The 66,631-nt window shown below is 40.3% G+C and overlaps 3 protein-coding genes, 1 long non-coding RNA gene and 2 pseudogenes across 5 annotated transcripts; 5 read left to right on the forward strand and 1 right to left on the reverse strand.

Moving 5' to 3' along the window:
• Positions 1-21,673: 21,673 nt before the first annotated feature.
• On the forward strand, positions 21,674-22,449 carry LOC110622489 (annotated as a pseudogene).
• Positions 22,450-28,296: 5,847 nt separating this feature from the next.
• Positions 28,297-31,391, reverse strand: LOC122724591. The gene is made up of 3 exons (XR_006352066.1): positions 31,250-31,391; positions 30,934-31,170; positions 28,297-30,777 (listed from the first exon to the last, which is right to left on the reverse strand). It is a non-coding gene; the product is annotated as an uncharacterized LOC122724591 (long non-coding RNA).
• On the forward strand, positions 28,733-32,342 carry LOC110623162 (U-box domain-containing protein 24). 2 transcript variants are annotated; one of them, XM_021768085.2, is made up of 3 exons: positions 28,733-29,956; positions 30,048-30,345; positions 30,425-32,342. In XM_021768085.2, exons 1-3 carry the CDS (start codon positions 28,733-28,735, stop codon positions 31,984-31,986), a joined length of 3,084 nt encoding a protein of 1,027 aa, XP_021623777.1. In that variant the 3' UTR covers positions 31,987-32,342. The 2 variants fall into 2 exon arrangements, with proteins under 2 accessions (XP_021623777.1, XP_021623779.1); XM_021768087.2 differs by having other exon boundaries at positions 30,048-30,102.
• An 854-nt stretch (positions 32,343-33,196) lies between these two features.
• Positions 33,197-33,788, forward strand: LOC110623163. Its single transcript, XM_043960085.1, has 2 exons — positions 33,197-33,308; positions 33,407-33,788. Exons 1-2 carry the CDS (start codon positions 33,205-33,207, stop codon positions 33,678-33,680), a joined length of 378 nt encoding a protein of 125 aa, XP_043816020.1. The 5' UTR covers positions 33,197-33,204; the 3' UTR covers positions 33,681-33,788.
• A 4,478-nt stretch (positions 33,789-38,266) lies between these two features.
• Positions 38,267-41,860, forward strand: LOC110622594 (potassium transporter 5). Its single transcript, XM_021767155.2, has 9 exons — positions 38,267-38,631; positions 38,740-38,962; positions 39,070-39,318; positions 39,398-39,436; positions 39,530-39,790; positions 39,873-39,925; positions 40,034-40,148; positions 40,272-40,526; positions 40,688-41,860. The coding sequence occupies exons 1-9, from the start codon at positions 38,461-38,463 to the stop codon at positions 41,746-41,748; spliced, it is 2,427 nt and encodes an 808-aa protein (XP_021622847.1). The 5' UTR covers positions 38,267-38,460; the 3' UTR covers positions 41,749-41,860.
• A 15,600-nt stretch (positions 41,861-57,460) lies between these two features.
• LOC110623346 lies at positions 57,461-58,535 on the forward strand (annotated as a pseudogene).
• The last annotated feature ends 8,096 nt before the right edge of the window (positions 58,536-66,631 follow it).

Below are 66,631 nucleotides of genomic sequence, written 5' to 3' on the forward strand. Positions count from 1 at the left end.
AGGATCCATCTAAATAGGAAGTTTGGACAGCAAATATTTCCTATACAGAAGCATCCGCGCACCTACCTCTTCTGAAAAGCCTGATCCGCGCGTCTCTTTCCCTTTCTGTGCCATCCGCGCGCATGCCTCTCTCCTGCAGAGCAAGCCACGACTTTTCTTCCTCTATTGGCAGCCTTGGATCGCTCTTCCTTCCTTTTCAAGCACAAGGTACGCTCCTTTCCTATTCTGAAGGCAATCTGCGTGCCAACTTCCTTCTGAAGCCTTGCAGTCCGATTCTTTCCTCTTTTGCAACAACTTGGGCAGCAAGTTGCACATGGGCAGCACCTTGGGCAGCCTCTACACTAATTAGGAAGCAAGGTCAGCATCTAAAGTTATTTAGGAAGCACAATCTGCGCCTCCTTCCCTTTCTGAGACCAAACCGCGCGCATCAACTTCCTTTCGCAGTGCATTTTCGCGCAGCCTTCCTTCTGAAGCCGAAAAGCGCGATTCTTTCCTTTTCAGACACATCTTGGGCAGAAAATACCTCTTGGGCAGTAAGTATGACCTAGGGCAACACTTTTCAACTATAAAAAGCCACATAAGAAGCCTCTACATGGTCTTTACACTCCCCTTGGGAGACACCTACGGGATTGCAAGTGACATCTTCTCTTTTTCTTCCTTTCTTTATTTTTAGTTTTTGTTTCAGCCATGAGTGGCTGAAACCTTCATTCTAGTTGAGGATTTGGTGAAACTTTGGTTGTATTTTTGGATTGAGAGACTTGAACTACATGGTTAATCTTTAGTTGCTTTTCAATATTCATGTAATTTGGTGCTTTAAGATATTATTGCTTTGTCGTGCGGATCTCTATTGATCTTTGATTTCAAGGTAATATATTGTTGTTTGAATAATCTTAGTCCGTATTTGCTTGGATTGCTCAAATATAAGAACACTTGGTGTAAAAACCAAGGAAATTGCATGATCTAGTGTTGTCTCCATGCATGTGGGTGACTAGAATTGGTTCTCTCTATTTCTTTATGCGATTGACTATTGTATAAGGCCTGTGGCTCAAAGACGTTCTTTGGTAATTGTTAATTAGTAATTAATTGGAGGACTATCCCTAATTGATTTAACCTAAAAGAGAGATAATGGATGTGAGAAGCTTCTTCAATCTCCATGGCCAATTTATTGAATCAACAAAGGAACATATGAGTCAATGATCAATCCCATCAACTTAAAGTGAATCCGAATCTTCAACTAGAGCTTTTCTCTTATTTGTTTTCTCTTTATTTTTATTATTTGCTTTACTTTATTGTTTCCACCATTAGTTTAATCAAATCAATCTCAAACCCCCCTTATTTACTTTACTCGCAATTTATTTTCATTGTTTATTTATTTTCTGTTTGTTCATTTGGTCTACTCAAGGAAGGTAAATAAGTATCAATTCCCTGTGGATACGATCCTTTTACCACTGTCTACAGTTTTAATATTGTTGGTAGTTAAAAAGGTTATTTATTTTGACCGGCTTCGACAACCGCTTTGTCAGTAGTTTAGAGATATGTTCTAGTATGTTTGGTCCCTCATTTGAGTCCACCTGTGTAGGTTCGAACCCGAGGAACCGAGGACCCCAGCAGTGAGTTCAGCTGCTTCGGTGTTGTCAGAGTCAGCCAGAGGTGAGTGGAACTAAACTTAATCTTTTAAATTAAATGTTTTATCATGTTTCATGCATCATGGTTGTGCAATAGGATGATTGCATTAGTTTCCACGAATATGCCGCATTGCATCGATTGTTGTTGATGTGGGTGAATATTGGATGACCCAATTAGTCCATGACAGGAAGACCAGGACCCCATGCTACGGCCTGGCACTATGTAAGGAAAAATCAGGACCCCATTCTACGGCTTGGCACGGTTATGAGACTCGAAGACCAGGAGCCCAGAGGAGGCCCTGGGGAAATGGTAAGTAATGTATGTTATGACAGGAAGATCAGGACCCCATGCTACGACCTGGCATTATGTTAACTTGGACTAATTGGTGACAAGTTCACCCAACCCTTATGTGAATTGTCTGTGTTATGATGCATTTCATAAAGCATAGTGTTAATATGTTTTATAGTCCTACTCACTGGGCTTTTAGCTCACCCCTCTCCCTTTACCCCCAGGCTTGCAGGTACAGTATAGAGCAGGAGTCCGGATAGAGTAAAGAATTCATGTTTATGTAATAGCTAGTAATGGACATAATCATATTGTAATGTAAAGTCTTAATCAGTATAGTTATGTAATGAGATGATGTATATGGATGTTAGTGGTGTGCGTGACCATAGATTGTTGTATCCCTTTTAATACATGATCTTAGAGATTTTTGTGATGTTTATGTAACCAACTCAGCATATGTTATGCCACCCATTGGGGACACTGATGAAATCCCACAGGGGGATCAATGTTATGTTAATGTTTATGCACAGGTTGAGTTTGGTTGATATTCATGGAAAGAAAAGTTTTAAATTTTTATGTATGTTGTTGATCATGTATGGGTTTAAGCAGGTTTTCAGGATGCATGTCAGGCTTGCTACGGGTCCCGGCGGCCTTAAGTCGACCCGGATCCTAGCGCCGGTAGCGGTCCGATTTTCGGGTCGTTACAAGGAGAGCCGGAGAAGAGGAAGAGCCAACAGCTTGAGTTCATGGAAGGAGGGTGAAGGAGCTGATAGAGAATGATGAAGTCGATAGCTACTCTGCCGAAACCACCGGAAGAATGGGGAGTGAAACATGGGAAGAAGAGGCCCACCAGGAGAGGAAGCCCAGGCGGGAAGGGGAGAGTGTAGACCAGAAGTTGCAAAAGATGAGAGAGCAACTCTTGGTCGAGTTAGGAACGAAGGATCAGAACCAGGCCCTCCTGCCCACCTCTTCGCCCTTCTCGAAATGGGTACAGCAAGAGACCGTCCCCAAGAAGTTTATGATGCCGCCTATGGCCGCATACGACGGGGCTGGGAACCCTAGGGGGCATGTCTTGAACTACAAGACTTTCATGGAGCTGCAAACTCTGTCACACGCTCTGATGTGCAAGGTATTTCCTACGACGCTCTCGGGGCCAGCACGGGCGTGGTTCAATAGCCTTGAGGCGGGAAGCATTAGTAGCTTTGGAGATCTGGCCACTCGCTTCATCAGCCGGTTTATCGCCGGAGTGCCCGCAGATAGGAAGACGAGTTACCTGGAGACGGTCAGACAGAGGAAAGACGAATCACTCAGGGAATACGTCGCCCGTTTCAATACGGAGGCCTTGCAAATCTCCGAGCTCGATGAAGGAAGGGCTGTAGAAGCCATGCAGAAGGGAACGACCTCAGCAGAGTTCTTTGGTTCACTAAGCAGGAAGCCTCCGACCTCACTGGCCGAGCTAATGAAGCGGGCTGAAAAATACATAAGGCAGGATGATGCCTTAGTGACAAGCAGGTTCGCTAAAGGAGCAACAGACAAGGGGAAAGCACCGGAAGAGGGAAGACCGGAGAGGAACGAGAAAAAGCATGGCAAGAGACCTGAACTGTATAGACAACCCTGGGAGCACAGGGACCAAAGACCTCTCCCTCCTCGGGCCTCAGAGCAAAGGTCACTCCCCCAGTGGGTTCCGGAAACACCGACCCCTCTCAGCGTCTCTAGAGCCGAGGTGCTCATGGCTGTCCAGGACAAGGAGTTCCTTCAATGGCCTAGGCCTATGAAAACGGAAGCAAGCCAACGAGATCCTGACAAATATTGTCAATACCATCGCACACATGGTCACGACACCAATAACAGTTTCCAGTTGATTACAGAAATCGAAAGGTTGAAGGGCACCTCAAGAACTTCGTAAGGAAACCAGAGGGACAGAGACCTCCGCCCAATCCAGTAGCTCAAGCGCCAAGGAGAACGGGAGCCGGACCAGTAAATGATGGGTCCAGTGGGACCATCAACATGATTGTTGGGGGAACAGGAGGCCGGATGAGCCGTAGAGGGAAGAAGAGGAGCCGGAATGGAGAGGGCAGTAGCACCGAGATCATGCAGGTCGTTGAGCACACCCCAGTGACTGTCACTTTCTCTCCGGAGGATGCTCAGGGTGTTCAAATGCCCCATGACGATGCCCTTGTCATCGAAGCCGTCATTCACAACTATCGGGTGAAGAAGATCCTAGTGGATGATGGGAGTAAGGTTAACCTGTTGCTGTACCGGGTTTTCCAGCAGATGGGAATCCCTAAAGAGCAGATAGTCCGGGATCAGGCACCAGTCAAGGGGATCGGAGGAGTACCAGTGCCCGTGGAGGGGAAGGTGAAGTTGGCTCTCACCTTAGGCGAAGCACCAAGAACTCGCACCCATTATGCGGTGTTCTTAGTGGTTAAACTCTCATTGAGCTACAATACAATCCTGGGGAGGCCTGCCTTGTTTGACTTCGAGGCAGTCACCAACATCAGATATCTGGCGTTGAAGTTCCCAACTGAGGCAGGAGTAGGGGTAGTCCGGGGAAGCCAGGAGGAAGCGAGAACAATATACTTAGCCACAGTGCAGAGCCGAGCTCGGCGGCAGAAAGACTTGACTCAGAGGTGCTAGAGGTCAGGGATGAGGAGAAAGAAACCAGAACGGAGCCGGTCGGAGAGCTAGAGACTTTTCCTTTATCAGAAGCAGAGACAGATAAGGTCTTCAGTCTCAATGTCGGCCTCACCAAAGAACAAAAAACTGAAGTCATGGCCTTGATCCGAGGTCACGCATCGAGCTTCGCTTAGAAGCCTTCTGACATGCCCGGGATTGAACCAAAGGTGATGACCCATAAGTTGAACGTCCTCCCCGATGCCAAACCGGTAAAACAGAAGAAGAGGGTGGTAGGAAGGGAGAAGCAACAAGCCACCAGGGAGGAAGTACGGAAATTAGAAGAGGCAGGCTTTATTAGGGAAGTTATGTACCTGCAGTGGTTAGCAAATCCTGTATTAGTAAAAAAAGCCAATGGCAAATATAGGATGTACATAGATTTTACTGACCTGAATCAGGCCTGTCCTAAAGATTTTTATCCCCTCCCTGACTGTAACGACCCGAAAATCGGACCGCTACCGGCGCTAGGATCCAGATCGGCTTAAGGCCGCCGGGACCCGTAGCAAGCCTGACATATAACCTGTAAACCTGTATAATCCCATACATGATCCACAACATACATAAAAAATTAAAACTTTTCTTTACATGAACATCAACCAAACTCAACCTGTGCATAAACATTAACATAACATTGATCCCTCTGTGGGATCTCATCAGTGCCCCCAAGAGGTGACATAACATACGTTGAGTTGGTTTACATAAACATCGTAAAAATCTCTAAGATCATGTGTTAAAGGGATAGCACAATCTATGGTCAAGCACACACTAACATCCATAAACCTCATTACATAACTATACTGTACTTTTACATTACAATTTGATCATGTCCATTGCTAGCTATTACATAAGCATGACTTCTTTACTCTATCCGGACTCCCGCACTATACTGTACCTGCAAGCCTGGGGGTGAAGGGAGAGGGGTGAGCTAAAAGCCCAGTGAGCTGAACTATAAAACATTTTAACACTATGCTTTAATGAAATGCATCATAACACAGACAATTCACATAAGGGTTGGGTGAACTTGTCACCAATTAGTCCAAGCTAACATTGTGCCAGGCCGTAGCATGGGGTCCTGGTCTTCCTGTCATACATACATTACTTACCATTATTCCAGGGCCTCCTCTGGGCTCCTGGTCTTCGAGTCCACAATCGTGCCAGGCCGTAGAATGGGGTCCTGGTCTTTCATTTCCGTGCCAGGCCGTAGAATGGGGTCCTGGTCTTCCTGTCATGGACTAATTGGGTCATCCAACATTCACCCACATCAACAACAATAGATGCAATGCGGCATATTCGTGAAGCTAATGCAATCATCCTATAGCATAATCATGATGCATGAAACATGATAAAACATTTAATTTAAAAGATTAAGTTTAGTTCCACTCACCTCTGGCTGACTCTGACAACACCGAAGCAGCTGACCTCACTGTTGGGGTCCTCGGTTCCTCGGGTCTGAACCTACACAGGTGGACTCAAATGAGGGACCAAACATACTTGAACATAACTCTAAAATACTCCCCAAAAACCCCCTAAAACATCCTGAAAACATCACATAAAAACATGCAAGAAATGGCTGAACAGGGCACTTTCGGCGGCAGGTTCGGCGGCCGAAAGTCCCTCCAGAGCCGAAAGTCAGGCAGGTTCGGCGGCACCTTCGGCGACCGAACCTCCCAGACAGATCCGAAAGTCTTCTTTCGGGGGCAAACTTCGGCAGCCGAATGCTGCCTCCACAAGGGGGTTCGGCGGCCGAAACTCCCTTCGGCGGCCGAACCTGGTTTCTGCCAGAAGGGTAGAAACTTGGTTCACATGAACCCCTTGCCTCCCAAAACCTCAAATCATGCATAAATCTCAACCAAAACATGCATACAAGTTCCTAGGGGTCTCAAACAATCATATACCCCAACTACAACACTTCAAACACACACAATCAACACACATTGTTCAAAACATCAATATTAACCCATAACTCAACATATAACCTAACATGCATTTCTACCCATAGATCTTGCATAAACTTATTTAAAAACACATAAGGAGCTTAAGATCGGCTCTTACCTCTTGAAGATCGAGAGGGAGACGACCTAAACTTGGAGATCCACGAAAATGAGCTCCTGAGTTCCCAAAGCTCCAAAACTTGGTTTAAATGCTCAAAACTTGCAATGTGAGTTTAAAACTCAAGAAAAATCGAAGAGATTTGGAGGAAGAACACAAGAGTTGCAAAGGGAAGGTCGGAAGCTTGCTGTGGCCGAAAATGGGAGAAAACTCGCCCATTTCGGCTAAGCGCCCCTTTTATAGGTGGCTGGCCAGGCCACGTTCGGGGGCCGAATGTGCCTCCGCATCCATGCAATGTTCGGCGGCCGAACTTGACTTTCGGCGGCCGAACCTGGGTTTTCCTCCAAGGACTTTTTATGCAAAAACTCATTTAATTTCATACTTAAAATCATAAAACACATTAAAACATTTTTATAAAACATGATTCTACCCTTCTAGAGGTCTCCGGCATCCGAGATTCCACCGGACGGTAGGAATTCCGATACCGGAGTCTAGCCGGGTATTACACTGACATTAATAAAATGGTCGACTCTATGGCCGGTTTTGATTTCATGTCTTCTTTGGATGCTATGTCGGGCTATCATCAAATCCCAATGGACAGGTCGGACGAAGAAAAGACCTCGTTCATAACAGAAGAGAGGACCTATTGCTATAAAGCTATGCCCTTCGGGCTGAAAAACGCCGGGGCAACATATCAAAGACTGATGCACAAGGTCTTCAAAGATCAGATCGGCAGAAATGTAGAGGTGTATGTAGATGATATGGTGGTCAAAAGCCCCACTTTCCAGCAGCATATGATAGATCTGAGGGAGGTATTTGATGTATTAGAACAGTATAGAATGAAGCTAAACCCAACAAAATCTGCCTTCTCCATCAGAGGAGGAAAATTCCTGGGGTATATGGTGAGTGGAAAAGGCATCGAGCCCAACCCGGAGAAGGTAGAGGCCATATTGAGTATGCCAGAACCGACCTATGTAAGGGACATCCAGAGGCTGACCGGGAGAGTAGTGGCACTTAATCGTTTCATGTCGAGGTGGGCAGAAAAGTGTTTACCATTCTTCAAGAAGCTGAGGAAAGTGCCAAACTTCGAATGGATAGAAGACTGTCGAGAAGCCTTTAAAGAACTCAAAAGCTATCTCAGCTCGCCTCATGTGCTTAGTAGCCCCTTAGAAGGTGAGGAACTTTTGATATACTTGGCAGCCTCTGAACAAGTAGTCAGCGCCGTATTGGTAAGGGTGGAAGAAGGAGAGCAGAAGCCTATTTTCTACGTCAGCAAGGTGCTTAAAGATACCGAGGTCAGATATTTGAATATTGAGAAGGTAGCATACTACTACTGGCAGTCCGAAAGTTCAGGGTATATCTGGAAAGCCACCAGGGAGTAGTAATGACAGATCAACCCTTGAAGAAGATTCTACATAGACCGGAGACCTCAGGCAGGATGTAACAGCCCGGAAACCGATACCCCTCTGTAACAGTCCGAACCGCTACCGGCGCTAGGATCCAGATCGGCTTAAGGCCGCCGGGACCCGTAGCAAGCCAAACATACATCCTATTACCTGGTCAAATCCCATACATGATCAAAACATTAACATAAAAACTTAAACATCTGATGTAAATACCGAGCTTGACCTGTATGCAACATAACTGGAAACATAAAGAAACCTCATACTAGAGCCCTCATCAAAACTCTAGCTGGGTCAACATAACATACATCAAGCCGGAATCACATCCAAAGAACTAAAACCTAACCTGTGTATGCATCAAACCACAAACATAAGACCTCCACTAGGGTCCTCATCAAACTGTAGCGTGGTAAACAACACATGCCAGAAGATTAGTTCAAACTCAACTCAACATTAAACCATAACATACATCATGTACTAAATAGGGACTAACCAAGTCATAGGGCCAAGCACAGTTCTAATCCATAAACATAACTCTACTTTACTTGCATTACATTACATTTCATTATCTTACAATCCATTATCTCAATTTACATTACATGTCCACACAACTCTAATCTATTACATAAGCACAACCTTAACTCTTGAGACTTCCCGAGCGACCTCATACCTGCAACACTGGGGTTAGGGGAGAGGGGTGAGCTAAAAAGCCCAGTGAGTAGAAAAAAAGAAAACAGTTCATTAATTACATGCTTTTATGAAATGCGCCACAGCACAAACAATTCACATCACGGATTGGACATGACCACCAAAACTCCCTTTGACTGTAACATAACATGGTGTCCGGCCCTTCGGGCTCCTCAGGACTTCATTATGCCCGGCCCTCAAGGGGCTCCTCAGGACTTCATTAACATAATCATAGCTAGGGCTATTGGGGTCGCCTTGGTCCATCCACATCAACAGTAAATAATGCAATGCGTCATATTCGTGTGACTAATACAATCAACCTATTACATATAAACATGATGCATAAACATGCTTTAGGCATTTGCTTTCGTAAAATAAAAGATTAAGTTTAGTTCTACTCACCTCTAGCAGACGCTGAACTGACTCTGTAACTGCTAACACTGATGGCCTCCTCGGTCCCTCGGGTCCGATCCTACACAGGTGGACTCGAATGAGGTGCCAAACACACTCTAAACAACTCATAAACAACTACCTAAAAACCCCCTAAAATATCACTTAAACATGCATAGAAAACAACCATGAAAAGGCTGGACAGGGCACTTTCGGCGGCTGAATGTCCCTTCCAGAGACGAAAGTCATGCAAGTTCGGCGGCAGGTTCGGCGGCCGAAACCCCTTTTCAGAGACGAAACTCATGCATGTTCGGCGGCACCTTCGGCGGCCGAAACTTCCTTCTAGAGCCGAAAGTCCAACTTTCGGGGGCATGGTTCGGTAGCCAAAACAAGCTACCACAGGCAGGTCCGGCGGCCGAAACTACTTTCGGCGGCCGAACCTGAGTTCTTCTCAGAAGGGCAGAACTCAGCTTTCACATGCACAACAGCCTCCAAACCTTCCAAAACATGCATTGACTATTCTACATTATGCAACCAAGCACAAAGGGGTCTAAAACTATCCTAAACCCCAACAACAATACATTCATTATACATAAACACACATTTGCATAAAGGGTAACATAAACCCTCAACCTTATGCATTTGTTCTAAAACAACCCAAATCCTCACATACTCTCTCCCCATCATGCATACTCACTCTCACATGCATAAACTAGTTTAAACTTCCAACATATCATCACATAAACACTCATAAACATACATTTACATAAAAACTCACATAAACCTTAACATGCATACCTACCCATACTCAACCATTAAAACCTCTTAAAACTTCATTAAAACATAAAGGAAAGCAAAGATCTACACTTACCTCTTGGAGATCGAGGGTTGGTGTGATCCCTAACTCGGAGGTGTGGAGGATCCAAGCTCCAAAAGCCTCCAAGCTCCCAAAACTCCTATTTAAGCTTCAAAACTTCAAAACAAGGGTAGAACTCATGAAAACTTGAGGGATGGGTGGAGAAAGCATGAAAACGACCAAAGGAGGGCCAAAACTCACCTGAGCTCGAGAATGGGGAGAAAACTCGCCCATTTCCGATCTGAGGGCTCTTTATAGGTGGTATGGTCAAAGACCTTCGGCAGCCTAACGTGCCCCCTAAACTCATGCATGTTCGGCGGCCGAACTTGAAGTTCGGCGGCCGAACCTTGGCTCGTTCAAACAAGACTTTCGGAGGCCAAAGGCGCTCCCGAAGCCTTGCCATGTTCGGCGGCCGAACTTCACTTTCGGCGGCCGAACCTGGCAAACGCCTCCTTGGTCTTTTCCTTTCAAAACTCAATTCTTTTTCATTTAAAACCATAAAATCATGTGAAAACATTTTAGAAAACACATTTTACCCTTCTAGAAGACTCTGGCATCTTCAAAATTCTAGATTCCAACGGAGATTCTGCCGGAAGGTAGGGATTCCGATGTCGGAATCTAGCCGGGTATTACATTCTTCCCCCCTTTAAGAACATTCGTCCCCGAATGTTCCACAAACAAACAGGCAATCTCAAAACATAGCATCAATCATACATGAACAAGCAAGCAAACAAGCGAGCAAAACTTAAAAACCTCTCTCCTAAAAGAGAGACACAGGTACTGCTGGAGTATAAACTCCCGGGTCTCCCAGGCACACCTTTCCATACTGTGGTGATTCCAAAGGACTTACACCATCAGGATTCCTTGTTCCTCAACTTCCTGACTTATGTGTCCATGATCCGCACTAACTGCTCAATATAGGTGAGATCCCTTGAGATCTCCACCTCTGGTTCTTTAAGAACCTCACTTGGATCTGACACGAGCTTCCATAACACAGGAACCCGGAAATCCGAATGGACTTTCTCCATAGGAAATCACCCTTACCAAAAGAAACACCTTAGCAGTACCCAACCTTCTCCTGAAACTCAACACGCTTCCAAAGCGCTACTCTGATCCTTTCCCCTTTTCTCTTCATCTTTACTAACTGGCTCCTTCTCACTGCTAACCCAAAACTATCTCTAACTCTCACAGGTAGTACCCGAATTTCAGATCTATCTTGGAAAACAACCAGCTTCTACTAGCTGTCCCAATAGATCATCCATCCTGCACAGGAATACCTGCCCTTGGTAGTGACCTTGGTTAACTGCTTACAGTTGTTACAAAGTCTCAAGGATTCATCCTTCTTTTCCCACCACCACACTGGAACACTCCAGGGTGAGGTACTAGGTCGGACAAAACCCTTGTCTACCAAGTCTCGCAATTGCTCCTTCAACTTCTACAACTCTGTAGGTGCCATCCTATAGAGAAGCATAGAGATGAACCTGATGCTTGGCATCACTTCTATTTCCAAACTCTATCTCTCTAGCAGGTGGTAAACCTGACAGCTCGCCTGGGAAAACATCTAAGAACTCTCTCTCAACAACAGACACGGAGGCTGGTTCCTTGACCTGACTGCTAAACTCTCAACAAGAGCTCGAACCCGCTGATAACCCCTCCTACGCACCCTACGAGCCTGATAGGCTGACATCAAACCTCTAGGCATCCTTACTATGTCCCCTCAGAAAACTACCTCTGACCCATCCTGTCCTCTGAACCTGACTACCTTGTCTCTACAGACCCAGGTAGTACCACGAGTAGAAAAACCCATTCCATCCCTAGAATGACGTCCAGACAGTCAAGTCTAGGACCTCAAGGTCGGGTGGAAGGCATCTACCCTCAACTGACACTAAACTGAACCGGCAGACTTACTCTGCCACAAATGGATCACACTTGGGTCCACTGACCCAAAGAGGACACTCTAGCCCAGAAGTTATCAACTCAACCTCTCGACGGCTCCTAGAGCAACTAAAGAAAGAGAAATACCAGGGTTCACAAAAACATACACATTAGAACATTCAAAAGTGAGCGTACCTGACACAACCATGTTTGATGTGTTTGCCTCCTGCTGAGCCTGGGTGAAGATCCGAGCTGGAGCTGACAGACCTTCTCCGCGGGAACCTTCAAAAGAAAAGGCTGACCCTCTCCCTCTGCCTCGACCACTGACCAGCAACATGGCTGGAGCTGCTGGCTGAGCCGCTCTACCTGAAGTTGCCCGCTGGGACTATGCCAACCAGGGCGCAATAGGACACTCACGTACCATGTGCCCTTCCTGACCGCATCTATAACATAGATTAGTCCCATACCGACAAACCCCTTTGTGCGGCCTCCCACACCTCATGCATCCAGTAGTGCCTGAACCAGAGCTCGAACCACCACCTAATCCCAGACTAGACTTCAACCTTTTCCAAAACTTGCTCTTCTTCGATCTTCTAAGGCCTCTGTCCCCCTTTTTAGTGGTGTTCCCCCACTTTTTACTTCTCGTGGCAGCTGTACTCAGAGTGGAGGGATCAATTCCTCCTGAACCTGAGATTCTGGAATCCTGAGTCTGAGCGTCTTCTTGAGACTCTCCCATGCCTTCTTCAAACATGCTCACATCCAGACCTCCATCTCTCCTCTGAACATCCATCTCTACTTCTTTTGCATCTGCAGACCTTCTCCTTAGATCCATTCCTTCTTTGCTTACATCAAAAGACCTTCTAGGGTCCCTTGATGTTCCCCATCTGCCGACTCTACACGACTGCGCTCTTGGCAGAGCAGGGGGAAAGGTGTCCATACCTTCCCTCTCAGACGGAACTCCAGTCGATTCCACAGATCGACGAGTGCCTCGCATCCTAGCTCCTCTGAAGAACAACACACAATCATACAAACATTAGCATCATACGGTTCATGTGGAAACACATGAACCTGCATCACATCACATACATAGCATAACATTAATGCACATGCATAAAATCATGGCATTTCACATCATTATTCAAGACAGGACTCTGCATCCTACCCTAGTGGAAATGATTTTTCCTACTGTGCTTGCCCTTCTATAACCTCTATGAGCCCGACACACTCTAGGTCCGACCATATGAACCTAGGGCTTTGATACCAATCTGTAACAGCCCGGAAATCGATACCCCTCTGTAACGGCCTGAACCGCTACCGGCGCTAGGATCCAGATCGGCTTAAGGCCGCCAGGACCCGTAGCAAGCCAAACATACATTCTATTACCTGGTCAAATCTCATACATGATCAAAACATTAACATAAAAACTTAAACATTTGATGTAAATACCGAGCTTGACCTGTATGCAACATAACTGGAAACATAAAGAAACCTCCTACTAGAGCCCTCATCAAAACTCTAGCTGGGTCAACATAACATACATCAAGCCGGAGTCACATCTAAAGAACTAAAACCTAACCTGTGCATGCATCAGACCACAAACATAAGACCTCCACTAAGGTCCTCATCAAACTCTAGCGTGGTAAACAACACATGCCAGAAGATTAGTTCAAACTCAACTCAACATTAAACCATAACATACATCATGTACTAAACAGGCACTAACCAAGTCATAGGGCCAAGCACAGTTCTAATCCATAAACATAACTCTACTTTACTTGCATTACATTACATTTCATTATCTTACAATCCATTATCTCAATTTATATTACATGCCTACACAACTCTAATCTATTACATAAGCACAACCTTAACTCTTGAGACTTCCCGAGCGACCTCATACCTGCAACACTGGGGTTAGGGGAGAGGGGTGAGCTAAAAAGCCCAGTGAGTAGAAAAAAAGAAAACAGTTCATTAATTACATGCTTTTATGAAATGCGCCACAGCACAAACAATTCACATCACGGATTGGACATGACCACCAAAACTCCCTTTGACTGTAACATAACATGGTGCCCGGCCCTTCGGGCTCCTCAGGACTTCATTATGCCCGGCCCTCAAGGGGCTCCTCAGGACTTCATTAACATAATCATAGCTAGGGCTATTGGGGTCGCCTTGGTCCATCCACATCAACAGTAAATAATGCAATACGTCATATTCGTGTGACTAATGCAATCAACCTATTACATATAAACATGATGCATGAACATGCTTTAGGCATTTGCTTTCGTAAAATAAAAGATTAAGTTTAGTTCTACTCACCTCTAGCAGACGCTGAACTGACTCTGCAACTGCTAACACTGATGGCCTCCTCGGTCCCTCGGGTCCGATCCTACACAGGTGGACTCGAATGAGGTGCCAAACACACTCTAAACAACTCATAAACAACTACCCAAAAACCCCCTAAAATATCACTTAAACATGCATAGAAAACAACCATGAAAAGGCTGGACAGGGCACTTTCGGCGGCCGAATGTCCCTTCCAGAGACGAAAGTCATGCAAGTTCGGCGGCAGGTTCGGCGGCCGAAACCCCTTTCCAGAGACGAAACTCATGCATGTTCGGCGGCACCTTCGGCGGCCGAAACTCCCTTCCAGAGCCGAAAGTCCAACTTTCGGGGGCAGGGTTCGGTAGCCAAAACAAGCTACCACAGGCAGGTCCGGCGGCCGAAACTACTTTCGGCGGCCGAACCTGAGTTCTTCCCAGAAGGGCAGAACTCAGCTTTCACATGCATAACAGCCTCCAAACCTTCAAAAACATGCATTGACTATTCTACAACATGCAACCAATCACAAAGGGGTCTAAAACTATCCTAAACCCCAACAACAATACATTCATTATACATAAACACACATTTGCATAAAGGGTAACATAAACCCTCAACCTTATGCATTTGTTCTAAAACAACCCAAATCCTCACATACTCTCTCCCCATCATGCATACTCATTCCCACATGCATAGACTAGTTTAAACTTCCAACATATCATCACATAAACACTCATAAACATACATTTACATAAAAACTCACATAAACCTTAACATGCATACCTACCCATACTCAACCATTAAAACCTCTTAAAACTTCATTAAAACATAAAGGAAAGCAAAGATCTACACTTACCTCTTGGAGATCGAGGGTTGGTGTGATCCCTAACTCGGAGGTGTGGAGGATCCAAGCTCCAAAAGCCTCCAAGCTCCCAAAACTCCTATTTAAGCTTCAAAACTTCAAAACAAGGGTAGAACTCGTGAAAACTTGAGGGATGGGTGGAGAAAGCATGAAAACGACCAAAGGAGGGCCAAAACTCACCTGAGCTCGAGAATGGGGAGAAAACTCGCCCATTTCCGATCTGAGGGCTCTTTATAGGTGGTCTGGTCAAAGACCTTCGGCAGCCTAACGTGCCCCCTAAACTCATGCATGTTCGGCGGCCGAACTTGAGGTTCGGCGGCCGAACCTTGGCTCGTTCAAACAAGACTTTCGGAGGCCAAAGGCGCTCCCGAAGCCTTGCCATGTTCGGCGGCCGAACTTCACTTTCGGCGGCCGAACCTGGCAAACGCCTCCTTGGTCTTTTCCTTTCAAAACTCAATTCTTTTTCATTTAAAACCATAAAATCATGTGAAAACATTTTAGAAAATACATTTTACTCTTCTAGAAGACTCTGGCATCTTCAAAATTCTAGCTTCCAACGGAGATTTCGCCGGAAGGTAGGGATTCCGATGCCAGAATCTAGCCGGGTATTACACCGGATGCTAGCTTGGTCCATTGAGATTAGTCCTTATTGCCTAGAGTATCGACCTCGAACAGCTATAAAATCTCAGGCCCTTGCTGACTTCATAGCAGAGTGCACATTCAACGAGGAGCAAGGAGAATCATCTTCAGAAGTGTCGGGGAAGGAAAGAAAGGAAGAACTCTTCCAGAAGTTCAACTGGAAGTTATATGTAGACGGGGCTTCAGGCGCTGGAGGCAGCGGCGCTGGAATAATGCTTAAGGGGCCTGGAGAATTTAAGGTTTGCTACGCCCTACGCTTAGAATTCAAAGCCTCCAATAATATGGCGGAGTATGAAGCCCTAATAAATAGGATGCTGATGGCAATGGAGGTAGGGGCAACCGACCTCGAAGTGAATAGCGACTCACAACTGGTGGTCAACCAGGTAACTGGGGTATATCAGGCCAGAGATCCAACCATGCAGGATTATTTAGCAAAGGTAAAAGCCATAGAAGTCGAGCTCAAGGGCCGGGGAACCATAGTCAAATACCAAAGAATACCTCGAGAGGAAAATGAAGAAGCAAACTTGCTTAGTCGATTGTCCAAGGAAGAATTAGAGCAGCTCCCTGACGAAGTATACATACAACATGTCAACACACCTGCTTTTAATAAAACAGCCACCGTGTTGCAGGTAGAACAAGGCCAGAACTGGATGACCCCATACCTAGAATATCTGGAAAAGGGAAAGCTCCCTGCAGACAAGGATGAAGCAAGAAGGATAGCAGCTAGAGCCGCTAACTACCAAGCAGTAAGGGGGACATTATACAGAAGAGGGAAGTCTAGCCCTTGGCTTAGGTGTGTAAGCCCAGAGGAAGCAATAAAGGTGATGGAAGAGATACACAGAGGAATATGCGGGGCTCACGAAGGGGCAGGAACACTGGCTAATAAAATATTCAGGCAAGGGTATTACTGGCCTACTGTCAAAAGGGAGGCGAAAGAGTTCGTACGAAAATGCGACATATGCCAGAGGTTCGCTAACGCCATCAATATCTCAGCCACTCCTCAATCCAACATATCCAGCCCCTGGCCCTTCTCACAATGGGGAATAGACATCCTGGGGCCCTTTCCCAAGACCACAAGACAAAGAAAATTTGTAGTGGTGGCTGTGGAGTACTTCTCAAAATGGCCAGAGGCGGAGGCAACCCTACAATCACAGCCCGCCAGATGATAGATTTCGTATGAGGGCACATCATCTGCAGATTCGGCATACCGAGGGTGCTCGTTTCAGACAACGGCAGGCAGTTTGACTGCAACACCTTCAAAGCATTTACAGCCAACATGGGCATATGGCACAAGTTCTCCTTAGTGGCCCATCCTCAGACCAACGGCCAAACAGAGGTCACCAACCGAGCTATCCTCCAAGGATTGAAGAAACGGATGGATGGGGCAAAGGCGAACTGGGCGGAAGAGCTCAACAGCATTCTATGGGCACTCCGAACTACCCCTAGAACGTCCACTAAGGAAACGCCCTTTGCACTCGCTTTTGGCACGGAGGCCGTAGTCCCCATCGAGTTACAAATTCCCACTCATCGAGTTCAATTTGCTAACGAAAGCACCAACAGTGACAAGTTGAGAAGTAACCTTGATGCCCTCGAAGAGATTAGGGAGGAAGCCCAAGTCCGAACTGCCGCTTATCAACAACGAGCAGCTCGCTACTACAACCAAAGGGTCAGGGAAAGAAGCCTAAAGGTGGGAGACCTAGCCCTGAGAAACCTGGAGGCTACGGGAAAGAGAGCGGCGGTAGGCAAGTTAGCACCGACCTGGGAGGGCCCCTCTAGAATAACAAAAGTGGTCAGGGCAGGAGTATACCGAATTGAAGATATGCAGGGAAACCCTGAGCCCCATGCCTGGAATATCCAACACTTGAAAAGATACTTCCCTTGAGGTATCGATAAATGCAAAAGACTTATTGTATTTTAAAAGCATGGTAATAAAACAGGCGATACTTATCGTCTCAATTCATTATTTGTCTCTGCTCACATGGCTCTTATGAAAGAAACAAAAGGGAAAAAATGAAACAGGCATAAGTGCTCAAGACCTCAGTTCGGCACAAAACCAGCTGAGATGACGAAGCGACAGTAAAGCCAATGAGCCTGAATCTTGCTCAAGACCTCAGTTCAACACAAAACCAGCTGAGATGATGAAGCGACAGTAAGGCCAATGAGCCTGAATCTTGCTCAAGACCTCAGTTTGGCACAAAACCAGCTGAGATGACGAAGCGACAATAAGGCCAATGAGCCTGAATCTTGCTCAAGACCTCAGTTCGGCACAAAACCAGCTGAGATGACGAAGCGACAGTAAGGCCACAGAACCCGAATTTTACAAAAGACCTCAAAGAAGGTACAAGGCCGGCGGATCTCAAAGATCTCCCGGAGCAAAAACGGCCGTCGAGGATCTCAAAAAGACCTCCCGGAGCTAAAACGGCCGGCGGGATCAATAAGATCTCCCCAGAGCAAAAACGGCCAGGATCCCGTAAGATCTCATGGAGCAAAAACGGCCGGCGGGATCAACAAGATCTCCCCAGAGCAAAAACGGCCAGGATCCCGTAAGATCTCCTGGAGCAAAAACGGCCGGCGGGATCAACAAGATCTCTCCGGAGCAAAAACGGCCAGGATCCCGTAAGATCTCCTGGAGCAAAAACGGCCGGCGGGATCAACAAGATCTCCCCGGAGCAAAAACGGCCGGCGAGGATCTCAAAAAGACCTTCCGGAGCAAAAACGGCCGACGGGATCAACAAGATTTCCTCGGAACAAAAATGACCTGGAGCCCTGAAACACAACTCGTCTGAGGCTCGTCAAGAAAGCAAGAAATTAAGCACTGACTTCACAAAAAAGAAGGAGAATTTCTGAACTCATGAGCCCGTCACACAAACAACGCAAAAGCTGTAGCACAAAAATCCAAGTAAATAACAAAAATCCGAGCTCCTTGATCAGCTGAACGAACGAACTCACGACAAAAGCAAATGATCCCACCCACAGCTCGGATCAACTCACAATAAACAAACGCTTAGCAAAAATGACCCTGGGAGAGGAAAATGACAACACAGCTGAACTCCCCCTCCCAGTGGGGCATGCAGCCCACACCGCACCAACTGACAAAGGATAACCTCAAAGGAGACCAGATACCCGAACTCATTACCAGACAGAAAGGTAAAATCGTCTAAAATAAAGCAGCGCCATTCCAAATGAAGTTTAGGGATTTACCCCCTCACCACTCACGTCATAAATGCTGAAGAGGTAAAAGGGGCAACTCGAGGAGAAATCCAAAGGCATGAGCATATGAAACCCCAGTTTCAGCCCTTATCAAATTGGAACTAAGGGCAAAAAGGCCAGCCCTGCTTATCACCTTCAAAGGTACGCGATCTGACTTATTACTATTAAACAAGGGCTGTATGACCGAGCTCATAATAACAAAGTAATAAGAGGCTGTCCTTGCAAGAATCATAAGAACTTGTAGGTCGAGAGTCCAGTCCCATGTTACAAACAGAGCTCATGGATAAGGATAGTCCAGCCTAGAAAGAGCTTACAGATAAGAATGCCTTAGCAAAATAAATGAGTCTATGAGCCAAAAGTTCAGTTAATTAGTAGAATTTCAGTTCTTATGAGTTTGAAAGCAAAAAGAAGAAAACAAGCAAAACAAGTAAAAATAAAGTTTCATTAAAAGAAAAGTACATTTATAGCATGTTACAAATGCCTACTCCACTGAAGGAAAAACTGTCCTTAAAGGACTTACACGACCAGAGGTGCTATTATCTACCCTGTTCCCTTTTTAGCTCGGCGGACTCCTTATACTCCCTTAGAGGTCCCCCACTCTCTAGCCGAACTCTATCTCATTATTATAGGAGAGCTGAACAAGTTGATTCCCATAAGCATCTCTCACTGTTCCGTCATAAGCAAGCTTTCTGTCGTCCAAGTGTGATGCACGATACACTCGAGCAAGCCGAGGAAAATTGACGAGGCATTCTGAAGAGCAACGGAACAAGTGAATGTTGCAAACCTACACACATACTATGTTGGACTACTTTTAGCAGATTACCCTTGCTTATGTTACATGTGTGAACAGCATCTTGTATCTCACAGTAAGCCTCAAAAACCATGTTATTCCATGAGTTTGAGTCAGGAGCAGACATCAGGGGCACCACGAGAACCTTCTCCTCCTCCCCGGGAGAAAGAAAGACAGGAGCCGATCTTCCAGAAGCCCAAGACTTCTTTGAAGCACGAACCAGGACAAGCACTTTGATGAGAATGGGACACTTGCCTCCGACCTTCTCCACTACACCCCCATCATCCACAAAGCTGAGTTCCCTATCCTCGGCAGTCGGACCGACCTCGGAAGGGACCCCATAGACATTCCTCACAAAGGCGATCTCAGCCCTGCTAGCAAGGGTCCCCATCTCAGCTATGAAGGCCTCAGGCCTCTCTCCAGAAGCATCGCCAAAAGACGGGGCAGGCTTCGCTCCCGTCAAACTAGAGTCCTCGCTCGGCCTTGAAGCCCGAGGGAACCTGAGAGCTTGAACAACTAGTGCGGCTGAGACGGACTTGTCAATACTTGGCTGCCTTGAAGATTCGGCACCGAGAAAGCTCGGCTCCGGAGCTTGGGCAGGAACAAAAGGAGGAGGCCGGCTGGACGACCTGAACGATATAACTTCGGCCACTAGTTGGGTAAACCCCCCGCCGATCGCCCTACCAGGAGGGCGTCCGGGGCTACATTCAGGCTCCCCCTGGACAGCGTAAGAATTTTAAGGGGTTCAATCTGATTCATCTTCACCTAAGAAACTGCAAAAAATTCAAAACTGGGGCAAGTCAGAACGGCTCTCAACAAAAATCACAAAAGCAAGATCAAAATGGACATCTATAAGGGACAAGGTAATAAAATTTTCGGCTCGCCTTGACCAGCCCGAATAAGGTACCAAACGGATGCCTCATGAATGTGAAACCCCCGCTCAGACAGATAGGTTCAAAAGAAAATGTGAAGAGAATAAAATTAGTGGCTGACACTTAAGAAGCAATCTCGAAATGCTATAAAAATCCCATGGAAGAAAAGAAATAAGAGAAAGTAGTTCACGCCTTCATGAAGATCGATTATACCAGAGGTATATGGATCGGAAGGAAAGACCCCTCCATCCTGGCGAAGGTCCTGAAAGGGAAGAAGGGGGTGATATCGAGAGATACCCCGAGAAGAAGGTTCTTATGTTGAACGAGGTGATGCTAGACTCTAGGCTAGCGGCGTTAGGATCCTTAAAAGATATTCATAGAAAAGGAAGGAAGGCGTACCTAGAAAATAAAAGCAAGAAAGTGAAGACGATAGTACGCACAAAGAACAGAGGAAAGCCATAAATAAAAAAAGACAGAGGGGACTCGAAAGTCAAAAGGACAAAAAGATGAAAAGGCATTACGAAGGAAGCAGTACATAAACAGACGCGGTCATAATGATTCTTGGGATTTACCCCCTCATCAGTCGAAGCAATAACTGATGAGAAGGTAAATGGGCAATTGATGACCGCTGGGTTTCTTCACCCTAGTCTAGGGCCAGACCCGTTAGGGCAGCTCATAGCCTGAAGGCTACTAAGCCTCCTCCAAGAGCTAGGGCCAGTCCATTCAGCTCAAAGATTGGGCTCCAGTCCGATTCTTCAAATAGGCCGGTCTAGCTTTCCTGGCCCGATGGACAGATTCCCTCCGGGTCTAGTCTTAACCTCATCCTCCGGCCCAGCCCAGAACTAGCAGGGAGTTCAGCCCTTTCGCCTTGTGGGACCATCCGCATGCACGCCCGGAGAGAATCAGGGGCCGTTATGCATGGGACAGAGATCTGATTCCCTCGTACGTCCGTATCAACGTAGCAGGGACAGGTGATCCAATGATACACGTTCTGTTACACGTCACTAGCAGACAAAAGGAAACATATAAAAGGAGAAATACTCTCCTTTAGGTCTAAGTTTTTCCTGTCTTACATAATCCATTATAAAATCCTATTTTCTGGATCTCAGATCATCATTTCTTTTATAAATCAGCATGGATTTCGCCAACTCATCCTCATCCTCACCCTCACACTCGAAGACCACAAGAAACCAACAAGGGCAACAGGAAGAAGTAAGGTTCTTGGGAGTGAGAAGAAGACCATGGTGTCGATATGTAGAGGAGATTAGAGACCCTTCTACCAAAGAGAGACATTGGCTGGGCACCTTTGACACGGCTGAGGAAGCCGCCTTGGCCTACGATTGGGCTGCCCGCTCCATGACAGGCTTCAAAGCCCGCACCAAGTTTGTGTATTCGGATATGCCCGGTGGCTCCTCTCTCACCTCCATTATCTCTCCTGACGAAAGCAGCAAGACATCTCTGCTCTCTTCGCTCCTCCGTGCCAATATGACTGCACCTTTAACTTCATTGCGTCATTCCCTTACGCTAATAGCTGTGGGCTCGTAGCTGCGGATGATGAATCGGTTCAAAGAGACGGGGCTGGTGCCGGTGGGACTTTCCAGCCCATTGCAGCTACTATGGATGTTGGTGGGTCCAATAATTGCCCTGGGGACAACATTGAGCTTCCCTCATTGCCCCCCGACATGACTAGCTCTTGTTGCTATGGGTCGGAAGTTGGTCATGGGTTTTGGAACGAGAGCAACCTGTTTGGGTTTCCGGGAGAAGCATGAAATGCGGCAAGTGGGTCATACTTGGGCTTCAATGTGAACGAGTTTGTGCAGCAGAGCCCATTGTTTGGAAGGGTACCCTCAGTTTCTGATACAGTGACGGACGGGCTAGACTTGGGTTCCTCATCTGATTTTTTATTCTAACTAAATCACGTTACCAACGGTTAGTGGTGGTGGGGCATTTGATGTTGTGGACAATACAATACTGTTTTTCTTTTTTCTTTTTCCTTTTTGGATAAAATGGGAGAAAATATGTGTGGTTGAGATATATGTTAAAATATATATATTATGGGATCTACTCTTTATGGAGTAATTTAAAGAATAGAAAGTTACGAGTACCATTTGCACTTACTGTATTTTATAGATTTTCTTGAAATAGATGAGATGCAATTGTTTGATATTTTAATATTTGCTTTGAATGAAAATTTTTCAGTGAGAAATTATAAAATATAAAGCTATTTTATATAGGATAAGGAAATAATATAATATATATATATAATGCGTTAAAACATAATTTATAGCTATAAAGCAAATTTTCAAAATTGTAATAATAATAATAATAAAATTTATTATTTAATCTCTATACTATACAAAGAATGCTATCGTGGTGGATCTTTAATTTTGAAAAAATCATTAAAATATTATAACATTTTAAAAAATCAACTAATTAATCATTTTATTAATTTTAGCAGTTAAATATTTTATTATTTAATTTTTATAATTTTTAAAAAATTATTAAATAAACCCTTAATTTTATAAGAAATTTATTGATTAATCACACCATATCGACAATATTTAAAAATTTTTTACAATATTGAACAGTTAAAATTAACTGAAATAATAATTAGTAGTGATATCTGAGATCCAAGAATGGGTCTAAGCTTAAAGTATACTTTTGTAAGCTTGTTTTGTTTCTTCCTCTCATTTCCTTTTATTCCCTTTTCTCTTTTGCCTCTTTGTAGCGTATAACTGTCTCCTACGTTTGTACTCTCCTGTCATATTCATACTGGCCGTACGTATGCGTCATTTTCTTTCATTAGACGACCATTTAATTCCATTTGGCGCTACTTGGACACTATCCTAAACGTCACAGGATTTATTAGTCTACGTGGGCTAATGGATATTTGAGGCTGGGGTCCTCATGGACAGGTTTCTGCCCAGTCCAGCTTGCTTGGACAGACCCTAAGCTTACATAAGGCGTAGAGCCGCACATTGGACTCTAATTGAAATTAAGACTGATCTTTCTAGCATAGGCTTTACCAAGGCCCAAGCATCTGGAGCTCGACTGTCATCAAGTGTCCTTTTACCCGCTCATTAATTATTACATGATTTATGAGATAGTAAATTTCGAGATCCCAATTATTACCGCACGGCTCTAGGAGAGTTCTATCAAAACATCCCTTCTTTGCCTTTTCCCATTTCAAACTTATATTCTTGCTTTCGCTCATTGCTCTACCTCTTGCGCTGCTTCTATTGTCTTGCTCTTTCTCTTCTTTGTAATCCCAATTTCTCAATCTGATATGCATCTTACTCCTCTCATGGCTTCTACTAGGATTTCTAATGTGGTTTGATAGCGGTTGTCAAAACCGTAAAAAATAAACCTATTAACAATCAACAAAAAGAACTGTAGATAGTGGCAATAGTGTCGAACCACAGGAATTTGACACTAAGGACTTTCCTAACAATGACTTGGATAAATCAACTAACAAAAGTAAAATAAAGGGGGTTGTTTTTTATGATGATGATCTGAGATTAAAACTAAAGTAGTAAAGAGAGCAATAATTAAAAGTTGGGTAAATCAATAATAAAAAGACTCTAGTTGAAGTATAGGATCCATTTAAGTTTAGAATTGATCATTGATGCTTTGATACTTCTATGTATTTCAATAAATTAGTTTAGATTGTGGAAGACGCTTCTCATAGCCAAATTCCTCCTTAGTTTTAGTTTAATTAGGAAATGTTCGCTAATCAAACACTAGTTAACAAGTTGGCAATGAACGTTCTTGGGGTTCTTCACTTTTCAACTGTTAACTGCGTTAAGAGATAGAAAAACCTAATTCTAACCTTACTAACCACGTAGTTAATTTAGATCATGCAACCAATTGTTACTTGTGTTCAAATAATCTAAGCAATTACGGACCTAAATTATTTAAACTAACAATATATTACCTATGCAATTAAAAGCAATGGGCTTTTATTGATTCTAATAGCAAGGAAATAATAATTATGAAGAATAAGTTGCATAAATATTGAAAAATAGAAATTTTAACAATGGAGTTTCAAATCTCCTAATTCATAGCAAACTGAAATTTCTCCAACTTTAGCTAGAGATAAAGGTTTTTAGCCACTCATGGTGGACAAAGAACACATAAAAGAGAAAGAAAGAAGAACAGGAGAGAGAGAGGTGCTGCCGAAGCTTCTGCCGAAAATTCTCAGATATCTCTTATGTTGGTTGTTGTCCCCTTTTTAAAAGTGAGAAGTCCTAATCCTTCTTGGAGTTGGAATCCTATTTTGACTGGGTCTTTGATGGTCTTTTGATTTCTTCTTTGTCTTTGTACTTTAGTATGAATAAATCTCCTTTGATGAACGACTTTTTTTGGCGTGGTTTCTGGAGTTGTCATAGGATTAGTCTTGTTGCATTTGAAGTAAGATATGACTCTAAGACTTTTGAATTTTTGAATTTTTGAATTTGTACCTTTCCTGCGCTTTTGTATTTTCTTGTTGGAGACAGTTGATTTGGACAGTGATTTGGGCAAATTACTTGCCCAAATCGTTTCTGCTAATTACCTACGGGTTTCTATTTCAGCTTTTTTCAAGTGATTTGACCAGCAATCCGGGCAAATCATTTTGGGTATATCAAGTATTGAATGTCTAGCTTCCTCTTTCTGCAGCTGCCTTAATCATTATTTGGGGCTTGATTTGGCCAAATCACTTTGGTCAAATTAATTCTTTAGCTTTTTTTGCTATTTTTCTCCAAGTTCCTATTTTTCAGCTTTTCTATAAAAATATTATAAAAACACGAATTTAGCTAGGAAACTTCATATTTAAACAGTAATAATGATAATAAAAATGTGACTAAATTATGTTTGATCAAATACTCTCACACCTAACTTTTTGCTTGTCCTCAAGCAATAAATAACTTAGTTAATTAAGCCCCCTTTTCTTTTGAGCCTAATTACCACTTAATCAAACCCCCTAGACTCCCAAATTAAAGCACCGCAGTATAAAGTATATGCACTAAGGTTGTCATTTCTTTCCTTGTTTCCCTTCACCTACCGTGGCCAAGAGAAAGTTTTAATTTGATCATGCTTCATTTTTTAGTTTTTAGTTTAGGCTTTATGCAACCCCAAGAGTGACTTGCCCTCTTTTTAAGCATTTTTATTTAGCAGCACTTTTTATTCTTGTCTGAAAAAGTCACCAACCTTTTTATGTGAAGGTGCATATTGGTAGTACCCATCCCCGGTTACTCAGTTGATCACTTATTCAAATGGCTACTAACTCTGTTCATAGTCCTTGACCATTGGAACAGGTTGTGTTTTGTGCTTTTTGATTTTGCAAAAATTGGGTTTTAGCAGATTTCTAAAGCTTGAAAAAATTGATAGGTTGTTGCACATATGGAATGTGGCACTCGTATCTGTGACCCATGAATATGAATCTATATTGTTACAAGCATTAGAGTAGTAACAGGATGTCATACTTGCAAAACTAATGTAGTTCACACAACTAGCATCATTATTTGCAACATTACCTTGATTGTGGCTCTTCATGTATTTCATCATCTCTTGCATTAAAGACTCCATGTTTCCGTCAATTTTGGGTTGTGTGCATCCATCATCATAGTTCAAGGGTGTTTCGTTTACCTGAGTAGCTATTATATTCTTGCCTTTGCCTTTTTTTTTGCTTGTACTCCTGGAACCATTTGGGGTATCTATTTAACTTGAAGCATATTTCTCTTGTGTAGCCAGTAGCTTTACAGTAGGTGCATAATCGATCCTTCCTTTTTTTTACCGAGATTTCCCCCCCTTTTTCTTTAAAAAACTCAAGAGACCTTATTGTCATTGCATTGTTTCCATACTCAGTATTGTTGTGAGCTTCTCTCTGTTTTTCGATTCTTAAAATCATGGAATATGCCTTATTTACAATTGGTAGGGGTTCAGTGATGAGGATTTAGTTCCTCACACAGTCGTAACTCTCGTTTAATCCCATTAGGAATTGCATCAGCTTATGTTTGTTTTCTATTTCAGCTAGTGTATTTGCAGCACCACAATCACAGGTAGAAATAGGCTGAAGACATGTATATTCATCCCACAACTTCTTTAACCTAGTATATAGTATATCATGAGAGGATTATTTTCCTGGTTAATATTGATAATTTCTTTCATGAGTTAATACATCAAAGGGTCGTTACTCTCTCCGAATTTTTCTCTTATTTCTTTCCACAATTTATAGGCATTAGTAGTATAAAGAAATGCTTCAGCTAAATCTTTTGCAAGAGTATTTAAATCCAAGACATTACCATATTATCCACTTTCTACCATTCTTCATAGCTTGCATATCTGAATTTGACACCTTGCATTTTCCGTTTATGAATCCAAACTTATCCTTTACCTTTAATGCTATGATCATTGATCTGCTCCATAACAAGTATTATTTCCAGTTAGGAGAAAATTGACCAGAATTATGCTTGGGGAGTCCGAATTTTGCAATTTCAACATCTTGTCTTCTTTTCTGGTGGTATTCTAATCAACCACAATTGCATCTTCAACTATTTTGTGAATTAGATCTGTTTGGGTAAAGAAAAAGCTGTTGTAAAATCAAATATAGATTTAGATGTGTTTCACACAGAAATGTGCTCTAATACTATATCAAATATGTAAAAGTGAATGCAATATGCGTGAAAATGCCTTGGCTTTATTGAGAATAGAAGGTCTTTTATATACATAACGAACATAAAATAATTGTCTAACAGATTGAGCTATCTACAAGCTTCTACACTATTCTACTAAATTCTAGTTTCTTATTTAACTTAATGCAATGCTGTTTTGATCCTTCATTAATCCCTAGCATGTGACTGTTGTCACGGCATCGTTTTGCTGTCCTTTATTAATCTCTTCAGGTTTTGACTTCCAAAATAATTACAAGGCACTCTTATAGTCTTCGGAACTTGTAAAATGGTTTGAAGCAGTTGCAAATGCAACCATAGTACATATATTTAATAAAAAAAAAAGAAAAAGAAAAAGAGACCATAGTGATATGAGAGAAGAAATTAGTCACACTAATAGTAATAGTGCCTTGGGACGCCCAGACAGCACGTTGCCGTCTTAATAATAATCCTCGCATACCATTGCTGGAGACTTTGGTGGCTGTCCTAATATGAGTTTAAAGAAAAAATATATTTTTTTAATTATTTTTTAGTAGGAGATTGACGTGGGGGATTCAAACCGGATTTAACATGTGACTGATGTGACTTTATTCAATTAGGACTTTTATTATTTTATTATTATATATTTTGAAATGCTAATATAAAATATATGTATATATATTGTTCTGACTTTTCCAGCGTACGCGTAATGCATATGACGACTTTAATTTCCAGTTTCAATTTCCATGTTTTTACTGCACTGCAATCTGCATCAACTCCTCCTCCGTCTTTTTTAAAGACTTGGAGAGTCTCCCATCTATTTACTTACCAAACAATTTTCTTCTCATTTCTATGATTATGCCTGAGCTCAACACACAGGCCTCTAATCCATGAACAACTCTCCTCAAAAGTCAATCAAGGAGGAATTTCCGGCTGCTAGATGCTTCTCCTCTCTTTCTGCCTACCATTTCAGGTAAGAGGACATCCTTTCTCTTTCTTTTCCTCCTCATGGTTTCATTTGTTTTGCTCCAGTTATCATGTCTTCTCTACTGAGCATTAACTGCTGTTCACCCAGAAAATTAGAATACCTACCCCCACCCAAAAAAAAAAAAAAAACAGCTTCAGAATGTAATCCTAATGATCGTACAATAACATATACACAGATTGGGGTGTAGTTATTCTTCAAGTACTAACAATAGCCGCATAATGCTAGGGAAAATTGTTTCACATATAACTCTTTCTTATATTTCAACCACAGTATTACCTACTAGGGGCTGTGACTGCGCAAAATTACTGAACTTGCACAATTTGCTCGCATGGTAAGACCTACACCCGAAGTTGTTGGATACATCACTTGCCCTCTCATGTGGAGTGGAGTCCCTATGGGAGAAGACCTATCTATGTCTGTGTTTTTGTTCTGCACCTTCATATTCTGAATTGCACCTTTCCTTTTGTTCATTTCAGGTCTCGTGCCCATGAAGAAGCCTGAAGCTATCGATTGAATTTACTGACCTGGTGGGAGATTATATCAAACTTTCAACTGTTTCCAAAATATCAGCAACTTCAAATGGATTCGATGAATTTCAATATTGGTATTGAGGATATAGGGGTGGCAGTATTGCAGGAATTGTGGAACTATGTGGCATTTCAAGCAGTGGATCTTGTTAGTGAAATGAGGGATATGGTTCTTGAAAGAGACACTTTCAAGGAATTCTCCAGGAGCATCTCTGAGCTAAGCACTCTCCTCCAAGCTTTGGATGCCAAAAAAGTTGAAGCTGCCATGGGTTCAGAATTTACAAAATCTATTTTAGAGACCTTAAATGGTCAGCTGAGGAAAGCTCGCAAGATCATCAAAGATTGTAAATCTGGAAGCCTTTTCTGGTTTTTACTTCATTCACACTCAATCCTATTGCAGATGCAAGAATTAGCCAAGGAAATTGCCAAAACCATTTCCTCGTTTCAGTTAGTCAATCTTGATATGGCACTGGACTTGAAAACCATGACTGAGCAGATCATCAACAATCTGATGACTATGGAACTCCGATCTGCAGCTGCAACAGAAACAATTGCTTTTGAGATAGAGAATTCCATATCCCAAAATAACAAGAACCAAGAGAATGCAGTAAAGCTCCTGGAAAAGATTGCAGAAGCTGTTGGTGCTAGTGCAAACGCATCCCTGGTGCAAAAAGAGCTGGCTCTTCTGAAACAGGAAAAAGAAGAGATGGAAGATCAAAAGAAGCAGGCAGAGGCAATTCAACTCTCTCAATTGACACAGTTGTTGTACAGTACAGAAATTGTTGCAAGGCCACAGAATGAGGACATTCCTACACACCAACAGCAGCACCCAATCACTTCATTCGTATGCCCTTTATGCAATGAGATAATGGCAGACCCTGTTGCAATTTTCTGCGGCCACAGCTTTGAGAGAAAAGCAATTCAGGACCACTTTAATGGAGGAAAGAAACACTGTCCTACCTGCAGAGAGAATCTACTTTCTTTAGAGCTTACGCCAAATGTCAACCTTCGAAGCTCAATAGAAGAGTGGAAGCAAAGAGACATGGACTTAAAATTCCAAGCTGCAATATCTGCAATCAGCTCTAAAGATTATTCTAGACAAAATAAAGGCTTAGAGGATCTGCAGCTTTTGACAGAAATACCCGAGTATGCAATCAGAGTTGCAGAGGAGGGACTCATTCCTAAGTTAGTGGAATTCTTGAAAGATAGTAGGCTGAACACCATGGCAACCTTGAAATGTCTTTCTTTCCTCGCTAAAAACTGTGATACTCACAAGGTAACGACTACCAAGTCTTAGTTGTTGACTATCTATTCATTTCAACTTTCACTTGTGTATGTCTAAGAGTTGCTGTTTTGTGGAGTTGCAGGAAGCTTTTATAGAAGCAGGGGTGGTTCGACGAATTGTGAAGCAGATCTATACAGGTGAAAAAATACCTGATGCAATTACAATTCTGTTGGAATTATCAAACAATGAAACCCTTAGAGAAAAAATTGGGAATACAAAAGATTGTATTCCCCTTTTGGTTTCTTTGCTTGATAACAATAACCCAGACATCTCAGAAAAAGCAAAGAACACGTTACAAAATCTTTCTTCCAACACATCCTTTGTAGTCAAAATGGCTGAAGCTGGATATTTTCAACCATTTGTAGCTCGTTTCGTTCAAGGTGCATAAAGAAAAAAATTGTACCATAATACTTTTCTGCCACTATACCTTGAGTCACTAAAAAAGTCCTCTTCCTACAGGGTCACAAGAGAGTAGAGCATGGATGGTTGATGACTTGTTGAAGATGCAAATCAAGGAAAATGGAATGAAGGACTTGGAAGACAGGCAATTCATTCAAAGTCTAATACAGATGCTCTCTTCAAGCTCCTCAGCATACAAATTGATTTGCCTCAAATGCATCAAAAAGCTAATAGCATACCCCAAGATGGCAAAGTGGCTTTTATCAGATTCTACAACTATACCAGCTTTGTTGGGTCTCATCTCATTTTTCAGCCCAGATCCATATTTGAAGCAAGAAGCTAGTGAGATCCTTGCTCTATTGGTTGAAGCCTGCCCGCTTCCTCAATTCGAAATGCATCAGGGCCTTCAGGAGCTGCAATCAAAGCAAAATATCAGTCTCTTTCTGCAGCAAATAGTTTATTCTGATCCTCAAATCAAGATTCAATTCTTGCATCTGCTAGTAGAAATCAGCAGTAAATCAGACATAGCTCGAGATTTAATCCGATCTAATGGAGATGCTGTCGCTCACCTATTTTCTTCACTTGATGGTGATGAGCCTCTGGTGAAAAGATGGATATTGAAGCTCATACATTGTATCTCAGACGATCATCCTGATGGAGCTCCACTGCCGTCGTCCCCTGGGAAAGGAGCTGCTGTCAATACCTTGGTAGCCATCCTGACCCACTCCCCGGATGTTGAAGAAAGGTGTCTTGCTGCTGGCATCATTAGCCAGCTTCCAAAGGATGATACCATTATTGATGAAATGCTACATAAATCAGAAGTGTTAAAAGCAATCCGTGAGGTGATCTGTAGCATGGAAGAGGAAGATAATGGGATGAGAGCACCTGCTATTGTAGATAAATCTCTATTGGAGAATGCTTTAGCAGCACTGCTACGGTTCACAGAACCAACGAAGCCAGAACTTCAGAGACAAGTGGGCAACCTTGAATTTTATCCATCCCTAATTCGAGTCCTCTGCAGTGGCAGCTCACTTGCGAAGAAGCGAACAGCCATTGCACTTGCACAGTTATCCCAATCCACCAGCTTGTCAGTATCTGATGCAACTATTTTGGCAACGCAGGCTAAGAACTCAATGCCACTGCTCCAGGTGATTAAGAACATGCCTTGGTGTTGCTCAACCTCATTAGATGAAAGTCTATGTGCTGTTCATGGTGCTGCTTGTTCATCTAGACACACTTTCTGCCTCATCAAGGCAGATGCAGTAAGGCCACTTGTTCGAACATTGAGTGAGACAGAGTCTGGTGTGGCAGAAGCTGCTCTGATGGCACTTGAGACATTGCTAACAGACCACAGCACTCTAACATATGCAACTGCCGCTATTGTAGACAGCCAGGGTGTAGTGGCCATCCTACAAGTTCTGGAGAAGGGAACCCTCCCTGCCAGAGCCAAAGCCCTAGACCTCTTCCATGAAATCTTAAAGCATACACAGATCAGTGACTCATTATTTCAAAGGTCTGAGAGGATTCTTATCCAACTTCTCCAAGAAGATGCACTCAAAAAGAAAGTAGCGCTGGTGCTTAGGCAGATGAATGTCATCCCGGATCAATCCTCCTACTTCTGAACAAATTTCTGTTGGCAAACAAGAAACTAAAACAGAAACCTCTGGTTTTCAAAGGTATATTGAGAACATTTATAGTGACACAGACCCCTTGCAACTGGCGTTAATGTAAATGAGATGTAGCTCCATGACATATACGCTTGAAGTTGCCAAATTTACACGCTTTCAAATATTTTTTGTAAATATTCTAAGAAAAAAAAAAACTCAATGCAGATGTTCTATAACTTCATAGAGTGACTAGGAAGCATTCACGCTATAATTGATGTGCATAAAATTTCAAGTTGCCCTTGTTAGACACGTGTAGAATTTGTATTATTCCAAACCAAGTTACTTCAATGAAATTTTTGAAAATTTGCAAACTGCATAGCCAAGCATAATAGCATAATTTGATAAAAAAAGTTCTCTCTAAACTGAGAAGCCTTTTGCTACTATGATGAGTGAATTAAGACAGTCGGAGTACCATCACTATTTGGTTAGAATCCATTATCTTCCGTCATGGATACCAGGAAATTTCAGTCCATCTTTCATGCATTTAAAACCCTATGTTTGGGAGATGAAATGAAGAGTGGAAGCAGAGCCTTGAAGAAAAATATTTTCAATTATCTTAATTTCCAATGAATAGATGTAAAGGCAGCAGACATACAAATTACAAATTCAGAACTCAGGCTAAATGACAACCATATAAGAATAGTCCATAGAGCAAAAGCAATAATGAAAGGGAAAAAAGAAGATTACTAGCAGCCATTAGCAATGGGTTAATCCAGAGATCTCATGGCATATAAGAAGCCAGACGCAGGCGAAAGATAAGCGTGTTGGATTGTGTAATTTACCACAAATGAAACTGAGTTCTTTGTTAAAGAGTACAAGTAAATAAAGAATTCCTGGGAAGAGAATGATTCAAACCTGTTTAACTAACCTTCCTAAAATTTGCAGTTAAATTGCCACTCCCTCCTACAAAAGTTGGAAGCAGGCAACGTGTCATCTCCCATTCAATCTTCGCCTTCTGCTCTGATCTTCATATACATCACTTGCATTGGTCACTACACATATATATATATATTTATTTCTTCATTCCAATTCCTTTTTCCATCGGAGACAATAATGGCTTTCAGGGCACCTGTAAGTGGATTGCATATGTTCATGATATTTCTTTCTTTTTCTCTATTTTTTTTTTCAAATAAATAAATAAATTTCTTGCGGCTGCAGAGCCATTTGAGATCAATGATTATTCGATTTGGAGAGAGGCGATCATTTGCCTCCGCCACCACTCCCAAGTTTGCACAGGGCGTCGGCGGCGTCCACTCTTCTCGCCCTGCTCACAACAAGTATTTCTTTTGATATTTGATAAAGCCACAAACAACAGCTAGCCATACTGCCACAGGCTACTATACTATAGTGGTCATAATAAACTTTCTATTGACAGATATGCTTTGACGGGGGAGTTTGCGCCGGTGTATATTGTGATGGGCATGGTGGTGGTAGCGATTTCCATAGGAGTGCACACGGTGAAGCAGCAGCTGGTGCATTCCCCAGCAGTTAATATCACCAAGAAGAGAAGAGGATCGATGCCAGAGGTGGATATTCCAGACGCAGTGACCAGTAATGGCAACAAATTTATCAACAAATCATTCCTCAGGAAGGTTGCTCATATCCAAGATGACAAACGCCCTGACCCTTTCACCAGGTTAACTGTTTAATTTCTGCGAAATTTTGGATTGATGTTTGGTATTTGGTATTCAATTTTCATGCTGCTGTGCTAATTGCAGGTCTCGAAATGCTCAGACACTAAGTACTGTTGGGGTGAATCGACGAGGCAATTGATCAACGACAAGTCGTACCGTCTGAATTTTTTGGTGTAAATAGATTTGCGTTTAATGTTTTTTTTTAATAAATATTTTTTATGCAAGCGTTATTTTTGTTTATAAATAATACAAGACATTGACTGTCCGCGTAAATGCTATCACGACTATGGATAATTGCACTAATTATTTTGAATATAATTAAATAAAATTAATCACATCTTTAAAAAAATTATTAAAACAAATTTACATTAATCACATTTATATTTTAAATTTTAAATTTTAGATAATAAAATTAATTTATCATGATTATAATTTAAAATTTAAATTAAATTTTATAACAAAATAGATTTAAAATTTTATATGGATAATAAAATAGATTTAAAATAAATATTTTTATTTTAATAATATTTTTTTATCAATTCAATTATTTACCTACATCTTTAATTATACATGTTTTTGAACTATTCCTAAAATAGTTTCGATATAAGAATCTTTTAGTTATGCAGCTTAAAAATAATAATATTGTACAAGTTAAACTATATTTCTCAGAATTTTTTTAAAAAAAAATGAATCACTTGCAAAATGCAAAATAAAAATAAAAATAAAAATATTGGACACATCATCTGAATTAGCCTTTGGGAGTTGCAACAGTCAGTCACTCACCGGCAACCACTCCGCATAAATATATGTTTTTTATGGTTGACATTTATATTCTTAAATATGAATTAACTTTTCTTGTTCAAAATTAAAAAATATATCAATTTTTTAAAATTCTTCCATTTTAAATGAAACAATTTAGTTTTTAAAAATTCAAAAATTTTCGTTTTGAAAAAGAAATGGAAAGTATGAATGATTGTAAAATAATATATTTATAAATTATTCATTCAAAGTAGAGAGAAAAATGAAATAAAATTCAGATGAAGATAAATTTCAAGTTTGATGACAGTGTATGCTTTGCTAAACTAGTTAACTAGATTTTTTTTATCACTAAATTTTAAATTATTTTAATAAAATCATGCAACTTTAATTTTCTTTTACTAAATATCACATTAACCTGTTATTATATATTTTCAGTATAGAGAAATGTAATTATTTTAACATCTATCCATATCTCTTTATTTTTTTTTTTATGTATATTTCGTATTTTCGAACCATCAAAATAATTATTGGTTATTTATTAATAAAATTATTTTATTAAATAAATTATGTATAATTTTATATTTCTGTTTATTTATTATTCAATATTATTAATTTTAAGTTTATTAAATTAATAAAAAAATTAATTTAAGGTTTCAATTTATTTTCCATGATCACTAGAAATTTCAATACTTCAATAATAAAAATTTAATATACAAAATGAACTTAAAATTATTAATAATTAATATTGAAAATAGTATTTTCTCCATATTATTAAATTAGTAGCAACTTTTATTTAAAAATAATGATTTTTAATTATTATATGATAAAACATTATTGTCCAAAGTATAGCCTTTAAAAATATCTAGCTAGAATTATATGCAAGTCAATGATTAACATTGAATTTGTCTGTAGCAGACATTCAATCATTTTTAAAATTTAATTAAAATTATAAAGATGATATAAGTTTGAAATTAATTAATTAATAAAAAATCAATTATCTTTCATATATCAATGATACAGTTCTAAAAAAAAATTCTAATGTGTAGGTTAATAATTATTAATCTTTAAATTAGTTTGTTTTACACCTTTCACTTTGTAACAAGGGAATTGATTTTTAAAATTTCATCTAGTTTCACTAATCAAACTAATAATAAATAAATTATTTAATTCAATTAAAATTTTAAGAAAATAAATAATTTCATCAATTCATTTTAGTATATAAAATATAAAATAGAGTGATTGAATCAAAACAACAAAAAATAATCTATCGAGTTTATAAATAATTGATATTAAAATTTTTTTATTGATAATTAAAAAAATAAATAATAAAAAAATAATGAAAAATGATATTATATTCAAAACAAGACAAGTAATTGAAATTCAAAATCTCTCATCAATAATTAAAAAAATAAATAATAAAAGTAAAAAAATTAATAAAAGGTAAAATTATATTAAAAATTGTTTAATTAAAAAAAGTAATAAAAGAGTTGAGAGAAAATGCAAATAAATTTTAGCCGAAAAATATAATTCATTTCAGTTGAAAATTGATTATTGAAACAAAAATATTTTTATCCATTTCAACAAATTAATTTCAGTTATAGAAGAGAGCTTTCTATAACCGATTTCTCCTTATAGGTAAATTTGATTAGCAAAAATTAATTTGTAAATTTAATTAGAAAATATTTACTAATTATTTTTAATTAATAAATAATTCAAATAGCATCTATTAAATTTAATTTATTAATTTCCTTAAAAATTAAAGAGATTCAATTCTAACCAATAAAATAATATGTATGGTAAATATAAACTAAATCATACAATTTATTGACGGGTTATATTAATTGTTATTTATTATTAAATATGTCAAGTAATTACAGATTTTAAGTATCCAAATTAACGACATATATTATTTTGAAATATAAACAATTGCCTCTATTGATCAATTAACAAAGTAATAATAAAAAAAACTGAAATTATATAAATATTAGAAAAATAAATATAAATAATAATGTTTATATCTCACAATCCATGAAAAATATTAAAACTTTAATTTATTATCAATCTGAACTACATATAGTTATAACAAAGTGAAAAAAAAAAAAATTAGCCAGAAGAGAAGATATTGCTTCAACTGTACAAAAAATGTTTAAATTGTAAAACTCTATAGAAATTCTTTTAAAATTTCGTCATAGAAGAGTTTAATTTAAATATAGTTGAATTTGAATATATTTAGTGAAATGACTCTTTTAATTTTTTTGGAGAAATTTCGTGAGATTTGAATTAATTTAAATATTTAAAATGTGAGAATTTCAAGTTTTCCATATTAAATCTATTTTGTTTAAATATATTTAAATACTTTAAATTTATTCAACTACTACACATAAAATTTATAAAATTAAATAAGACTCATACCTCATTTGATTAATACTTAATTAAAATATGTATTGAATATATGGAGAGAATAACAAATAATTAGTTATTTGAAAATATGTTATAATAGATTAGAATAATTTTGTATTCAAATAAAATTAAAATTTAGTAATTATATTGAAGCAAATTAAAATTAAATGATAAAAATAAATTAAACATAAAAATTATAACCAAAAATAAAATTTCTTGTAATTTATTTTAGTCAACACAACAGTTTAAGGTTTTGAACTAAAATTGACAGTTGGTGTCCATCTTTACCTCAAACGCTAAGAATCAGTAATTTAAGCGGTGCAAATCATATATATTTCAAGTAAAATAAATAGCGACTTTAGAGAACGTTACATGGATAAATTTGCTTTCTATAAAAACCAAAATCATTAAAATTAAAATCGAAACGGATTAAAATCATTTTGAAATTATGATCAACTAATTAATTGAATTTCAATTCATTTTTAACGGAGGACAATATTAAAAATAAAACCTTTCGTTTTCAAATGGAAAGCCTTTTGAGTTAAAAATTAACAAAAAAAGGGAAATTAAAAGTCAACTTTCATGTAATAGCACCACGAGTTACTATTGCTTAAGGTTTGAAGGTTCAACTCTCTTGTCCATTTCTGAAGCAGCTGCACCTGCACGGGGATAATTATAATCTATTAATTTAGAAGCATTATTGGTTTATGATTCAACCCAAGCCTATAATTACTAATTAGTGTTAGTTAATAATAATATTTAATTATTTCCCATTTTCACAAGCTACAGCGATATTATTATAGTAATTAATAGCAACATTCACACACTTCCCCATTTGTCAATCTATGACGTTCCAACTATATTTTAATTTTTCTTTCCCTTCCCCTCCAACCCCCTTCTCTCTCTCTTCGTCTTGGTGAGAGAGTTTTTCTTTGTCCTTATTTCAAGTTAATTTTGTACGAGGACAAAGCTTTTTAGATTAAATAAATAAAAGTCATAAATTTAACTTGTGTCGAAATAATGTGTACCTAAATTGTAAAAAAAAAAAAAAGAAAAAGAAAAAACAAAACTCAGCGTATGGTTAAAATTGAATTCAGCTTAATTTACGGCTATAAATTCTAGTACTACATATTACCCTAAAAAAATAAAAAGTTTGACTTGGGAAAAATTGTTTTAAAATAAATTATTATATTACATTGCATATTTGCTAACTTATTCTGTCTATCATTAATTATTTCGAATGATTATAATGAGGCGGCCAACTGTCTGTTTATTAGATTTGATTAAGTTTGTAGACATATTCAATTGGATGGCATGGAAGTGGAGCGAAACTACACTTCCATGTTCTTTGGGCTTTTAGCTAACATGCTCCGTAAGCGTATTGGGTACTTCATCGTCACCCTAGTACTTTTGAGTTTTGATGATCTCATTCTACGAATTATAATTTTTATTAACTGAAAATAGTTGAGAGGAAAAAAAAGAAAAGAAAAGAAAAGAAACGGGCGGGAAGTTGACTTCATAAATGCAAGTGCAGCAAAAAGAAAAAGATTACACCAGCTTCGAATGCCTATATATAAATCTGAAACAGCATCGATAGGTAGCACAAAAGGAAAAGCAACAAGGAATATAGAAGAAGATGGCAGAGGAAGTGGGGGAGACGAGAGGAGGAGAAGGAAAAGAAAAAACAGAAACCATGGCAGTGGAAAATAAGCTGAAAGAGCGAAAGATATCATGGGCAAAGCTTCGTCGCGTGGACTCCCTCAATTTGGAGGCAGGCCGAGTGTCTAAAACCCAACACAATAACCAGGTCTCCATATCTTCTAATTTTTCTTCTGCTAGTTAAGATTTCTGTGTGATGCCAAATTAATTAATTATATAGAATCGTCTTATCATCTGCTCTTGCACACATGCATAGGTTAATTGGAAGAAGACGTTGAGTTTGACATTTCAGAGCATAGGAGTTGTGTACGGGGACATCGGAACTTCACCGCTTTATGTATATGAAAGCACTTTTCCAGACAAAATCGGTTCAAAAGAGGACATTCTTGGGGTGTTATCGCTTATCATTTATACCCTAGTACTATTACCCATGCTCAAGTACGTGTTCATTGTGTTGAGGGCCAACGATAATGGCGACGGTGAGTTCGAGTTGCTAATAAAGTTAATTTCTTTCTTCAATTCCAATCTCTTTAAGCGTCAACTATTTTCATGTTAAGGACGAGTGTGTGTGTATATATGTATGTAGGCGGAACCTTCGCTCTCTATTCGTTGCTAAGCCGATATGTAAAAGTGAGCTTGATCCCCAACGACCAACCTGAGGATACTCAGCTTTCCAACTACAAGCTTGAAATACCTTCCAACCAGTTGAAGCGGTCTGAAAAAATTAAAGAGAAGATGGAGAATTCTAAAAACATCAAAATCTTACTTTTTCTTGTCACCATCCTCGGAACTTCCATGGTCATCGGCGACGGAGTCCTCACCCCATGCATTTCAGGTTAGTTTATTATTTCTTCCATTTCTTCTATATCTGGAAACCATATTTAACCCTAACACACCATCGTGGTTTTTTTCAGTGCTTTCAGCTGTGAGCGGGATCGGCTCCCTCGGCCAAGGTATAAACTTCCTCTTCTGCTCCGTTGCCTTTTTTCTTATTGCTAATATTACGCAATATATCCAACGACACATATATATGTTAATTTATCCAGATGCTGTTGTTGGCATTTCAATTGCAATCTTGATTGTCCTCTTCTGTGCTCAACGACTGGGCACCGACAAAGTGGGCTTCTCATTCGCCCCTATTATTCTCCTGTGGTTTTCATTCATCGGCGGCATAGGTCTTTACAATTTGTTCAAATATGATGTGAGTGTGTTACGTGCTTTCAATCCAAAATATATGTTTGATTACTTCAAAAGAAATGGGAAGCAGGGATGGATTTCACTTGGTGGAGTTGTTTTAGCCGTTACAGGTAAGCTATTCCCAGGCAGTTTTATTTTTTCCTTTTGTTTTTTTCCCATTTCCTCCTAACTCTTTAGGTTACGCTGCTACAGGCACTGAAGCCATGTTTGCTGATCTTGGTCACTTTAATGTCCAAGCAATTCAAGTAAGTAGATAATTAATATGCATTTATCATCCAAGATCCCATTATATTATTTATTATTTTGCCAATTCAAGTTTAGAGATGTTAATTCTTTTCTACTTCGAATGGCAGATCAGTTTTTCTGGCATCGTGTTTCCTGCTTTACTATGTGCATATGCAGGGCAAGCGGCATATCTCACCAAATTCCCAGATGACGTCTCTAAAACTTTCTACAAATCTATACCAGGTAAGTCCCGGGTGGGCAGAAAAGAATGGGAAAAAGTTTTATCTTTTCTTAGCCTTAGACTAAGTACCCTGCTCACAGTTCTCTAAAATCAGAACTGCAAAAATGCAAACACGGTTTATGCAGATCCGTTGTATTGGCCAACATTTGTTGTCGCTGTAGCCGCCGCAATTATTGCCAGCCAAGCCATGATATCAGGAGCATTTGCAATCATCTCGCAATCTCTGAGTCTTGGTTGCTTTCCCAGGGTCAAGGTTATTCACACTTCTGCTAAGTATGAGGGTCAGGTTTACATACCAGAGGTCAACTACATACTCATGATTGCGTGCATTATGGTCTGTTTGGGATTCAAGACTACTGAAAAGATCGGCAATGCATATGGTGAGCTCAATACTTGGTATGCGTATTTATTGATAATTACTAGATCTCAGTTGGGGAAGCACTAAAATGTCATAGCAAAAACTTTCACGAAAATGGAATAGAATCTCAGTTTTGTCTTTGCTTAATTTGCTCTGCATTAAAAAAAACTGCTATGGATGCAGGAATTGCCGTGGTTGCTGTTATGGTAATCACAACTTGTATGGTTACGATTATAATGCTGGTTGTATGGAGGACAAAGATGATATGGATTGCTTTCTTTTTTTTTGGATTTATTTGCATAGAGGCCGTTTATCTATCATCTGTTCTGTACAAATTCAAAGATGGCGGTTTCCTTCCACTGGCATTTTCATTTTTCCTGATGATAATTATGGGGATATGGCACTATATACACAAAGAAAGGTACATGTATGAGCTTAAAAACAAGGTGTCCAGAGAATTCATTAGAGAATTGGCTGCAAACCCAAATATAAATAGAGTACCAGGAATAGGGCTTCTATACTCTGAGCTTGTACAAGGCGTTCCTCCAATATTTCCTCACTTTATTGCCAACATACCATCCATTCACTCAGTTTTAGTATTTGTTTCAATCAAGTCTCTGCCGATGAGCAAAGTAGCATTGGAGGAGAGATTCCTATTCCGACAAGTTGAGCCAAGAGAGTACCGGATGTTCCGGTGTGTAGTGAGGTACGGATATAATGATGCAGTTGAGGAGCCCCAAGAGTTTGAGCGCCAGTTGGTTGAAGGCCTGAAAGAATTCATCCGCCATGAACACTTCATTAGCGAAGGAGGAGACGCTGAAACAGTGGGAGAGCCAGAAAACCCCCAGAGTTCCACTCTGTTAGCGAAAGATGGAAAAGCAAGAGCATCAGCAGTTTACATTGAGGAGTCACTGCAGCAGCCTAATCCATCTCGGGTTTCATCAGGTTCCATCCACTCAAATAGTGGGATTAAGTCCACGAAATCCTCTAATGGAATTATATCCGCCCCACTCCAAGGGAGCGCTGCTGAAGAAATGCAGATTGTGCAGAATGCAATGGAGAAAGGTGTGGTTTATCTGTTGGGAGAAGCAGAAGTGGTGGCAGAACCAAAATCATCCTTGTTCAAGAAATTCGTTGTCAACCATGCTTATAATTTCCTGAGGAGAAACAGCAGAGAGGGGGGAAAAGTCTTGGCAATCCCAAGAGCCAGGCTCCTCAGGGTCGGAATGACATATGAGATATGATGCTGCTTTGTTGCAACCAAAAAAGACAAGTTGAGTTTCCATGTTTTATATTGTATGTTTGCTTCTCAGTGTATTAGCATATGAATATAATGAAGACCTAAGAATTATTGAATATCTCTGTATAAGAATGGCATCCATATCCTGAGCTAAATAATCTGAAAAGTGTTGTATTGTTCACAAACACCACTGTATATTATATATGACGAACCTGCTAATTATTTATTTAGTTTAACCGATAATATTTGATTCAATGAAGTTGTTGTCAAAGAATTCCAATTCAATTTTTAGTATCAATCAGCTGGACCAGTCTTTGGGGATGGTTTGAAATTTCTTCCTTCCTCTTTTTTGTCTGCTATCCAAACATCACTATTCCCTTCAGCTTATATTATTAGCTCCCTTCCTACGTGGTTGAGTATCAGAGCGTTCCAAAAAGATCTCAAACTTCGCACAGGAATTTGAAGAAGATGATCAGTTCCAATGTGCCATCATCTCCCAGGCTTCTAATGGCATTCCCAATCCTACTGAAAACGGTTCAGAGGGCTCAATTCCTACCACCTTTACCAAGCATAAAAAGGAAAAGGAATCTTCCGGGGAATTTAGGCGATGTCGTCGAAATCACTAAAAATAAATTTCTGTTTTAAATTAAAACTTGTGATAATAGTAAATAGAGTTGATCCGACAGAGACCAGTAAATAGATTAATTCTATTGAATGAACTAAAATAAAATAAAATGGAGAGTTTTGAATGTAGAGAAATAAATAAAATCAATTTAAAAGAATAAATAATTTAAATTTACAAGAGAAAATCAAAATAGACGCATTCAGTTAAAAAAATAATTTTAATTCCAATTTTTATGAGTTGATCATAGATACAAAATAATCTCAATTTAATTATTGATAAACCAGTTATAGATATCGAAGACGCTTCAGGTATCTAATCTTTTTTTAATTTTAAACTAGTTAAGAGACGCTCGTTAACTAGTTCAGAGACGCTCCTTAACTAGTTCTAACTCTCGGATAACCGTAGGAGACACGCTTCTAGAATTTAATCCAATCATTGCATTAAAAATTAAAAGGACCTGATTCTAACTAACAAATGCGAGATGCTCGGTTCATTTAAGTTAGATCATACTATTTCTTAGGAAGATCTTATGCAACTTAATTCACTACTTATTTCAATTTAATTAAATAATTACGAATTTAATTAACCTAAATAGTAATATACCATTCTATCAATTGAGCAATAATGCCTTAATGCAATAACTCGCGGAATGATATTAAGTAATAAACACAGAAATAATATAAATACCAATAATTGAGAAAACTATAAAATTACATAAATTTCACAACCGATTAAACTAGAACTTTAGTTATTCTTTAACGGAAAAGAAGAAATTTAGCAACTGATAGCAATTGTTGAAACCGTAAAAAATAAACCTATTATCAATCAACAAAATAATTTGTAGATAGTGGCAATAGAGTCGAATCACATGGATTTGACACTAAGGATCTTCCTAATAATGACTTGGGAAAATAAATAACAAAAGTAAAATAAAGAGGGGGTTGTTTTGATGATAGTGAACTAAAAATTAAAACTAAGTAGTAAGAGAAAGTAATAATTAAAAAGATGAGCAATTCAATGGGAAAAGGACTCTAGTTGAAGCATAGTTCTATTTCAGTTTTATAATTGATCATTGATTCTTTGATACTCCTATTTATTTCAATAAATTAGTTTAGGTTGTGAAAGACGCTTCTCACAACTAAATTTATCCCTAGTTTTAGTTTGATTAGAAAATATTCGCTAATCAAATACTAGTTAACAAGTTGTCAAAGAAGGTTCTTGGGGTTTTTTACTTTTCAACTGTTAACTGCATTAAGACTTAGAGAAACCTAATTCTAACCTTGCCAACCATGTGGTCAAGTTTAGATCATGCAACCAATTGTACTTGTGTTCAAATAATCTAAGCAATTACAGACCCAAATTATTTAAACTAACAATATATCACTCATGCAATTAAAAGCAACAGACAGCAAGGCAATAATAGATATAAAGAACAAGTTGCATAAATATTAAAAAATAAAAGTTTAACAATGGAGTTTTAAATCTTCCAATTCATAGCAAAACTGAAACTTTCTGTAATACCCGGCTAGAATCCGGCACCGGAATTCCTGTTGTCTGGTGGAATCCGGGGCGTTGGGATTCTATATAAGGGTAGGAGTTATGTGTTCTACGTGTTATGATGTGTTTTATGGTTTTACAGGTCTATCGTTTTGAGTGTTGAAGAGAAAATGGGTATGGAGACTTTAGCCAAGTTCGGCCGCCGAAAGTGCCCAATATGCGGCTTCCGAATCCAGGTTCGGCCCCCGAACGTTGCATGGTTTTGCATGCGATTCGGCAGCCGAAGCTGAGTTGCTTAGCCAGCAGTTTGGTATCCCTTAGTCAGCATTTTGGACAGGTGTTATGTCCAACTTGTTGCCAGAAGCTTAGCCACGTCTCCCCTGGTTTATTTACTGAGTTTAAGCAGCTCATGCAGAATATTTTGAGGGTTTGACTGTTTTGCAGCAAAAAGCTAAGTTTGTGAGAGTTTGAGCGTTTGAGGAGAGTTAATCCGTTTCCCTTGTTCAGAGTGTTCATCTTCTTGTTATAGGAGGTAAGTGATGCTCTTGAACATGTGTTTATGTTTTCTGAAGATTTTATGGCAGTTGTGGAGAGAGATGCATGTTTAGGTGATAAAGGGTGGTTTTGATGAGTTATGCATGTATACTTGTTTCTGTGTTATGTTTGATTTGTTGTTTGGGGTTAGTAGATAGTTTTGAACCCCTGTGAGCATATACGTGAGTATATGTGTGTTGAGGAGTTGGAGTATATATGGTTTGAGTGGTTGAAGGGAAGGAGAAGATGGTTTGCCGTTGAAGCTGAGTTCTGGATGAACTCAGGTTCGGCAGCCGAAGGTTCATTCGGCCGCCGAACCTCTTGCATGGTGGCTTGGTTGCCACAGCTTGCCCCCGAGTGTTTTTGCATGTTCGGCTCTGTTTGGGGGATTCGGCCGCCGAAGGTGCCGCCGAAGGTGCTTGAGTTTCGTCTCTGGAGAGGACATTCGGCCGCCGAACCTGCCGCCGAAAGTGTTCTGTCCAGCTTTCTTTTGCATGCTTTGCATGAGTTTTAAAGTGAGCTTAAGGGGATTCTTGGGTAGGTCACTAGAGTGATTTTATTTATGTGTTTATACAGACCAGAGGAACCAGAGAGAGCAGCAGTGAGTACTGCTCCAGAGGTTCAGAGCCTGCAGAGTCAGTCAGTCCAGATAGCAAGAGGTGAGTGGAACTAAACTGATGACTTTTAATTGAACCACAAACTGCTTTTAGCATATCTCATGCATCATGTTTCTGCCATAGGTTGATTGCATTAGTATTCACGACTATGTTGCATTGCATCGTTATTTGGTGATGTGAGTGAATGCTGAATGATCCAATAGTCTCAGACAGGAAGTCCAGGAGCCTTTGACTACGCCCTGGCAGGTATAGAGAAGTCCAGGAGCCTTTGACTACGCCCTGGCAGGTATATAGTAAAGTCCAGGAGCCTTTGACTACGCCCTGGCAATGGTAAGTACACAGGTGTTATATACACATATACATATATGACAGGAAGACCAGGTGCTCGATTCTACGCCCTGGCACAGAGTTACTGGGACTATGTGGTGACAGGTTTACTCTTGATGTGGCTTGTCTGTGATATGGTGCATTCCATGAGATCATATTTTACTGAGATGTTTTACTGTTCTACTCACTGGGCTATAGAGCTCATCCCACTCCCTTAACCCCAGTTTTGCAGGTTCAGTGTACAGTGTACAGGGACAGTCCAGCAGAGTACAGGAAAAGTAAAGAGATCTGTAATAGCTTAGAGTGGACATGTAATAGTAAAGAGATGTAATAGTTGTTGCTTGACCTAGTGATGTATGTTTTGTACATGATCTGTATATATATGTATGTTTTCCTGTATGTGAAAACCAGGCTTAACAGGTATGAGTGAACCCATCTAGAGCAAGCTCTAGTCAGGGATACAGAGTACAGAGTACATGAGTACAGTGTACAGAGATAGTGCATGCACAGGTTAAGCCTTGGTTCAGAAAAGAGTTTTATTTTCACAGAAAATGTATGATCATGTATGAGGTTTACAGGTACATAGAGAGTATAGCAGGCTTGCTACGGGTTCTGGCAGCCTTAAGCCGACCTGAATCCTAGCGCCGGTGACGGTCCATTTTGGGGTCGTTACAGATTGGTATCAGAGCCCTAGGTTCACATGATCGGACCTATAGAGACAGTATTGGGCTCAGACAGGTTAGATGTGGTCAAGCACAATAGGAAAGCATGTCCACTAGGATAGGGTCTTGAGTCCTATCTGCTATGATATGCCATGAGTGTTGTATGTGTATGTTTGATATGTGATGTTTATGTGCTAAAGTGGTATGTTATATGTTGTGTTTCCAGAGTAAAGATGCGAGGAACTCGTCGATCAGCTCGATTGACTGGAGTCCCACCAGAGAATGAGAGACCAGCTGCTCGTCCTCCTGCATTGCCAAGGGCAAGGTCTCAGAGATCTAGCAGGGAAGGTAAGTCAATAGACCCTAGAAGGTCTGTCGACGAGAGCAGAAGAGGAACAGTTAGGGGAGAAAGATCTGAGGAAAGGAGGGAAGCTATGGAGATTGATCAGTCTAGAGATGACAGCATGGGTATAGGCAGTTTTGAGGAAGGTATGGGAGAGTCGCAGGGAGGTGCTCAGACCTCAGGTTTTGGCTATCCAGAGTATCCGATGGGAGGTATGTCGGAGTACTCGAGTTTTGTGCCATATCCTCCTTATATGCCTTATATGCCTTATCCTTACTATCCACCATATCCTATGTATCCCTCTTCCCCTATCCATCCAAGTGCAGCACACCTAGAACCAAATGAACCAGTACTACCACCAGAACCAGTAGCCCCTGTTGTTGACAGACATGAACCTAGCTCATCTGGAGGTAAAGTCCAAATGACGGAGTACTTGAAATTGGATGCTCCTAAATACAACACGGGAGATGATCCATTTGATTACCTCAGAGCAGTTAGGATGATAACCAGTGAATTGGGAGCAGATGATAGGAGAGCCATTGAGATGGCAGGGTTCACAGTAAAATGCAAGAAAGCCAGAGAATGGTTTAAGCATTATGTGGAGCCTAGAATGGACAGCATGTCATGGGGAGAGTTCGCCAATGAGTTTGCAAGGTGGGCTTTTCCTGACAGTTCGAGGGAGATGAAAGTAATTGAATTCGAACAGTTGAGACAGACAGATGAAATGAGTGTTGATGAATTCACAGATAAGTTCCTGGATCTGCTTCAGTATGTGGGTCAAGCCTATGATACTGATCAGAAGAAAGCAAGGAGATATACTATGAGACTGCATCCCAGGTATGCTTCCTTGATTCTTCCAGCAGAAAAGGAGAGTTTCCATACCATAGTAGACGCAGCCAGGAAAATGGAAGCTAGTGCCAATATTCAGAAACAGTCAAAGGCACAGGCGTCGGGTTCGAAAGCCCCCACACCAAGCAGTAAAAGATGGGATAGAGCAAAAGGAACAAAGAGTAAGTTCTGGACTAAAGTCAAGTCAGGTCTGGGAATAGGTAGTGGCTCAAGCTCTGGCACAGCTCCAGTCTGCAAACGATGCGGAAAACCACATGGAGGAGTTTGTCGGTTGGGATCTACAGCTTGTTTTCGATGTGGACAGGAAGGGCATATTGCTCGGGATTGTTCGCAGATGACTTTTGCACCATCCCAGCAGATGAGTTCAGGCAGTGTGGTACAGCCAGTTGTACGGCCAGCAGCTCCAGTCATGCCTCAGACTAGTGGCAGAGGTAGAGGGCGAGGGGTAGCCTCTACTTCAGCAGCAGGTTCCCGAGGTGGAAATCCGATAGCCCCAGCACGGATTTTCACAGTGACACAGGAGGAGGCTAACACGTCGAACACAGTGGTGTCAGGTAATCTCATCATTGGGTGTTCAGATGTGTATGCTTTGATGGACCCCGGTGCTTCTCATTCCTTTATTGCTTCGAGAGCCATAGAGCGATTGGGTTTGATCAATTCTGAGTTAGAGTATCCTCTCTGGGTCAGTGGACCTAGATGTGACCCATCAGTGGCAGTGTCAGTCTGTCATTTCAGTCCAGTGTTTATAGAGGGTAGATGCCTTCCAGCTGACCTTGTGGTTCTAGACTTGACAGATTTTGATGTCATTCTAGGGATGGATTGGTTATCTACATATAGTGCTACGTTGGACTGTCGAGAGAAGTTAGTGAGTCTCAGAGACCAGGATGGGTCAGAGTGTGTCTTCAGAGGAGACAGGAGAGGTACACCCAGAGGTATGATTTCAGCCCTTCAGGCTCGTCGTTTGCTTAGGAGGGGTTGTCAGGGGTTTCTAGCTCATGTGAGAGAGCTAGACAGTCAGGTGAGGGAACCAGCCACAGTACCAGTAGTCCGAGAGTTTCTTGATGTGTTCCCAGACGATTTGCCAGGACTACCACCTGATAGGGAGATAGGGTTTGAAATTGAATTACTGCCAGGTACCAGACCTATCTCTATTCCTCCCTACAGGATGGCGCCAGCTGAGTTAACAGAGTTGAAAGAACAGTTGCAGGACTTGGTAGATAAGGGTTTCATCCGCCCTAGTACCTCACCTTGGGGTGCTCCAGTGCTCTTTGTCAGAAAGAAGGATGGATCCCTTAGACTTTGTATCGACTACAGACAGTTACACAAGGTCACTATCAAGAATAGGTATCCCTTACCTCGGATTGATGATCTATTTGACCAGCTAGCTGGAGCAGGTTGTTTCTCGAAAATAGATCTGAGATCTGGGTATCATCAGTTGAGAGTCAGAGAGGCAGATGTGCCTAAGACAGCTTTCCGAACCAGATATGGGCATTATGAGTTCTTAGTGATGCCGTTCGGGTTGACTAATGCCCCTGCAGCATTTATGGATCTCATGAACAGGGTATTCAGTGAGTTTCTGGATCACTTTGTCATTGTGTTTATCGATGATATCTTAGTGTATTCCAGAGATGCAGAGGAGCATGCCCATCATCTGCGGATAGTTTTGCAGACACTGAGAGAGCATGGTTTATATGCCAAGTTCTCAAAGTGTGAGTTTTGGTTACGGAGCATTGCCTTCTTGGGACATGTGGTATCAGCAGAGGGTATTGAGGTCGATCCCAAGAAGATAGAGGCTGTAGCTAACTGGCCCAGACCCACGACAGTGACTGAGATTAAAAGCTTTCTGGGACTGGCAGGTTACTACAGGAGGTTCGTTCAGAACTTCTCAAAGATAGCAGCTCCTATGACCAAATTGACTCAGAAGAACCAGAAGTTTATCTGGTCAGACCAGTGTGAAGAGAGCTTTGAGGAGCTCAAGAGGAGATTGACAACAGCACCAGTGTTAGCTCTGCCTGTCAGTAATGAAGAGTTCACAGTGTTCTGTGATGCATCTCGAGTGGGATTGGGTTGTGTATTGATGCAGAGTGATAAAGTAATAGCTTATGCTTCTAGACAGTTGAAGAAGCACGAGTTGAATTACCCTACCCATGACCTAGAGATGGCAGCAGTTATCTTTGCACTTAAGATGTGGCGGCATTACCTCTACGGGGTTAAATGCGAGATCTTCACCGATCACAAGAGTTTACAGTACATCTTAAGTCAGAGAGAGCTGAATTTGCGGCAGAGAAGGTGGGTCGAATTGCTCAGTGATTATGATTGTAAAATCCAGTATCATCCGGGTAAGGCGAATGTTGTCGCAGACGCCCTAAGCCGGAAGTCACTAGGCAGTTTATCCCATATAGCAGCAGAGCGGAGACCAGTTGTGATGGAGCTGTACAAGCTCTTTGACGAGGGATTACAGCTCGAGTTGTCTGGTACAGGTGCGTTGATAGCACAGATGAGAGTGACACCTGTGTTTCTGGAGCAGATAGCTCAGAGACAGCATGAAGACCCTGAGTTGATAAAAATTGCCAGGACTGTTGAGTCAGGCAATAGTGTAGAGTTCAGATTTGACAGCAAAGGGATCCTTCGCTATGGGAGTCGACTTTGTGTACCAGATAGGGGCAGTGTGAAGGAAGACATTATGAGGGAAGCTCATAATGCGAGGTATAGTGTTCACCCAGGAGCCACCAAGATGTATCAGGATCTGAAAAGGGTCTATTGGTGGCCAGCCATGAAGAAAGAAGTGGCGCAGTTCGTGACAGCCTGTGAGGTGTGTCAAAGGGTGAAATTAGAGCATCAGAAACCAGCCGGAATGCTTAACCCATTACCGATTCCAGAGTGGAAATGGGAGAACATAGCTATGGATTTTATAGTGGGTTTACCAGTAGCATCCAACAGGATAGACTCGATATGGGTGATTGTGGACAGACTCACGAAATCTGCTCATTTTCTTCCAGTACGGAGTAACTATTCTGTGGATAAGTTGGCACAGGTCTATCTAGATGAGATAGTGCGATTACATGGAGTTCCAGTGTCTATAGTGTCAGACAGAGGACCTCAGTTTACCTCCCGCTTTTGGCGGAGTCTACAAAGTGCGATGGGCACGAGATTGGATTTTAGTACTGCTTTCCACCCACAGACTAATGGACAGTCAGAAAGGACCATCCAGACCGTAGAGGATATGCTTCGACTATGTGTGTTAGACTTTGGCGGTTCTTGGAGGCAGCATCTACCTTTGGTGGAGTTTGCCTACAATAACAGCCATCATGCGAGCATCGGGATGGCTCCTTATGAAGCTTTGTATGGGAGGAAGTGCAGATCCCCTGTTTGCTGGGAAGAGGTAGGAGAGAAGGCTCTTGCAGGGCCAGAGTTAGTAGACATTACCAGTAGAATGGTGCCCATGATCAGAGAGAGAATCAGAACAGCGCAGAGCAGACAGAAAAGTTATGCAGACGTTCGCAGAAAGCAGTTAGAGTTCCAGGAGGGTAATTGGGTATTGCTGAAAGTGTCTCCAATGAAAGGAGTGGTTTGTTTTGGAAAGAAAGGTAAATTGGCTCCACGGTACATTGGACCTTTTGAGGTGTTGCAGAGGATCGGAAATGTGTCGTATAAGCTGGATTTACCTGCTTCTATGGAGAGAATTCACCCGGTATTTCATGTTTCTATGCTACGATAGTTTGTGTCAGATCCGAATCAGGTTCTGAGTGAGCCTGAGGTGGAGATTCATACGGATCTCACCTATATAGAGCAGCCAGTGTGGATTCTAGACACGCAGATCAGACAGCTAAGGAACAAGGAGATTCCGATGGTAAAAGTTCTATGGAACCACCATAATCTAGAAGAGTGCACTTGGGAGACGCGGGAGTCTATGCTCCAGCAGTATCCATATTTGTTTTGAGGTTAGTTTTTCTCCGTTTCATGTGTTTTGTTTTTATTGTGTTAGGAACATCCGAGGACGAATGTTCTTAAGGAGGGGAGAATGTAATACCCGGCTAGAATCCGGCACCGGAATTCCTGTTGTCTGGTGGAATCCGGGGCGTTGGGATTCTATATAAGGGTAGGAGTTATGTGTTCTACGTGTTATGATGTGTTTTATGGTTTTACAGGTCTATCGTTTTGAGTGTTGAAGAGAAAATGGGTATGGAGACTTTAGCCAAGTTCGGCCGCCGAAGATAAGTTCGGCCGCCGAAAGTGCCCAATATGCGGCTTCCGAATCCAGGTTCGGCCCCCGAACGTTGCATGGTTTTGCATGCAATTCGGCAGCCGAAGCTGAGTTGCTTAGCCAGCAGTTTGGTATCCCTTAGTCAGCATTTTGGACAGGTGTTATGTCCAACTTGTTGCCAGAAGCTTAGCCACGTCTCCCCTGGTTTATTTACTGAGTTTAAGCAGCTCATGTAGAATATTTTGAGGGTTTGACTGTTTTGCAGCAAAAAGCTAAGTTTGTGAGAGTTTGAGCGTTTGAGGAGAGTTAATCCGTTTCCCTTGTTCAGAGTGTTCATCTTCTTGTTATAGGAGGTAAGTGATGCTCTTGAACATGTGTTTATGTTTTCTGAAGATTTTATGGCAGTTGTGGAGAGAGATGCATGTTTAGGTGATAAAGGGTGGTTTTGATGAGTTATGCATGTATACTTGTTTCTGTGTTATGTTTGATTTGTTGTTTGGGGTTAGTAGATAGTTTTGAACCCCTGTGAGCATATACGTGAGTATATGTGTGTTGAGGAGTTGGAGTATATATGGTTTGAGTGGTTGAAGGGAAGGAGAAGATGGTTTGCCGTTGAAGCTGAGTTCTGGATGAACTCAGGTTCGGCAGCCGAAGGTTCATTCGGCCGCCGAACCTCTTGCATGGTGGCTTGGTTGCCACAGCTTGCCCCCGAGTGTTTTTGCATGTTCGGCTCTGTTTGGGGGATTCGGCCGCCGAAGGTGCCGCCGAAGGTGCTTGAGTTTCGTCTCTGGAGAGGACATTCGGCCGCCGAACCTGCCGCCGAAAGTGTTCTGTCCAGCTTTCTTTTGCATGCTTTGCATGAGTTTTAAAGTGAGCTTAAGGGGATTCTTGGGTAGGTCACTAGAGTGATTTTATTTATGTGTTTATACAGACCAGAGGAACCAGAGAGAGCAGCAGTGAGTACTGCTCCAGAGGTTCAGAGCCTGCAGAGTCAGTCAGTCCAGATAGCAAGAGGTGAGTGGAACTAAACTGATGACTTTTAATTGAACCACAAACTGCTTTTAGCATATCTCATGCATCATGTTTCTGCCATAGGTTGATTGCATTAGTATTCACGACTATGTTGCATTGCATCGTTATTTGGTGATGTGAGTGAATGCTGAATGATCCAATAGTCTCAGACAGGAAGTCCAGGAGCCTTTGACTACGCCCTGGCAGGTATAGAGAAGTCCAGGAGCCTTTGACTACGCCCTGGCAGGTATATAGTAAAGTCCAGGAGCCTTTGACTACGCCCTGGCAATGGTAAGTACACAGGTGTTATATACACATATACATATATGACAGGAAGACCAGGTGCTCGATTCTACGCCCTGGCACAGAGTTACTGGGACTATGTGGTGACAGGTTTACTCTTGATGTGGCTTGTCTGTGATATGGTGCATTCCATGAGATCATATTTTACTGAGATGTTTTACTGTTCTACTCACTGGGCTATAGAGCTCATCCCACTCCCTTAACCCCAGTTTTGCAGGTTCAGTGTACAGTGTACAGGGACAGTCCAGCAGAGTACAGGAAAAGTAAAGAGATCTGTAATAGCTTAGAGTGGACATGTAATAGTAAAGAGATGTAATAGTTGTTGCTTGACCTAGTGATGTATGTTTTGTACATGATCTGTATATATATGTATGTTTTCCTGTATGTGAAAACCAGGCTTAACAGGTATGAGTGAACCCATCTAGAGCAAGCTCTAGTCAGGGATACAGAGTACAGAGTACATGAGTACAGTGTACAGAGATAGTGCATGCACAGGTTAAGCCTTGGTTCAGAAAAGAGTTTTATTTTCACAGAAAATGTATGATCATGTATGAGGTTTACAGGTACATAGAGAGTATAGCAGGCTTGCTACGGGTTCTGGCAGCCTTAAGCCGACCTGAATCCTAGCGCCGGTGACGGTCCATTTTGGGGTCGTTACACTTTCCAACTTCAACTAAAGAAGAAGATGCTTAGCCACTCATGGTGGACAAAAAAATACAAAAAGAGAAAGAAGAAAAGGGGAGGGAAGTTGCTGCCGAAAATCTGAATTTATTGTGAAGATATCTGCTGGTTGGTTGCTGCCCCCTTTTTATAGGTGAGAAGTCCTAATACTTCTTTGAATTGGAATCCTATTTTAACTCGGTATCTTGATAGTCTTTTAATCCTTTCTTGGTCTTTGTATTTTATCATGAGTAAAACTCATTTGGTGAAAGATTTTCTTTAATGTGGCTCTTGGAGTTGTCATAGGATTGGTCTTGTGGTGTTTAAAGTAGGATAGGACTCCAATACTTTTAGAATTTGAATTTCCTTCTCTTCCCGCGCTGTCAGTGTGATTTGGACAGTTGATTTGAGCAAATCACTCGTCCAAATCGTTTCTGTGAGTCACTTTCAGTTTTCTGTTTCAGCTTTCTGCAAGTAATTTGGCCAAATCACTTCGGCCAAATCGATTTTTCAGCTTTTTCTATAAATTTTTCCAAGTTTCCATTTTTCTCCTTTTCTGCAAAAATATCATAAAAATATAAATTAAACTAGAAAAATGCATATTTAAACATAATAAAAATGATAAAAATGTGGCTAATTTATGTCTGATCAGCAACATATGTTCATGACTAAAAATAGAAGATGAAAGATAAAATGAGATGTCAGATACATCAGAATGCCCATTTTTATAGTGCTAAGAGTCCTAAATACAAGTAGCTAAAATAAAAAATCAAAATCGAATACAGCTTGACAAATGAGAGTTATCTGTTTGATTTCTGAATTTAAACTGAACTCTGTTCGTCAAGTATGTTTATATCCATGAACGTAGTCCATAACACAGTTTGTTTGGAAATTAGAGTTCAAATATGACTTTGTCCCTTATCTTTCTATGAATTTGATCGTGCCCACCTTTGATCTCAGAATGTGGATTTAAAATTGGATTTTTCTTTTATTATTCTCCAATCCTATAAAGATAACAAAATTTAAACGAATCAATATATTTTAAACGAGATCAAACTCAATATTTCAATATTTTATAATATTAAAGGTGCATAATTTTGCATATTATCACTAGGCAAGCAAACATGCTTCAATTTTTTGTCTAGCTATAAGCGTAGCGGCAATTCATTTGTGACAGGGTTGCACAATGATTATTGAAGCTTTTAAAAGAAAACTCACAGCGTAAGAACTTGAACTAAAGAAGCATAAATGGTCGAACACAATTTCAAAGTATTTTTCATACTATTATCAGCATCTATTTAATCCTATTTTTCTGGATAGCCGTATCATTTTTCTGGCACCATCTCTTCCAGTTGGCTTTTTGTTCTTCTCATTTGTATTTTCTTTCAAGTCATTAGTGGCTAAATTCTTTATTTCTAATTGAAATTAGGTTGAAATTTCAATTTATCCATGAATTGTGAGATCTAAACATCATTGTTCATATTTTATTCTTCTAATATTTATGTAATTTCATATTTTAATATTATTATTGCTTTATTATTTGATCAATAGAGCCCATTATTCATATTTTTAAAGTGATATATTGTTAGTTTGGATGCTTGAAATCCGTAATTGCTTTGGTTATTTAACAAGTAACCATTAGTGTAACCCACTAAAAAATTGCATGATCTAGTTTGAACTCATCACGCGATTTGGTTTGTTAGTTAAAATTGAGTCTCTCTAATTTTTAAGGGATTGATAAATTAAATTTCATAAACGTTTTTTAGGTTATTTATTGACTAAAGTTAATTAGCAAACACTTTCTAATTCATTTAAATCTAAGGAGATATTGGTTATGTGGAACGTCTTTCATAACTAAAACTAATTTATTAAAATGAATAAAAGTATTTTTGTTTCTATGATTAATTTCCAAAATTGAAATGGATCATAATCTTCCATTAGAATTTTTTTGTATTGATTTTATTCTCTTTTAATTACTATTTTATTTAATTATCTTATTCTTTATTTTGATTTCATTCTTCATCAAACCCCTTTTTACTTTTATTTTTTATTTTCCTAGTCATTACTTGGAAATTTTAGTATCAATTCCCTGTGAATTCAATACTATTCATCCTATACACAATTCATATTTGCTGGTTTTTGAGAGGTTATTTTTGAGAATAAGCAAAAAGTTAGGTGTGGGGATATTTGATCGAACACAAATTCAACACATATTTCGTACTATTCTCAGCATTGAATTGAGTATTTTTCTGATGATATTTCACATAAAAGCAAAGAGAGATGAATTTGATGGAAAGAAATAAAAAAGAGCTGAAATTGACTTGACCAATGATTTGGATAAACCTACTAGATGATCATGCTTCACAGAAATAAGAATTGTCAGGACTCTCGAGCTGAGTTGAACATATTTCAGTTGAAAGGTTAGAGCAATGGTTTGCTCAAACCATCGAAAAAATCAATAGTCTACAGAAACCTAACAGTGAGCGAAAGATTAATTTAGATTTGAAATAAGAGATCATGTGATTCTTTCCTCCTTAAGCACGACATCATATCTTCCTTAAATTAAGGAGTCCTTTCCTGAATGAAATATATTAAAAAAAATATTGCTCAATTGAAGCAATGAAAATTTTCTATTTCTAAAAGGATACTACTAGGGTTCAACATCTATTTAATCCTATTTTTTTGAACAGCCGCATCATATTTTGGCACTATCTCTTCTCGTTGATTTTCTCTTATTCTCTTTTGTATTTTTTTGAGCGACTAAACTCTTTATTTCTAGTTGAAATTAGGTTAAAATTTTAGTTTATCCATGAACTGTGAGATTTAAACATCATTGTTCAACTTTTATTCTTCCAATCTTAATATTATTGTTGTTTTGTTATTTGACAAATAGAACCCATTACTCATATTTTCAAAGTGATATATTGTTAATTTGGATATTTGAAATTTGTAATTGTTTGAGTTATTCAATAACAAGTAATAATTAGTGTAATCTACTAAGAAATTATATGATCTAGTTTGAACTCACCATGCGGTTTCATTTATTAGTTAGAATTGAGTTTTTATTATTCTTAATGCGGTTGATAAATTAAATCTTATAAACATTCTTTGTGTTATTTATTGACTAGGTTTAATTAGTGAACGTTTCATAATTAATTTAAAATTAAGAAGAGATTAGTTATGTGAAGCGTCTTCGTAACTAAAACTAATTTATTGGAATGAATAAAAGTATTTTTGTTTGTATGATCAATTCTCAAAATTGAAATTGATTTATTTTAAGATTCAACTAGAATTTATTTGTATTGATTTTATTCGTTTTTAATTACTACTTTATTTAATTTTCTTATCTTTATTTTGATTTCATTTTTCATCAAACCCATTTTTACTGTTATTGTTGATTCCTATGGATCCAATCCTATTTACTTTATACATAATTCATATGATAGGTTATTTTTAGTGGTTTGATTTAGTGGTTTGGACACCCATCAATAAACATAAAGATCTGTCAAATGGGCTATCAGTAAAGATCTTGTATCTTCATCTTTTAACTAACAACCAAGTCATGTAAGCCCCATCTCACAATTTTTTCCCCTCCGATGTCAGTGTGCAGACTGAGATATATTTCTGTCTTTGTTTAAAAATTCAGTGTAGCCTTATAATAAATCTATTTCTGTTAGTTGGAGCTGTAATACAGGGGATCTATTTTGAAAACCCTTTTTTCTTTTATATAACTGGTTATTATGTTTATTTCCAAAGAAATGCTCACCATCCATACTTCAGAACGGATGGTATAAACCAAACTGGTAGGTATAGAGGCAACTTGACTGATTTCTTTCAGAAATATTCATCAATTCTATAAGGGGGGAAAGATAAAAGGATCCAATGGGAGATTATTCAAACATGTCGTTAATGAGGCCACAGATGGTCTCCATGCAAGAACATAATTAGTCAGAGGACTTGTAAGTTACAGCTGAATTATCTAGTCCTACTATAAAACCTAGTAATTGCCAAATTCCACATTCATCCTCTTTTTCTTTTTGGATGCATCCTGAACAGGCCAGATGCGGACTCTCCAAGGACTTTAATGGCTACAAATAGGTATGTTTGCGAGGTTTGTCATGAAGGATAGATCAGAATCTTCAGCTCCACAGGAGAGGGCACAACTTGCCCTGGAAACTCAAGGTGCAATTTAACTTTTTAAATATTTTCTACTATCATGCATTTAATTCTGCAATAATACCTTTTGATATGAGAGATGCAACAAATATTGTAAGAGTAAGATATATGCTGCCGCAGCGTTTCAATGAACTTTTGCACAGAAAGGATATCTTTGTCACACACTGACACACAGAGCCTTTTGTGATGCATTGGCAGAGGATATTACAAAGCAAACCAAAATCTTGATGTGATGCCACAAGAGGAATGCTGCAAACCCAAGTGCAAGAGCTGTTCACTTCATCAATGCCCAGCTCTAATTCCTGCTCAAATAAAACCTCCATGATGAATCTGACAATTTCTGATGAGAACATAAACAGTTCGCTGAGGCCATTATCTTTGAACTCAGCAGGGTTAACGGCGACAAGTAACTTATATCCAAGAACTTCACTGGCATTTAGCTTAGCACATTGTTCAAACGTTTCTCCGATGGCAATGGGCTCTGCTTTTATTTCTGCTACAGCTCTGTTACAGAAAGCTGCAGAAATGGGTGCAAAGCTCAGTGATAATTCAATTGCTCCAATTCTTCTGAGAGGATTTGCTGGATATTCTGCTAGCAGCATTAATTCATCTGGATCAGCCCAGGAAGGCTCTTCCTTAGTTGGCAGCAATATGGAACCAACTGCTGCGGACATGAATAGCTTATGTGTTGGAGAAATAGACATTTGATCAGAATTTGGATCCAGGATATTCAAGAAATGCTTATGCCATTTCTCAAACTCGACTATTTGAGGCTTCTGTCAATTTGAATTCACAAAATGGAAATGCTTCTCAGAGAAGAAGTAGACATGGGAAGAGGCGAAAAAATGACTCTGGATTTCCTGGGGATGGAACCATCTGTTCATACAACTATGGGGAAGAAACGAAGCTATGAAGGCAACATGATGGGGTTAGGATACTCAAATATTCATCAAAACTTGAACAATGTGCGTACAGATTGGTGAACAGGTTCGAATTAGCACGTTCTCAGTGCTCCCACAGTCTCCCCTCTTTCTAGGTTTTGTGTTTTTCAGTCTCTCATAATAAACACATGCCAATAAAATATGCAGCATACAAAAATTCAAACCTGGCTATTTTCAGCAAAACAATCGCATCAACAGCTCCCTTCACTCCTGAAATTTCAGTATCGCCTATGTAGCAGCCATATTACTAAAAAACAAAAAAAAAAAAGAAGAAAATATTCTAATATCACTATATCAGTCATCAAGAAAGAAGAGTAAATTATTTTTATATCAATATCAGAAATAAAAAGAATGAAAGTGTAACACCCATCTAAAGCGGTGCCACCCATAGGTGTTGGAGAGCATTTCCAACATCCGGAAATTAATAGTAACGGGTGGTTTGTCCACTCTTTGAGCAGGTGTTAAAATATTTTATATGAAATTTATTGTTATAAAATAAAAAGATAATTATAGAAAAAATTAAAAATTTAATTAATATGCATGATTTTTAATTATAGAATAAAAAATATAAAGATGTCAAATATTAATTTAAGTATAAATTATATAAAAAAATTAAAAATTTTAATACTTATTATCATATATTATTAATATACAATAATAGATTTAGTTCAATGAACTATATGTATTAAAAAATAAAATTTATTGAAGTATATCTATTAAAAAATAAAATTTATTAAATTTCAATATTAGTCAATAACGGTGATAATAGCGGGCAACAGCAGTGGAGAAATAGAATCGCTTAAATCAAAAAATTTAAACAATAATTCTAATTCAACTCTATTTATTTAAAAGGGTTGAATTGACCAATAAAAATTATAATATCTCATGTTAAATACAATAATAATAATAATAAATTTTAAAATATAAATCAATTAAAAATTAAGTAAATAGAATTATATGAAAAAAATTATGCGAATAAATTTTATATAGAATGGATATATGAAAATTATATATTTATAGAAAGCGAAAAGTAAAATGATCTCAATTATTATTATAATAAATTATAAAATTCAGATTTAGTAACTTAATTATTCAAAATTTGTAACGTTTGATTTAAAATGTTATAAATATTATTTTATTTTTATTATATTTTAATTATTTATATTTATTTTTTTATAAATTATTTAAATTGAATAAAATTTTATACAATTAGTTTTATTAATTCTTTAATTGACTATACTTTATCAGGATTAATTTTCTTTATAATAATTTTAATGGATTATACATATTTATTTTATATAATTATTTATGTTAGAAGAGTAAAAATATATAACAGTTATTAATTAGATTATATTAGATATGATTTCAAAAAATTAATAAACTAAAACTATTATAGAAAAAAACTTTTATATAATATTTTATTATGGATTTTTGTATATATATATATATATTTATTAGAATGATTATTTTCATTATTTAAACTCTTTTTATATGGTAATTATCTAATTTTTATAAATATATTTTTAATATTATATTATTATTAAAATAAAAAATATAATAATTTTTTAATAATAAAATATAGTAAAACTTTATTACAATATCAACAATATATTATATTAAAAAATAAGAAATTAAAAGATTAATAACGATGAAAATAATAAATTATATTTATTATATAAAAATAAGAAATCAAAAAGTGATATATTAGTAGTGATAATCGGAAATTTAGAAAATAGGGTTTACAAAGGATTATGTAAATTTAGAAAAACCCTCCTCTGTGAGGAGGATATCTTTCCTTTTATCATGTTTTTCCAGTGGCGTGTCACGACCTTTCTGCTACAGGACACATTTTCTGTCGTATGAGCTCGTACGTACAGATAATGCAGTGACCCTCCCTGTGTTAGGCGGCCATTTAATTCCCTCCGGCGCGGGAGTGGATAGGGTTGCGAAGTGATTGGGCTTATTGTCCTTTCCTCTCACGACAGGGTTGGAGAGAAAGAGACCGAACCCAGTGGTGGTCCGGTCACAGGGCCAAATGGGCTGGGCCGACCTGACTGGGGGGTTTAGGTGGACCCCGGTCCTAATACTGAGCGGGCTGGTCCTAGTTCACGCGAGAGACAGGAGGGCCTCCAAGTGATGGGCTGTCGTCATGGGCCTGGCCCCAGACCGGGATAGAGAAATTCAGCGGTCATCAATTTCCCCTTTACCTTCTCATCAGTTATTGCCCGACTGATGAGGGGGTAAATACCGAGAATCATTATGACAGCGCCGTCTAAGTACAGTCTGCCTCAAAACATCTTTTCACCTCATTACTGTTTCAAATTTTGAATTCCCTCTGCCTTCTCGAAACGCTTATTCTCCTTTGCTCTCTGTGCGATTTGCTTGTATCGTCCTTCTGCTCTTTTCGCTTTCCTCTGCTCATCTGCTCTAACTGCTTTCCAGGTACGTCTCTTCTCCCACCATGGATAGCTCTAGTCTCCCCGATGTCGTCAATCTAGAGTCTAGCATTACCCCGTCCAAAATTAGAAACTTAATTTCCAGGGAATACCTGGATGCCTTTCTTTTTCACATCCGGACCCCTTACCGGAATGAGAGGATCGTTTTTCCCGATCCTCCTCCCTCTGGTCTGGTTGACCTTCAGAAGGACGTCAGTTTGGTCTTCTTCGCCAAGCAGTGGGAATATGGTTTATCGTTTCCCTTCACTCCCTTCTTTATCAAGGTCTTCCGGTATTTTGAGATTACCCCTCGAATGCTGACTCCTAATTCCGTTCTCTTCATGTCTTCTTTTGAATCTGTTTGTCAGAGCTAGGGGTTCACACCCATGGTGCGTCTGTTCGTCACCTTCTTCAGGCTAGTCAAGGCAAGCCAAAAGTTTTACTACTTTGCCCCTCGCGGAGGGTTGTCAATTTTTACGGGTTATAAGGACTCTATCAAAGGTTGGGTAGAGGGGTTTATGGTGATGGAGTTGAAGAAGGAGATTGGGCTAGTTTGGGAGCTTGATCTCCCCTGGGAGGATGTATCTCGGGGTTGCAACGACCTGCCCCAGTTGAACCTTACCGATCAGGTTGGGTTCATTCGACTGACTTCTACAGAAAAGAAGTATGATGTCGAAAAGTGTTTGTATGCATCCAACCTTCAGGATATCAAAGACGTGGGTACTTTATTCCATTTGCCTGCTTTGTTTTGCTTTTGTGATTTTTATTGAGCGCTATTCTGACTTGCCCTGATTTTAGGTTTTTGCAGCTTCCGGGGTGAAAATGGACCAAATCAAACCTCCAAAGAATTTCACACTGTCCCGAGAGAGCATAAACGCCGCTTTAGACGCCCTCCTGGCTGGGCGGTCGGTGGAAGAAACTGCCCAAAGTGTAATACCCGGCTAGATTCCGGCATCGGAATCCCTACCTTCCGGCGGAATCTCCGTTGGAACCGGGAATTCTGAAGATGCCAGAGGCTTCTAGAGGGGTAAAATGTGTTTCTAAAATGTTTTCACATGATTTTATGGTTTTAAATGGAAAAAGAATTGAGCTTTGAAAAGAAAAGATCAAGGAGGCATTTGCCAGGTTCGGCCGCCGAAAGTGAAGTTCGGCTGCCGAACATGGGAAGGTTTTGGGGAGCGATTTTGGCCTCCGAAAGCTTTGTTTGAACGAACCAAGGTTCGACCGCTGAACATGCATGAGTTTAGAGGGCACGTTAGACTGCCGAAGGTCGTTGACCAGGCCACCTATAAAGAGCCCTCAGATTGGAAATGGGCGAGTTTTCTCCCCATTCTCGAGCTCAGATGAGTTTTTGCCCTCCTTTGGTCGTTTTCAAGCTTTCTCTACCCATTCCTCAAGTTTTCATGAGTTCTACCCTTGTTTTGAAGTTTTGAAGCTTAAATAGGAGTTTTGGGAGCTTGGAGGCTTTTGGAGCTTGGATCCTCCACACCTCCGAGTTAGGGATCGCACCACCCCTTGATCTTCAAGAGGTAAGTGTAGATCCTTGCTTTCCTTATGTTTTAATGAAGTTTTAAGTAAGTTTAATGGAGTTTTAATGGTTGAGTGTGGGTAGATATGCATGTTAGGGTTTATGTGGATTTTATGCCCAATGTATGTTATGTGATGTTTGTGTTGAAGAGTTTATGTTAGTTTATGCTCCTTTATGCATGTGGGAGAGTGTATGCATGAGTGGGAGAGAGCAAGTGAGGTTTTGAGTAGTTTTGATGGTTTTGGCTTATGTGGGTCATAAGCTATTTATGTATGCTCTATGATGTTTTTGTTGGAGTTTAAGCTTGTTTAAGCTCCTTTGTGCATGATTAAAGGTTTATGCATGTTTTTAAAAGGTTGGGTGCTTGTTTGGGGTGTTTGGTAAGGTTTTGGAGGCTGATATGCACGAGAGGCTGAGTTCTGATGAACTCAGGTTCGGCAGCCGAAAGTAGTTTCGGCCGCCGAACCTGCCTATGGATGCATGGATTGGCCGCCTAACCTTGCCCCCGAAAGTTGTGTTTCGGATCTGAAGCAGACTTTCGGCCGCCGAAGGTGATGTTCGGCCGCCGAAGGTGCCTGACTTTCGGATCTGGAGAGAGACTTAGGCCGCCGAACCTGCCGCCGAAAGTGCCATGTCCAGCCCTTTCATGGTTGTTTCCTATGCATGTTTAAGTGATGTTTAGAGGGATTTTTGGATAGTTGTTTATGAGTTGTTTAGAGTGTGTTCGGCACCTCATTCGAGTCCACCTGTGTAGGATTGGACCCGAGGGACCGAGGAGGCCAACAGTGTTAGCAGTTGCAGAGTCAGTCCAGCGTCTGCCAGAGGTGAGTAGAAGTAAACTTAATCTTTTATTTTACGAAATTCAAATGCCTAAAGCATGTTCATGCATCATGTTTATATGTAATAGGTTGATTGCACTAGTTACACGAATATGACGCATTGCATTATTTACTGTTGATGTGGATGGATCAAGGCAACCCCAATAGCCCTACTTATGATATGTTAATGAAGTCCTGAGGAACCCCACCGAGGGCCGGGCATAATGAAGTCCTGAGGAGCCCGAAGGGCCGGGCACCATGATATGTTACAGATAGAGGGAGTTTTGGTGGTCATGTCCATCCGTTATGTGAAATGTTTGTGCTGTGACGCATTCCATAAAAGCATATAATTAATGAACTGTTTTTCTGTTTCTACTCACTGGGCTTTTTAGCTCACCCCTCTCCCCTAACCCCAGTTTTGCAGGTCAGAGGTAGGCCAGGAAGACGTCAAGGGTAAAAGTCTTGTTATTGTAATAGATTAGTACTTTTAGTGTGGACATGTATTGTAAATTGATATAATGGATTGTAAGATAATGAAATGTAATGTAATGCAAGTATAGTAGAGTAATGGATTAGTACTGTGCTTGGCCCTAAGACTTGGTTAGTCCCTGTTTAGTACATGATGTATGTTATGGTTTAAAGTTGAGTCGTGTTTGAACTGAACTTGTGGCATGTGTTGTTTACCACGCTAGAGTATTTGATGAGGACCCTAGTGGAGGTCTTATGTTTGTGGTCTGATGCATGCACAGGTTAGGTTCTAGTTCTTCGGATGTAATCCCAGCTTGATGTATGTTATGTTGACCCAGCTAGAGTTTTGATGACGGCTCTAGTAGGGGGTTCTTTATGTTTCCAGTTACGTCGCATACAGGTCAAGCTCGGTCTATACATCATATGTTTAAGTTTTTTTGTTAAAGTTTTGATCATGTATGGGATTTGACCAGGTGATAGGATGTATGTTAGACTTGCTACGGGTCCCGGCGGCCTTAAGCCGATTTGGATCCTAGCGCCGGTAGCGGTTCGGGCCGTTACAAAGGAGTATCGATTTTCGGGTCGTTACACAAAGGGTGGCTGAAGTCATTTCTTCTAGGTCGGCTAGCCGACCTCCTCCTCCTCCTCCGGTCACTTCTCAGGCTCCCAGACCGAGCTCTCGAGGCGTCAGGTCTACCCGGCCCTTCAGCCGCAGCAGATCGAGCTCGGCTTCTCAATCTGCTCAGGCCCCCCAGTCCCCACGGGCTTCTGCCAAAGGAGCGAAAGAGGCTTCTAGGATCGCTCCTAGGCCGGTTGAAGACATCAAGCGGGGGAGGACGAAGCCTGCTTTACCTTCTGAGGGTGTTTCCAGGGAGGAGCTCAAGGCTTCCACAACTGAGGAGAGGGCTCCGGAAAGAGGGATGGAGATTATCTTGGTGGGCGAAGGTGCCCAGGAGGCCCCTCTTGGGGTTGCCCCTACCTCCGAGGGAGTGGGGCCCAGGCCCATTGATGGTGGGGATGTCGCAGAGAAGGTCAGGGACAAGCGTCCTGCTCCCCCCGAAGCCCCGGTTCCCGTCCCTAAGAAATCTCGGGCTTCAAGGAGACCGGCTCCAGCTCTTCCTCCTCTCGAGAAGAAGAAAGAGGCTCCCATGGTGCCCCTGTTATCTACTCCTGACAATGACATTTTGAACGCGGAGGATATTACTCATCAAACTCCGACGAGCATTGTAGCGGAGATCTTGTGAGAGCGGATGTTCGGTGGGATCACGGAGGCTTCGGACCCTCGTCTGCTTGCTTTGACTGGCCTTTTGGCTGGTTTTACTCGAGTGCAAGCGGCGTTTCGGTCTCGACCCCGAGGGGAGCTCGGAGATACAATCAGGGAGATGATCCTAATGGTAGGTTGTCCCTTTTGTTTTCATTTTAGCTTTCTTTGTTTCTTTGTCTTAACGGTTGTTTCCTTGTACTAGGTGATGGGCCTCTTTATGGAGGTGGATGCTCGTGACCACTTTCTCCGGGAGTCTGTGGATCGCCGGATTGAGGAGGCACGCCTGGAGGAGAACTTATCAGCAACCAGTGACGCCAGGGGCAATCTCGCGGCCGCCCGAGAGCACTACAGGTCCCTCCAGATAGAGCTACATACTGCACGGGAGGCCCTCAAAAGGGCTGATGGGAGGACAGCTGAGGCAGAAAATCAGTGTGACGAGGCTTTAAAGCAGCTGTCCTCCTTGGAGGAGATCCGGCGAGAAAGGGATGAGGCCATGAGCCAAAAAGAGGGGGTCCAGCACCAGCATGAACTGTTGAAGATAGATTTTGATGCCGTGCTGGCTCAAAAGGAGGAAGCCCTAGCTCAGGTCGTGGTTCTAGAGTAAGAGCTAAGCAAGCAAGCTGACAGCGTTAAGGGCTTGACCTTGGCGGCAGAGGAGTCCAAACTTCAAAATCAACAACTCTGCCAACAAGTCAATGCTTTGGAGAAGAGGTGCTCAGCCTTGCTCGAAGATGCCAAGCTGGCTGAGGATAGAGTCCAGCTGGAGTGCGAGGAGCGTCTAAGGGAGTATAAGGAGTCGGCCAAGCTAAAAAGGGAGATCCAGCAGGCCTGTGAAGCTTATCTCCAAGATTATAAGGACTCTTCAAAACTGAAAACTAAGATAGCTGAGGCCTGCGAGGAGCGACTTGCGGAATTCAAAGGCTTTGGCTAGATGAAGACTGCTATATGGAATAAGAGCTTCCGCATGTTCGTCTCTGGATACAATCGAGGCCTGAAGACTGCCAGATATGCCCCCTCCACCCCGTTGGCTGAACTCCGAGCTGCTAAGGAGGACTCTGATGGCGAGGAGGTGCTATACGGGGAGGATGACAGACCCCTGCCCAAAGGAGCCCCTCGCACTGCAGCTGGGCCTTCTGATAGGCGGTTGTCGAAGCCGTAAAAAATAACCTATTATCAATCAACAAATAAATTTGCAGATAGTGGCAATAGGGTCGAACCACAGGGAATTGACACCAAGTATCTTCCTAATAATGACTAAGGCAAGTAATAACAAATAAGTAAAAGAGGGGGGTTTGTTTTGATGAGTTAAAAGTTAAAAGCAAAAGAGAAGAATAATTTAAATAAGTGAGAATATCAATGGGAAAGAGATTCTAGCTGAAGTGTGAGCCTAATTCAGTTTGTTCAGAATTGATCATTGATTATTAAAGACTCCTATTTGATTTCAATAAATCAGTTTTGGTTGTGGAAGACGCTTCTCACAATCCAAATTCCTCCTTAGTTCTAGTTTGATTAGGAAACGTTCGCTAATCAAACACTGATCAACAAGTTGCCAAGGAACGTCCTTGGGGCATTTAGCATCGAACAACCGTTGATCGCATTAAGACTTAGAGAAACCCAATTCTATC

This window comes from Manihot esculenta, chromosome 9 (assembly GCF_001659605.2).
Source record: "Manihot esculenta cultivar AM560-2 chromosome 9, M.esculenta_v8, whole genome shotgun sequence".
Taxonomy (NCBI): domain Eukaryota; kingdom Viridiplantae; phylum Streptophyta; class Magnoliopsida; order Malpighiales; family Euphorbiaceae; genus Manihot; species Manihot esculenta.

Bases quoted from the DNA above. Each gene is read 5' to 3' on its own strand.
- LOC110623162 (XM_021768085.2), top strand. From the start codon at position 28,733: ATGGATTCGATGAATTTCAATATTGGTATTGAGGATATAGGGGTGGCA. The intron at 29,957-30,047 runs GTAACGACTACC...GTGGAGTTGCAG, and splicing joins AAAACTGTGATACTCACAAG to GAAGCTTTTATAGAAGCAGG. The intron at 30,346-30,424 runs GTGCATAAAGAA...CTCTTCCTACAG, and splicing joins TGTAGCTCGTTTCGTTCAAG to GGTCACAAGAGAGTAGAGCA.
- LOC110623163 (XM_043960085.1), top strand. From the start codon at position 33,205: ATGATTATTCGATTTGGAGAGAGGCGATCATTTGCCTCCGCCACCACT. The intron at 33,309-33,406 runs GTATTTCTTTTG...TTCTATTGACAG, and splicing joins TCTCGCCCTGCTCACAACAA to ATATGCTTTGACGGGGGAGT.
- LOC110622594 (XM_021767155.2), top strand. From the start codon at position 38,461: ATGGCAGAGGAAGTGGGGGAGACGAGAGGAGGAGAAGGAAAAGAAAAA. The intron at 39,319-39,397 runs GTTAGTTTATTA...GGTTTTTTTCAG, and splicing joins CCTCACCCCATGCATTTCAG to TGCTTTCAGCTGTGAGCGGG. The intron at 40,149-40,271 runs GTAAGTCCCGGG...CGGTTTATGCAG, and splicing joins TTTCTACAAATCTATACCAG to ATCCGTTGTATTGGCCAACA.